At 39.9% G+C, this 72,089-nt stretch overlaps 1 protein-coding gene across 1 annotated transcript; it reads right to left on the bottom strand.

Moving 5' to 3' along the window:
- Positions 1-26,218: 26,218 nt before the first annotated feature.
- Positions 26,219-53,305, bottom strand: SDHAF3 (succinate dehydrogenase complex assembly factor 3). The gene is made up of 2 exons (XM_059843515.1): positions 53,126-53,305; positions 26,219-26,999 (listed from the first exon to the last, which is right to left on the bottom strand). Exons 1-2 carry the CDS (start codon positions 53,285-53,287, stop codon positions 26,796-26,798), a joined length of 366 nt encoding a protein of 121 aa, XP_059699498.1. The 5' UTR covers positions 53,288-53,305; the 3' UTR covers positions 26,219-26,795.
- Between the last annotated feature and the right edge of the window lie 18,784 nt (positions 53,306-72,089).

Raw genomic sequence — 72,089 nt, 5'->3', positions numbered from 1 at the left:
TTGCATGGACTGAAATTGCCTTAGCAGAGAAAAAGAGATAATGTAATATGTCATATCTACATTCTTCTTATTCTGTACAGATGCAGCTTTGCCAACCCACCAAATGGAGTCCTTCAAAATGCCTGTCTTCTAGATAGATGGAACTGTTAGAATATCACGACTCTAAAATTGCTTGGTTATTAGATTCAAATAATGTTGCCAGTGCTCGGAGATTATATTCACACAGAGGAAACCAGCATACAGATGCCAGCCTTTCTCAAGCTGTAACTTGTTACTGTAAGGAAGCCATGTCATTTGTTTACCTATGAAGGTTTAATCAATATTAGATCTGAAAAGCAAGATGAGAACTAATAATAGGCAAGGAACAGAATAACATCAATGCAGCAGCTGCTTTGGGAAGCTCGCTGCTGTGGGAAGACCTCATTTTGCCTTCCTAATCCTAATTGTCAGAAGTAATTTTGTTCACAGTCTGGCTTATAAGCCAAAGCCAAAGCGATGTGATGTGGGCTAAAGCTGGGGTGCCCCATGACATCCCAGCCTCTGCTAGTCTGCCCTGGCTTGTATTGCCAAAACCCAAGTAGCTATGTGGGCTTACACAGCCTCAGAGATCTGTGTGATGCTGAAGAGATTCCTAAGAGGCCCCTTTAAAGAAAAATCTCATGAATAAGCCAAGTCCCAGCCCCTGAGAGCCTGGCCAAGCACACTAGACAGGATGCACCACTGAGTAGCAAGACAAAAAAATTCTCCTTTGGGCTCATGAGCTGGGGAGAACCTCTCTGCATTCCAACAAGGAGGGAGAAGAGAGTCCTGCCATGGCTTCTCTGTCCATAGGTCTGCATGCTCCTGCCTCCATAGGTCTGCAGGTCCCTGCAAAGAGCCTGCTTCAGCTTGGGATACCTGGATATCTTCTCCAGCATGGATCTCCATGGGCTGCAGGGGTGCAGTTGCCTCACCATGGTCTTTACCACAGGATGCAGGGGAATCTCAGCTCCAGCACCTGGAGCACCTCCTCAGCCTCCTTCTCCACTGACCTTGGTGTCAACAGGGGTGTTCCTCTCACATGTTATCATTCCACTCTTCTCTGACCACAATTACATCTGTGCAATAACTTTTTTCTTTCTGAAATATGTTATCACCAGGCATTACAACCATTACTGGCGGGCTTGGCTATGATCAGCAGCAAATCCATCCTGGAGCTTCCAGGGATTGGCTCTGTTTGGCATGGGGGAAGCTTCTAAGAAGTTCTCACAGAAGCCAGCCCTGTAGCCCCCTCACTACAAGAATCTTGCCACATAAACCCAATACACTTAGATTCAGAGCTCCTAAAGTTCCAAAAGCATCATCTCAGTTGCAGCAGAGTAGTGGCTGTCTGTAGCTAGTGGCTGGAAGAGCTTTAGAAATGCAGCACTTTTTTTGAATTCATAATTTTCGGAAATGTGGGTTGGGGTGGGGGGCAATAAAATTAAAAGAGAAAATTCTGTGAAACAAGTGAGCAGTTTGGTGATCCACAATAAAAGGCATTGACATATTGGAGAAGGTCACAGAATCACAGAACATGCTGAGTTGAAAGAGCCCCACTCATTGAGCCCAACTCCTGGCCCTGCACAGGGCACACCAAGAATCACACTATGTGCCTGAGAGTTATGGCCACCCAAACCATCAGGGTCCTGGGACACACACATAAACACTGAGAGATTTGAGTCTGCTTCAAAAGGGAATTCTAAGTAGAGATTTTGCTGCTCTCTTCAGCTGTTTAAGGGGAAATCGTACAGAAGATTAATTCATACTGCTCTCAGACCTGCACAGTAAAAAAGGAAACAAAAGGAAACAAGCTCAAACTGAAGAAAGGAAAAGGCCAACTTCATTCAAGACAAAAGGTTTTACCACAACAGTGGTCAAGAGCAGGAACAAGTGTCCAGAAGTTGTGGAATCTTCATCCTTGAAAGCACCTGAGGACACACTGAACATCCTCACCCTTGGTCTTGCTAGGAGCAGGGGCTTGGAGAGGATGATATCCCATCTAACCTCCATGATTCTGTGATTCTAAAAAAAATAATAACTGGTTCACTTTTTGCCTAATGTATCTCCATGCCCAGCAAAATGCCTGTAAAATATAAAACCAACATTAGGTAAATTGACCTTCCCAGTTTCTCTACTGCTTATTCAACAACAATAGATCTGTTAAATGCTATTTTTCTCTGGAAGACTGTGTATCAGTGTCCTCGAAAATAACCCATCCATTTTGTCAACAAACCTTAGTCCATCTGGTTTATGCAAGATACACTCATTTTATTAAATTAAAGTTTGGACATGCTATCTATCCAGCAACAGAGAAAAACATTGCTAAAGACAATTGATCCAGTCTGATCTCTCTCTGCTGTGTAAGGGCAGGAACTTCACTGAAGTCAAATGAATTTATGCTGGCATAATAGTGGTTCCTGGGGGAGTAGAACGGATCTTGGCTGCCCAAGGCTGTTTGACAATGAAGAGAGCAGTTCAGCAAAAGCTAATGGGTTTATAGTGCTTACTCCTATAGTCCCTGGGAAGGCAGAATACTTCTGCAATTAAAAATTTCATGCCTAGCTACATTGAGTCAACAGCACAAAATCACCTCTGGCAGAAGACAGACCTGTTCACCAGGTGCTGATGGGAATTGCTGTCATATATGGGCAGAGCGTTCAGTGTGTTTGGTGTAGGGTTATGGCAGCAAACAAAGGCTCAGGAAACAATCTAGAATTCATCTGTCTTTATTTTATTTTTGTTTCTATGTCTTTACCAGTGTGCATTAGCTCTACTACTATCTGAGCCGATGGAAATGGCAAAACACCACCTGCAACTACCACGCTGATCTTTGAGGATGCCAGACAGAATGAAAACTGTGGGGGCTTGTTCCCTTTTGTGGATGAAGTTTAATAAAGAATCTGATTGCAGTCTTCTGATGAATTGCTTTGCTCTATGTGAAGAGAAGGATTGCTTGTGTTTTGTTCTGAGGGCCAGCAAGAGGAGATAAGAACACCAGCCTGTGACATTCTTCTGGACTGGTTTGTGGTTTCTCCACACATTAAATCTGATCTTAGTCTGTGCACTAGTTATAGTCATTATAAATCTAATCAGCACACTAGAATCAATGAGAAGGAAGACAATTTAAGGAGATTAAAAGAAAATTCTGGTAAACAAGAGCTGAAGCAGTTCTCTTCCAAGGTGATGCAGACAAAAAAGTTTAAGATGAGAGCATTGGTAGTATGCATACAACCTCAAGAAAGCAGCAGAAAATGTTTTTATTGTAGCAAATAAAAAATCTTTACCATTTATTAATATTTCACCTCAAGTTTAAAACTTTCTATCAATTTATGTTCCAGCAATGCACTGCTTTAAAACTTCTGTAAGTCTTCATAAGGAAGACAAGAATAATGACTTCAGAAAATACAGATGCAAATAGCCAATCTGAAGATTTGTAAAAGCTTATTTGGAAGAGGGAAGAGAGCTACAGAAGATTGCCTCCATGAAAATTAGCCTTAGAAAAAAATTTGCATTTCTTAAACTAAATCAGCTGAAGTTTTGTGCGCCTTTAAGAAAATAATCTAAGCTGAGTCTTTTTATTTGCTTTTTCAAGTATATTGAGACTAATTTAAATTACTGAAGGTCCTTCCTGGTTGAGCAATAGCTTTCAGTCTGAATATCACTTTTGGTACAACAGACTTTAACACAGTTCTAGGTGGGTCCAAAAATAGTTTGAGTCATTACTGGATGCTCCACATTGAATCATTAAGGGATATAGAAAATACACATAAATACACATAAATGTATACCTATATGTTTTTCCTACTTCTGGCGGAAGTTCTGGAACTTTCTTTCTTTGTTTTAACTGAGTTTTCTGCTCTTGCCTCACATCACACCTGACACTGCCTTTGCTGCTGGTGGTCTATTTGTTGCTATGCTCTTCAGATTAAATCACCCTCTGTCCCCTTAAATTTTGGTTTTATCTGCACGTGAACAGCAGCTAAGTTATTAAAGTTCCAGCTAACCTCGCTCAAAACAATCCAGCTAAAAGTAAAAATGAATGGCAGCATTTGCATAGAACATCTCAGATCTTTTTAACAATAAGATATGTTTTAGAAAAACAATAGCACCTTTGAAGTAATTCCTGAGTGCTTTAACAATGCACAGGAAAGTGCAGGAGCAATTAAAGTAGGGATGGATTTGAGACTGAGTAATGCAACAGCATGTGCTGCTGACAGTGCCAGAGAGCCATGGAGAACTCAGAAATTATCACATTTTCTGCCTCCATGAACAAAGACAACCCTTATTTCCAGTAATATAAGGATATTTACTGATATCAAGAGCTAATATGGGATTAGTGACCAACATGTGACCACTTATCCACCCAAGTTCCTCTCCATACCAATTGATGTAGCAGGTGGGAACCTGCCTTTGAGGTTATCCAGAACCTTCCAGAGCCCTCCATTGCAACAGTCTGGTATCAGCCACCAGAATCCTAGCTGGCCATTTCATCTAAAAGGTCACAAGGTTTTTATAGGCAGAAGGAGGGCAGAAATTGTAATGAAAACAATATGGTCATTCCTGACAGCTGGTTTGCTCTTCTGAGAATTGAGACAATTTTTCCCATGGGATTTGATTAGAGACTGTACATGGCAAGGATATCCCTTCTCTCACCCCAAAAATTATCTGCTTGGGTTCTCCAGAGCTGAGCAGCTTCAGTCAACAAAAGTTATGCCACATGCAGTGTGACATGGCAATTTAAAATTAGATATGGTGCACAGCCAAATGGAGCCAATTGCAGCTGTATGGCATTCTCTACCTGGTGTCTGGTGCTCTGCACCTCATGGGGGGCACCTGAGGACACTGAGGGGCTGCAGCAGCTTTGCCTTCTTGCATCCTAACCTGTTGTCCCTGACTCCCAGCACTGTTCTGACAGCCCAGAGGAAGTTGATCTCCATCATGTGGCACAGCAGGAAAAGACACAGCCAGCTGCAGTGGGAATGCCCTGCAGCTGCATCCATGGGGTGCAGTGCTCTGTTTTGCACCCCCAGACTCCCAGCACAGCCCAGTCACTTGAGCTCATGGTTATCAGTGCCTGGGCTGGAGTTCAGGTTTAGAGCCCAAAGTTTCCTCCATCAATTTTCTAAAAAGAAAAGATGGCCTCTGAGCTGCACCAGTCCAGAAAAAAGTTTCTGCTTCATAGTAGGTTTTATTCTTCCCAAGTTACACAGTCCTGGGATTTGAGAGGAGCTGGTGTTTTCTATTCAGCTGATGTGTTGTATTAGCCTGCTCTGTGAGTGCCATTATAATTAGAAACAAACCTATACAACTGATAAAATAAGAAACTAATTGTTGTATTTATTCCCCTGTGAAGGCACACTCTGGCACTATTAATTGTACTTAGTCACAATCTGTTCATCATCTAATTGTTTTCCACAGAGCTGAAGAGAACCAAATATTTACCCACATGCATTTATAAATATCTACTCATGAATCATAGATTTCTTTTTAAAGGCAAGAAAAAAATGCAGAAAATGAGACGTACAAGACTGAGCAGTCTTTGGGTGTCAGGGCCCTCTGGGGACCAGGAGCTATGGAGCCTCTCTGGAAGCCCAGGGCTCATCCCACCGCCCTGTCCAGCACTGGGACAGCTCCATCCCTGGGCATCACTGCGGGTGCTGCAGCCAGGGGGGAAGGGGCTCATGCCCCACCCTGTGGCCACCACAGCAGCTGTGGGGGCCTCTCAGCCTGTGGCTCCAAGAAATTCTCTGAGGACTCAATCCTGGCCTCGGCTGGCAACTCTTCCAGACCTTGCTTTGGCTTGTCTGTGCTCTCAGGGTGGTGTTTCCGCTGCATTTAAGGCAGATAAATCTTTTCACTGTGGTAGGGACAACTTCTCTGAACCCAGCGTGAATTAAACACATGAGCTGGCACTGCACTGATCAACCAGTAGGACTAATTGACTTTCCCAGCATGTCATAGAAGAAATGTACCAAAAATACTTCTCTGATAATATACCAGGTACTTTCAAACTCCAAAAGCAGAGTCCTCAAGTCCCCCAGAGAGTTACCTTTGCTGCAGAGGTGTGAGGTGGGCTGTTGGCTCCCATTAACTCTTGGTTTTTTCCAGATAAATTCTCCCCTTTACAATGTACATTTATTGTGATCATAGATGTGGTGAATTATTTGATGAGTTTGTAGGGAGAAAAATGACAAAATTTTTTTTAAGTGGCAAGGAACATTTTCCTTTTGACACACTAAAATATGTAAAAACAATATGTGCTTGGTCAAGCACTATTTTTCAAAGGATTGTAAGAGTCAATTTCATATTAAGAATTACAGGGAGTTTTATAATTTTTATGTTGAAAATAATGCAAACTCTCTCTCTACCTGAAGAGCAGTCAAATTTAAAGACAGAAAATTGGTACAAGAGGTAACTGTAGTACAAACTGAGTCTTATCAAAGCACACACAGGAACTGTGGTTCTACTGAACATTTCATAGGAGAATGTAAATGTCGTCTGTGATCTTAAATTTGGTAATTTGAGGTCTCCCTTTTCCCCTTGGAAATTATGCAGCTGTGAAAGCTCTAGAAGATATAGCATGGATAGATATGCAAATATTCTTCTGCAGAAAACATCTTTCCCTTTGTTCTGGGGTTTGATAGCCAAAATTACAGATCCAAACATGCCTAGGAATATTTTTTCTGTAAGTCAAAGTGAAATTTATGTTGTTAAATTACTTAAAATACAAAGTACTCGAAAGTTGAATGTGCATATGTGAAAAGTCCAGTAGATGAAGTGCCTTGCTTGGGAAGCTTGAAAATATGAAGGATTGTAGATTTAAGTCTGCTGAAACTCTGATATTCACTGATAGTGACTGCCTCCCCAGAATCAGATGAAATCCAGAACACAAATTTATATTTATAAAGACTGAGGATCTCATTAACGACATCCTCCCCAAGATACTACCTCAAAGTAATACTAAATATACTGAAATACTCTTTTCTTTCACCAGTGGCTGTGGCTTACTGTGCAGGATGTCTGGATAGAACTGATACCATAGTACACTTGATGACAAGGATTCATCACCAAAATAAAATCTCCTGCCAGTAAAAGCTCACTGTAAGAATAAAAATCCCAACAAGCGATATCCTAAGAAAGAAAGAAAGAAAGAAAGAAAGAAAGAAAGAAAGAAAGAAAGAAAGAAAGAAAGAAAGAAAGAAAGAACACAGATAACTTTGAGGATAATTTGGAAGATACTACAAAATCAGTGTACTGGCATAGCCAAGTGATTACATAATCAGTCCACATATTTTTGTTGTATATTCCTTGCCATGATGTAAGAATATAAATCAGAGTGTCCACAACTGGTATCCCTCCGGGGAAAGGTTGATCCACCCTGAATGAAGATTGAAAGAAATAAGTCATGACTAAAATCCAGTATCCTTTCTCTGGGCCCATTTTCCCAGCCACAGGAGATGAGTACAGAAAACAAAAACACTTCAAGGCTCCTCCTGCCCTTGTTTCTCTAGGCTGGGATTTTTACACCTCCTGCTACAGCACGCTTGCACGGAGGTGTTATATCCTGGTGACCAAATTTGCACTGAAGTAATTCTGGTCAGAAAAAGAGGGAGCAGAAATAAATTATCTGAATGTTTCTCTGTTTCTATTTCTTAAAAAAAGGAAGCATTCTAGCACAATAACAGCATTCCTTCCAAAATCCTTGTATATCTGGATTGTAAGGGGAGACCCAGACTTGCCTGGTAGCTCAGTGAGTTGTTCCCACCAGGCAAGCCTCATGTAATTCCATAAATCCAAATTACAGTAACTGGAGTAATTTCAAGCCACAAGCAATGGCAGAAAAGCCATGAGTATCTCTACTGCCATCAGCAACCTCACTGTTTTCTGCAACTTCACTTCCTTGGGAGCTTCATTAACAGGGGAATTACCATCTTTGAAGGCATTTTGTGGAAGCTTAGTTAGCTTTATGCTTTTTTTTTTGTGAAAAAGAAACCCAGACTTCTGCAATAAATGTCAGAATCTTCAGCAGAATACTTATAAACTGTTCTATAACAGAACAGAAAACATTTAAAGTTCAAAATTCAGGAACAAATAAAAAGAGATGGGGAAAACTGAGCCAAACCCTGGTTCCACCATAGTCCAAAGCAGACCTGAGTCGTTCATTCCAGCCTAGTCATGCTCATCAAGCAGCACATCAGAAATGTCAAACCTGATTGTGTAATGCACACTGTGAAGAGTTTTGTGTTACCTTTTAAAACAGTGTGTGAACCTGTTAATCACTCCTTTAGCTCTTTTTAATTTCCTTTTTCCCTCCTTGTTAAACCCTCCATAATAGTCTTTGATGCTGGGAAAGGATGAAGTTGTTTCCATAAGGCTACAAACACCCCCAGTTCATAACCTGCATGATTCTCCTCTGCAAACCAGCAGCCTTTAGCCTGGGTTCTGCTTCTGCATTGTACAAACCTGCCCCTCTACTCTGCTCTTATGAGACCCCACCTGGAGTGCTGCATCCAGATGTGGGGCTGCCCAAACAAGAAAGACGTGGACCTGCTGGAAGGAGACAGGGAAGGCCACCAAGTTGGTCACAGGGCTAGAGCACCTCTCCTGTGAAGGAGACTCAGAGTGCTGGAGCTGCTCAGCCTGGAGAAGAGAAGGCTTTGGGGAATCTTCCAGTCATTAAAGAGGGCTCATAAGAAAGCTGGAGAGGGACTTTTACAAGGGCATGTAGTGACGGGACAAGAGGGAATGGCTTCAAACTGAAAGAGAGATGGTTTACACTAGTTATAAAGAAGGAATTCCCTGCTGACAGATGAGGTCCCTTAATATCAGACTTTGCTATGAGCAAGTTCCACTGTGTACATTTACCTTTCAGCTTTATTTCATGCTACTGATTTTAGAGTAACTGTACCCCTTTTCTCCAGACCCGGGTACACCACAGTGTCTCTCACCTCACTGCCTCTGCATCAGCCTGAATGCTCAGTAGACTTCCCCCTTTCACCCACCTATATCCCCAGCTACAAAATGCAGTGTGGTCAGCCTGCTGCCTTGCTATGTCAGGTCAAGGAGAGAAGCACATCAGCAGTGTCCCAAGGACTCTGACAGCACCGTGTGTGAGTCACTCTGACCCTGCTTTCTGCCAGACCACCAGCAGAGAGACCTGTGCCTGGAACCTGAGAACCTGGAACCCTGCACAGCCCTCTCAGGACCTCTATGGTCACTAACTGTGTGAAATTCTCCCCTCGCAGGGGAAGTGCTTGAGCATTCCCACACATACCCCAGCCATTTTAGTCCATGGAACTCTGTGTTTTGTGGGACCCCACCGTGAGCTGGCTGAGCCACTGGAGCAGTGATGTGGTGAGCTTGGAGATGGGGCTTCTTCTTTCTGTCCAAGGCTCCCTCCCAGCTCTGGGTGCTTGCGCTGGCACTGCCAGCACCTTCTCTGGTACACCTTCAGTCCCAGGACAGACAGTCCCAGGCTTCTTCAGTCCCAGGACATGCTGTCTGTCAATCTTCAAGGCTGAGTTTACACAGAATAATTTAATGATGAAAGAATAGAGGAGAGGACGACAGGACAGGTATTTCAGCTATTTTTTCCCCAAATTCTTTGTGGGATTTACAGCTGGTTTAGAGAGAACATATGCTGATGGACATTGAAGAGCTATAGTAACCACAAATATGACACCTACTTAACCAACAGATTTCCAGAATTTCTGAGACATAGGTTGAAATTCTTAGTGTTATGGCAGCCAGCATCCTTGAGAGCTGCTCTTGAACCAAGCATGAGTCAACACAGTGGTTTCAGCCATGAAAAACTGGAATGTTTATAAGAAAAACTGATTAACAAAACACAACACGTACATTCATCTGTCTGAGCAATTCATGTGAAATTTGGGGAGGAAATTAATCAATAATTCCACATTTTTATACATCTCAGAGTCCTACCAACACCAGGTTCCCCATGGAGCAAGTCACTCCACCCAAGCTGACAGATACGGATACACAGTCGCCTAGAGCAGCAGTGAGAACACGTCCCAAAAGAAATGAAATTGCAATGAATCACTGTGATGAATAGCCTGGGGCAACAGCTCATCCTGTGAAGGACCATTTTAAAAACCTTTTTCTTTTCTGTCAATGAAGTATTGTCCCATCAGAAAGCACTGATCAATGAGTTGTGCTGGACCCATCTCCGTAGCAAGATGAATCTGCCTATTCCCAGGGAATGCAACGTGAGGCTTAGTGAGCCCCTCCATGAACCAGGACACTTCTGCAGCACTTTGGTGCAAACAAGGATGCAAACCAGCATCCTTGAGCCAGCATCTCCCTGTGCAGTGTGCTCCAAGAGCCATCAGGTGCAATAAAAACTTGCTCATCTATGAGGAAACACAGGGAGCTTGGGGCTGTAAAACAAAGCAAAGGGCTGTAAACCTGTTTCTAAGTAGCCAATCATTACAAAATCAGGATCATGTTTTTCAAAAGCATAACAAGGTTTCACAAAGGAAATTAGGTCAAATCTGTGTTCCTCATCTTAAACAGAGGTTACCAGGGACCTATTCAGAACATATGTGTCATCTATTTCATGAGTAAAGCAGATTTGCAAAATGAGATTGAAATAGGGAAAACACTGTGCTTCTAAAGACTGGGGAATGTTTCATAAAGATCACGTGCCATTAAACTCACAGCAAGAAAAACAGGATGAAATATAACCCACTCATGCCTGCACCTGTGGAGAACATTGTCTAGCTAATTTGGGCCAGACTGGGTTCTGTAAATCTATAATAGTTTGAGACAATCATTCTCATCTCTCTGAGGAACTCGGGTTTCAAAACAAATCAGAGAAAATTGCTAAGAAATGGGAAAGGATGGGGTCTGTGTCTGTCTCAGGACAACAATACTGGACAAGTCCTTGCAACTAACACCTGCACCCCATCTAACTCTGTGATTAACAGTCAGACACTACTGACTTTGGGTATATATTTGGGTATTTGTGACAATTTCACAGCACAAGGTCCTCTTCTGCTTCTTTTCTAAATTAACAAAATGTTAGCCCTTCATTAGTGTTAACTGCATTTCCCAGCAGACTTCCATATTCATTCACTTCTCGTGACAGCCCACATTTGGGTGTTTCTGGGTGTCTTGGCCAGGATCCCTGAGCTAAGAAGTAAATTGTGTTTTCCATGCCTGGAAAGACTGACATTTGGAGATCTCAGCATCCTTCTCACTGGAGCTTTGGCAGAGGAGGATGTAAGACACCTGTCCACTCTTGAAGCACCCACCCCAGCACCTTCTGTCCTTCACATCCTAACAGCACAGTAGCATCCACAGTGGCATCCCTAAAATTCCCTGGATGGGGCAGAAAATATACAGCCTGTTTTTTCTAGTGATGCAACAGAATTTTTAGATCCATTTGAAAATTCTTATTTTCTTTCTTTTCAGAGACCAGAAAGATTCAGGTTTCCAATGATAGTTAATTGCACCTCCATGATAACCTCATAAATAATTCTTTTTTTTTAGTTCAGTTGCTAGCAAAGGGATTTGGATGTAAATTTGAACTCTGAAAGGGTTAGGATTACTAGGGATAAATAAAATATATATGCTAGTGAGCTGCTTTTGCAGTGCTACCTACAAGAAGCTGATATAAAACATTACAAATATTTTCAAATTTTGCTGCTAAAAAGAGACTTCCTCATATGTTTTACCAAAACAACAAAGTGACAACAAAGTTTCTTCCCTAACAAGACAGGCTTGGGAGCCCAGGCATCCTGCACTGAAGGAGTTCACCTGGACAGGTGAGCAAGGCTCAGTGCTCCAGCCCAGCTTCTGGAGAAGCTGTGCCAACAACAAGGAGCTGTGGGAATGAGTGTTGGCAAGGGCAGAGGCATTTGCTACATCTGTGTGATTAATGCAAGCCATGCTTGCAAAAACACACAGCAAACCTTGACCTGCAGTCATCACATTAAAAAGGGGAATTATTTTGCCTGTCACTGTGATTAGGTTGTGTCAGAAGGAAACTTTTTCCATATTGGTAGTTACTAATATCTACTGAAATGTTTTAAGGCATTATTTAACTAAACTTCATTTTACTGTGACTAAGGCCTTCCCTCTTGCTCTTTTCACCCAATTCCTTCATCATGCTGGTAAGGGGACTTTTATCCCCATTTGTTGAGGGGCTTGGGGTTTTTTTTTTTTACTAGTTACAGAATTTTTAGTGATTTTTGATTAAACTGAATAGTGAGCCTTTCTAGTTTCTGAATTGTTTCACTTTGCTGTAGAAACAGGAGGTAACAATAGTATGCAAAGAATTTTTTACAGTGTCTGCATTTCTCCTGCCTACTTGGGAGGACCACAGAGCTCTCCAGGATATAAGAATTCTCTTTCACTCAGATTAAAACAAAAAACACATAAGATCTGGTTCCATGCAGACACGGCAAAGTTTTTTTTTTTTTCTGGAAACGGAAAAGTTTAAAAAAAAAAGAAAAAAAAAAAGAAAAAGACACATTAGATAGTCTTTAGAGAAGCCAGTCAAGATTAACATTTGCAGCATCAGCAGGAGTTTGAATCTGGGTCTGCTGCATTTCCATGTTCAGCCCACTCCCTCCCTCTCTGACTCACCACAATTACAGCCAAAGATTCAATCTCAGGGGATGTCCTTCCATAGGGATCTTTGTCTTCAGCCAAACTACATTCTCTGATGGAAAAGTGTTTCATGCATCATACCTTCAGTTAAATGCTGTATTTCCAGGATTTTTTTTTTTTTTAAATCCAAAATTACTCTGGATAGTGGAGACTTTGCATCCAAAGATTCTCTTTAATTCCTTGTTTTGAATTTCAGCACTGATCCATTAACTTATCAGGGATAATGGAGAGCATGTTGCTTCTTGTGCAACAGTGCTAATGTATTGCATTTATCAGATTTGGTAATTTTCTGTTTACAGGAAGCCAACATTTACCAGTCATTAGTCTTTATCCTTTTCATCCTTTGCAGCAAGGAGTGATCTGTATTTTCTCCAGTGGAGCCACGGAGATTTGTAAGCCATACAACCTTGATTCTGATATTATTCACAATGGGAGCACTCTCTCAAATTAACTTATTGCAGAGAAATGTAAATCAATTATGTTTACAGCTCTCAACAAACAGAATTAAAATGTTCCACCAGTCTGTTTCGAATTCCTAATCATTTTTGTGATTAACCCAGTGTCTGGGATTTGCAAGAGAGTAGGAGATTAATTGGTTTCTCTTCATTATCTGACACAGTTCAGTTATTCCTGATGTGTCCCGAAAAAACAAGCAGCCAAGAAAATTCTCCTTAAATAGTTAGCCATTAAGAAATGGTTAACACCCACTGCCATTCCTCAGGACCACTGTGCAAGTCAGGTCATGCTCTTGAGATGGCAGATGAAGCAAATTGAATCCCAGGCCAAGAATGAGCGCACAAGGCAAGGCCAGCCTGCTCATGAACTGTGACTGAAGGCAAGAGAATTGGGTGCATGATAGACAGAAATGCAGCTCTGGAAAATAATGAGCAACATCCAAAAATGTGAAGCTCAAAGCACCACTCATCTCCCCACCACAGCATTTTAACCCTGTTCCCTGCAGCAGCCATCTCCCATTGATTCCATGTCATTTGGACCAGTACAATTAGAAGGTTTTGATGGTCCCTGGGATCTGTTTGCTTTTGCAATCACATTAAAAGCTAATCCTTCAGTGTATGTTTGATTGTCTCCTGGCTCTGAAGAGCCTTTTGGGGCAGGAGAGGTCTCCTTACACCACCCTAAAGATCCTGCTTCCTTCTGGCAGCTGTCGGGGCTTGCATCCAGGCTCCCCATCCCTCTCCTGGGGAGAGCAGGGATGTCCTTGGGGACACCTTGTTGCTCTCTGCAGCTACTTGAAAGGAGGTGTAGTGAGGTGGAGGTCAATCTGTTCTCTCAAGTAACAAACAATAGGATGAGAGGAAATGGCCTTAGGATTGCCAAGGGAGGTTTAGATGAGATATTATGAAAAATTTCTTCATGGAAAGTGTTAAGCACTGGAACAGCCTGACCAGGGAAGTGGTGGAGTCACCATCCCTGTGGGTAGATGTAGCGATGAGGTACTTACAGATGTGGTCTTTAAGGTCCTAAACTATCCTATGATACTATTTCTGAAGAACATTGTGTCTTTCAGATACAAGAAAAAAAAAACCAAAACAAAAAAAACAACAACAAAACCAAACCAGGGCTGGAGCATTTTACTTTTTTGTACAGTAAGACACCACCATTTCTAACATAATCACTTTTGTCTTCCCAGCACACATCTGAAGCAGAAGCTGCCCCATCAGACAGGTGGGAGACTCTGGCAGCCTGAGCACGTGACGGCTCCCTATGTAATATTCCAAAGAAGTGCATTAATTCAGGAGAATCCAGTCTGCTCATACTGCCCAAGAGCCCAGACAACTTCTCTGAGATGCAATGGCTGGGTCAGGTCTGCATGAGACATCAGCCTGAGCTGCCAGGCAGATTGTGCTCACTCCACCTCATGGGGAATTTGGCCAGCTGGGAGGGAAAGGAGCAGCCTCCAACCCAGAGAAGAGAGGAGCCTCCACAGCTGCAGGAGCCCCGCTCCTCCTGCTCTCCAGATGTGCAGGCTCCCATGGGACAGGCACTGCACCAAAGCACAGTTGCACGCAGCAGGAGCACTGCTCTTACAAAGAGCTTGCTGTGCTCAGCAGCTTCAGCCATCCCTGAATTTCAACAGCCCAGATCCTTCACATCCTTATGTAAATCTCTGCTCAGTCTAGACTGACTTACGCAAAAGCCTGCACTGATTTCTACAAATCCAGCATTTAGTGGCTTGACACACTGATGAAATATCACATTTTTTATTCCAACCTTATAATCAGAAAGCCAGAATTACAGTAAATGGAATCTTTTCTATCCTCTGCTTTAAAAGGTCTAATTATTTTATTATTCAGTGTATGTACACGCAGATAAGTAATAATTATTCAGAGTATTATCCTGCATAATAGAGCCAGTTAATGCTCAGAGATAATAGCACAGAGACAGCTCATTATACCAATTTGTACAAAAATAACATAATTATTTTCTTCTTCTGAACAAACTTGTTCTGGTGTGATAAGAGCAAGTTTCAATCACTTCTTTATTTGCTGAAAGATTAAACACTATGCAGCCAGTAAAGTGATTATTATTTTCATGATGAATCATCATGTGCAACAAGGAATTAGCCATCCAAAGGATTTGAAGACAAATTCATATAAAATAAGGATGCTCCTGAAATTATTGCACATCTGTTTCTAAACAGCCTTCTTACCGGAAATATCACTTAGGGGTTCATCCTGCTAACAGCTGAGAAAACCCAGATGAGTATGGAGAGGCAGAAATGGTGATGTTTCCCAGATTGCAAGTTTGAGATGCAGAAAAACAGTTCAGCCATTGAGTGTTTGGCTTCACCAAGGCTGAACTTGTACCCCAAAGCAGGACAAGGGCAACACAGAAGGAGGCTTTCCTGCAAAAAGACAGCTTTGCTCCCTGATTACCCAGTGGCCTGGAGTATTGTGGTCTCTGCTGGATCTAGCAGCCTGCTCTCCTCAAAGTGGGTGTGGAAGTCCTGTGACAAGGTATGTGTTTTGTTTTTCCAGCCCTTTTTTCCTTCATCACCATTGATCCAAGCCATCTTCATTCAGTATTTCTTTATCTAATCCCTTGCTCCACTTTTACCCTGAAATAAAAAAAAAAATCTGGGAAAAAAGGAGAAAATGTAAAACAATTCTTGCCACTCTTGGCTCCTGTCTCTCTTACTCCAGTATCTCCCCCAAAGTCAGCTGTGCCCCAGAGCTCTGTCCTGGGAGCAGGGCATGGCAGGGCTGAGCAGCAGGAGGGAGACTGACCTGCCACCACTTCCTTTTCTTGTGGGATGGGGCTGCCAGGGCCTGAGACTCTGGTGAGACAACTTACTTTCAAGTAGGAAAATAAGGGAGGACAAAGGAAGAACTAGAATAAAATCTCCATGGAAAAGGAAGACTTTATTTCAAGGTTTTCTGTCTTGCATACCTTGGAGTCTGTCCTGCAGTGGAAAAAGAAAATCACCACTATACTGAACACAATTTCATACCTCACTTCTGCTTTTGTTGAAAACTCATTCATGGTGAGTTTTATTCTGCACCAGCATTTATGCATATGGTCAGGGAATGGGAAGGTTCCCCTTAACCAAATGAAATACTGTTCTTGCCTCTAGACAGACATTATGGATCATTGCAATTTCTATCACCCAGCAGAGGACCTGAGACTGTGAATTTGTCTGCAGCTTTGTGTTTTTTCTATGCCAGCTGTGTGAGGTTGAGCAATGAGCAATGCTGCTCCTCAATCACAACCTGTGCTGCTCTGACTGGAAATCAGGCTGGTTCTCAGGCCACGATGCTCACAAATCTCCTTCTCTAACACAAGCAGCAGGAGCGTGGCTCCACAGACACAGCTGAACCTTGCCGCCTTCCCCCCCGTATCTGGGGCTTACTGGAGGAATGGTGCTTGTCCTTGGTCTGGATTCCAGATAGCCAGTGACACTGCCAGTTGTAAATCTTATTCCTACAGTGCTGATAGATTTATTTTCTGTGGATTAGAAAGGGCATTTTTATCATCTCAATTGCATGAGCCAGTGATAAAATTCACTGGAATATAGTGCCTCTATAAATATTTCATAGAGATCTGCCAAGTACTATAAATTGTTTCATACCATGCTCCCAAGCATGGAAGCACAGTGCACACCAAAGGCTTAGGAAGGCCTGTGGTCCAAAGTCTAGGAGGAACTGCCTATCCCATCTGTTGGGAAGAAAATCAACTAAAAATCTTGCTCAGACAAGGTGCTCACTAGCATGTCAAGTCTCCACGACAGTCCTGAATTTTCACAGCACATAATCTGGGCAGAATGTCAGAAAAAGTAGAAAAAAGCCCTTCATATTTATGGCAGAGACTGAGTCTAGCAACCAGCCACATTCCTGGGGCTTGGGAAGCCTTCTTGTCCATGCTGAATGAGGCTGACCAGGGGTGGCACAGGGCAAGGCAGTGGTACGTGCAGCACGAGGCTCGGAGAGCAGCTGCACCAAGAGCTGCTTCACACCCTCCACAGCCTCTTACATCTCTCATCCCCACCCCTCACCACGCCCTCCAAAAGTGACCTCTGTGGCTGCCCCCTCTCTCCCTGCTCACCAGATGTGCTTTTTATGCAGCAGATGTTGCTGCATCCTTGGTACTTGGCGCAGGAAGTTAGAATCATTTCTAAAAAAAAATACAACAAGCAGTCTATTTTGGAGCTTATTGCCAACATTTATTTAAAAGTTCATTTTTTTATTTAAAGACATGGAATTTTAAGCAATGTTCTTTAAAATGTCTGTGTTCCAGGTGCTGTGCAGTGACCTGGGGCTAAAAAACCCATCTAAGCAGCCTGTCCACACCAAAGCATCTGAGTGATTTCTAGAAAGGCTCACTTGCAGTCCATAACAGATGGTACAAAGGTTCTCTCCTAATCCCCTCTGTGGTACACTGAAATTAATTCAGAAAATCCAGAGATCCCTTGCAGTGATGACAGAAGCCCCTGCAGATTTGCACAGAGGAGACCTCTATTGCAGAGGCCAGTGCAGTGGGTCCTGAGCTCCCCAAAGCTTCTGATGTTTCAGTAAAATAGCATCCATTTCAATAATCTTAGCCAGGTTTGCAAACCTCAAGCAGATTTTCTTTCCTGCAAAGGGGAAGAGACAGGAAGTCTTTTTCCCAAGCCAGGCTTTCCATTTTCTCAGCTGAAAAGGAAACAGTTCTGGTCAAGAAATGCCTCCTCAGGACTGGAAAAAACACAATAAGAACAAACACAGCTGGGACCAGATTTGGTTTGATGCAATTTTCAGTTTCTTCCATTTTGTTTTCCCCCAAGGGAAGGTAAAGTTTTGCTGTGGGCACACCACCTCAGTCCAGAGATGCTTTGCTGGTGTGTTCCACAGGGCAGAAGTGTGGACTTTGCAGTCCAAAACTCAGCCTGCTGGGGGCAATGGGCAGCATAATGTCAGGATTTCCCTCAGAGGTTTGCTGAGCTGTGTCAGAAGAGCCCATCCTCACCATGCAGAGGGTGGAGGTGGCAGCCCTGCATCCCCTGAAGCTGGCCACACTGCCTGGGGAGGAGGCAGGAGTGGGGACCGTGGGGAATGGGTCCCCCCTTTCCATAGGAGGACATTCCCTGGCTCCCACCAGCATAAATACTCCTCTGCACCCCAGAGGTTGTGTCACCCAGTGTTTACCTGATTTAGAGGGTAGCCAAATGAAAGACAGAGTGTGGTTTAACTTAACCATGGCTGTATACCATGCCTCATATTTCTGAAACATCCATGCTACAGCAACAAGCTGTTAAGGATTGCAGCTATTGGAAAGCAGCCATTTAATCCCACAGGTAGCATTGATATTTCACGTTTACTGCTTTTCCCCAGCTACCTTTGTGCAGGGAACAAACTTTAGCTCTTATAAATGACTATTCCATCACTAATTACACAGGGATCAGTTAGTTATAATAAAAGAGGTTTTGTGATAAAGATGAGACCCAGAAGTGATTATACATAAGGTTTATGTGATATGAAGAGCTTCACAGGCATCTCTTTACACATGTTTTGTTCAGGAGTAATTAATAACATTATTAATTGTCTGAGCCTTTTTTGTAGTTTTGTGGAGTATAGCCTAGGCATTTTCAAATTTCTCAAGTCTTAGTTACTTATAGGAACTTTTTATACTGGTGTTAAGAACTCTTGCCATCAGTTTTTGTATTTATCCCCAAACTTGAAAAGAAATAGCTCCAATTTTTAACTCATCAAGTAGTTCTTATGGTAATAAAGAAATGAATTAAACTGAGCAAAATAAAGAACAGAATCATAGAACCATTAAGGTTGGAAAAGACCTCCAAGATCATCAAGTCCAACCAGGAAAGAACTGTCTTCAAGCTAGAATCAGTTTCTTAACTTGCACTTAGCATTTGAAGACACTCTCAAATTAAAACAATCCCCCAGATCCCCTTTCCAGTTCTCTAGATGTTTTCTCAGAAGCTAATTTACTTTCCTTTTGAAGCTGATTTTTACATCAACTTTTAAATTCATCCAGCTTTTGAGATGAACAGAATCATGTTTTGGCCTGTAAACCTGCTAAAAATTGGTTTCAAAATAACTATACATATTGTAGGATGTCAACAACTGGAATAGCTTTTAAAGTGTTGCCTCTAGCTCCTGATGCCTTAAGTTTTAGCTTTCATATTATCCAGATTCTGAACTGCATTAGTATATAACTCTGAACTTCATATAAAGTGTTAACAAGTTCTCTTCACAGTTCAGTTAGACAAAACAATCCTTTTCCAGCCTGAGAACCAAGGACACTGTTGCAGCTTCAGGCTTAAAATGTGTAAACAACAGCAAATTGAGGTGAGCAATCTGGGAGGATGGACTTCATAACTTGAAGCTGTAACTGGCCAATTAACCCCAATTTGTAAATGGACCAAAATGTACAAAAGCGTGGAAACATGTGATCCATTGTCCATCCTGGGTGTAGGCTTGGCCAGGCTCTTGTACTGCCCAAGGTGTATCCTTTGAAGGCCTTTTCAATAAATACCTACTTTATTCCTTTAACACTGTCTAGCCTCTGGTCTAGGTAGCCTCTCAAGGCATCAACCTCTTGGCATTCAGGTCAATATTCCTTGCTTGTTTTTACTTACTATATAGATTTTGGTTTGATATCCCATAAAATTCCTACAACAGTTCAACATAAGGGATCAAACTAGTAAACTCCTACAATATGTCTCCTGTCATCTCATTTCTGGGGTGTTTTTTAGCACTGAAAGCCATTATTCAGTCTTTTGATAACTGTCAGTCAGCACAGACATCTGTACACCCTCTGCCTGGCTGCTCTTAATTAGAGGCAATACAGATGTTTAGGAACAGCCAGGAGAACAGCCAGATGAACAGCAGAGCTGAACAGTGAAAAAGAAGAGAAAATGGAGAAGCTCAGTCCACCTGATTTACTTGTCCTGCAGCATTTCCACTTGTTAGGCTGCTGTTTCAGAACTGACACATGCATCACTGTGGAAAAGCACATGGATTCAGTTATGTCCCCAGTCACGACAACCAGAAGAGGCTGCTGATGGATCTGAGAGGTCAGGGATGGGGCCATATGGCCACCCTCTTTGCTCCTTCAGCACAGGATTTCAGTGCTCATAAACCAAAAGGGGTATTTCTCCACAATGCTCTGAAGCCTGTCTGATCACAGTGTCAGGGATGCATTTTTGTCTCCACTCCAGGGCTTAAATCCTACAACATCAAAATACCTTCAGTCTGGCAGAATCCCACTTTTTTGTATGGATATGCTTGGGGTCTTTTAAGGGCAATCTATTATGCTTAGGATGTGTCATTTTTTGAAACTTGAGAGCTGCTTTCAAATACTGGAAATAAATTATTTCCTGCAACAATGTGATCAGACACACTTCATGCTTTGATCTGCAATAGAGCCTGGCACAGACTTCCTGTACTGTCAACATACCCTTACTGATCATGTGCTCAGAAGGAGCAGGGACATGTCTGCTCCTTACTACTCTGCCATACAGTTGCTATAGCAGATTTTCCTTCAGGTGATGGATAGCAAGGGAAGACCACATCCACAGCCACTGAGGAGGAGGTAATGTCCCAGATTCCATATCCCTGTTGTTGAAAGATGAATATTACAGATAAAATGTGGGTAGGTCTTACTGTTAAAAGTGTCATGTTGTTCTCTTAGCATCTGACCATGACCAGGCTCCATGAACTGCAGGGCCAGAGCAGTGGCTCTGAATAGGGAACACTGGATCCTCCAAAGAATCTGCAACCAGCGGTTGCTGTTATGTTCATTGTGGTCCTAGCTCCTTTTCTGCAGAAAGAGACTGTCTTGACACACAAAGACTTTTTTCTCCTTGTTCCTGTCATCTTTGTTTTTCTTTACAATGCTGCTGAGAGGTCATTCAAATTGTAATCTTATGTCCCAGAGGTTTTGTCCGTGATATTTTCATGCTCCTTTTCCCCCCTTTTTTTTTTTTTGGCCAAAGATAAAGGAGAGAGAAAACAGAAAGTCACTGCTACATAAACTCCAGTCTCCATAGCAACAATGAAAAATGTTTCCCTTCCTCAGTTTTACAGTTCCAATCCTATAGTCTCACCTGAGGCTTGGGAGAGCGGCAAGAGATTAAAATATTTTCTAACTTACTTGTTCATTTCAGTTTTGAAAGCAGGCTACTGGGGTGAGTAGTGTGGGCCAAATTAGACCCAAAAGCTTTCCTGAGATTTGGGGTGTGAGGCAGGGCTTGGGAAGGGCAGATAGGAAGTACTGGATTTACCTCTGTAGGACTTGTATGCAGCAAAGCACACTGCTGTAAACACAAACTGTCTATGACAACGGAAGCAATGGAGAAGGGAAAATGTTAGCACTAAGCAGTGCTGGTCTTCCTCTGACCATTCCACCACTGTGGGATCAGGAAGGCAACACTGTACTAAATCCCTAGAAAATATGGGGCTGCATTGCTATATTTGCACCAAAATCAAAGTAATTGTCCCAGGTTACTGCCATGAACCTGCCACAGCCACGCAGAGTGCATGAGGCACGCAGGCAATGCTGCACTCCTGAGCACAGGGGAGCTGGCTGCTCTCCATGACTGCTCTCACCTGCAGTGGACAGACTGAATTTTCCAGTACAAACTGGGGAATTTTGAGGCTGAGGAAGACTAGACCCCAGCATCTGAGTCAGTGTCTGCCACCAAGACCTTGACTGTGTGTCACCGACATGTTCTATGAAAAATCCTTTCCTTAGGATTTTTTCCTCCTGAGTTGCTGAGAGGCCTCAGGAACCAAGTGTAAACAGTTCTTATCTGCTGCTGTGGAATGCAACACGTGGATCTGTGACTGGTCTCATCTGGTTGTTTCTAATTAATGGCCAATCACAGTCCACGTGGCCAGACTGTCTCCGTCAGAGACAAGCCTTTGTTATTGATTCCTTTTCTACTCTTAGAAGCCTTCTGCAGAAATCCTTTCTTCTATTCTTTTAGTATAGTTTTAATATATTATATATCATAAAATAATAAACCAAGCCTTCTGGAACATGGAGTCAACTTTCTCATCTCTTCCCTCATCCTGGGACCCCTGTGAACATTGTCACAGCTGTGGCTTTGGAGTCCTGTGTGATGGATCACTCGGCAGTGGCTCTCCAGAGGAAAGTATCTTAAAGTAACAAGAGATGCTTGGAAGACTTAAGTTTTAGTAGAGCCAGTTCTTCCTAAACCCTTTCTTCCCTAGCTTCCAGTCTCCTGGGCAGGGGCTGCCAGTGAGCAGGCAGGGGCTGCAGATGTGCAGCTGTGTGTGTGCCACACTCCTGTCCACACCACAGCAACGTGTCTGTCACACATCATTAGGCATCCGAGTTGTTTGTGGAGGAGGTGTTGATTTCCCCTCGCTCAGTCTGAGTTAAGTTCCTCCATGTGAAATCAGCAAACAACAGCATGACTGGTGCTGTGCTGGCCAGTCTCTCTGGTGACCAGTGAGAGGACCTAAGGGATTGGCATGAAACTGTGCCAGGGAGATTTAGGCTGGGTATTAGAAAAAGGTTCTTCACCCAGAGGGTGGCTGGGCACTGGAAAGGGCTCCCCAGGGAAGTGGTCACAGCACCAAGCCTGACAGACTTCAAGAAGTGTTTGGCCAACACTCTTGGGCACATGGTGTGATTTTTGGGGCTGTCCTGTATGGGGTCAGGAGCTGGACTTGATGATCCTTATGAGTCACTTCCAACTGAGGTTTTTCTGTGATTCTGTGACTAGGACAAAAGCAGGCTGAAATACAGATGCATCTAAACAAAACTTATTGCACATTAAAATGCGCTTAATTTCTTTTCCAAGCTCATCTTTCAACTGACAATGTTAATTTGGAATAGCTGAACTGGACAGGAATGGTATAATTTAACTCAGAAGGAAAAAATGAAGCACAGTAGTTCAGTTTCATCATTTGTAAAGAATATACTGTATTATTGCCTTTATTTTAATTTTCCTATTAAATTGTAGTTCTGCCTTGGAATGTTCCATTGGTTTGTTTTCGAATTCATACAACCATTGCTCACTGTGAGGTGGGCACACCCAGCCTGGTCCAGCACCAGGACAGCAGTAGATGGGTCAGGCAATCCTGTTTATCAAACAAGCCCAGCAACACCTGTGCTGCTGCATTTACACCCTCCTGCATCTCCACCAACTGACAGGAAGGATTTACCTTGAAACTCTTTCCAAGAAGTCTGAAAATCAGCAGTTAACCAGGACATCACATAGAGACTTATTTTGCCCTAGAATGTGATCTGTTTTTCACAGTGATTCAGCTTTCATGCTACATCAAAGGTACACAGATCCTTTGTGGTCTCACTCGGGTAAATCAGTCTGCTGGAAGATTCAGCCTTCCCTCTGCTATTAGTTTAGCTACAGAAAGTAGAAGATAAAATAGATTATGACAGGCAGGGAAAGCCATGTTTCCTTCATTAATTGTCCAATATTTTTCCCTAGAAGCCAATGAAAATTTGGCCACTGACTCATCCGTGCATTGTCAGTGTCTCACAAATATGTATTCAAGAAGAATAAAATGTCCACTAATAATTCAAAAATTATTATTAAAGTCTAAATAATAAAGTCCAAATAGCTTAGGAATAAAACTTCTTCATAAATCCTACCTTCAAGATGTTACATTATTAATTTACTTTTAAGGAATAAATACATCCTAATAGCTCTTGCCAGGCAGTCAGTTAAAAACAGCATAAATCCACATCATAGGCATAACAAAACACTGAAAGGACATTTAATTTGTTCTTTTTAAGATGTAAAACTTTGCATATCAAAACTGGTAGTTTTTAATGAGAGAGATTGCTGAAAATTCTTGACTTCTTGATAAGACTTCAACTTGTGCCTTTTTCAGCTACTTAAAACTTCTGCTCACTCCAACTCTGTTTTCAACTTAACTGTCATTAACCACACTTGTAAATCAAAGAATTTCATTAAGGCGCGGCAGTGTCAGCATCACAAAGCTTCTGTGGGGCCCCAGCACTCACATAAGCCCTGCTCAGACCAGAGCACACCTTACTATTAGCACTGCCTGTGTTAAAGCCAGCAATCTCAAAAGATGTTTCATTCCTGTAATGGAATTTTGGCTTTTGTGAGAGTTGTTTAAAACAAGAATACAAATACTGTACCAAATACAAACTACTGTTGGGAATGAAAGAAAAAAACTGTTGGATTTACAAGACAAGAGGTTGTGGGTGTGAAGATGTTTACCCTCACCTCCAACTCCCTTTAGGTCTCATTACAAGCTTAAGTTTTTCCTACCAAATAGCAATTTTTCATTATTAATTAATTTAGCCTCTAAAACCTAGACGCATACCTAAGTAGACAGATGCAAAACAAGTATTTTACCTAGTTTCATTGGACTAACAAGTTCTGTTAAATGAGTTGATAAAAATAAGGTGCTTTAAACTTCTAGTATTTGAAATACAGTATATGAAACAAATTTGAAGCAACTTGGATATTGACGGGAGAGCAGGCACAGGTCTACTACCAATCAAAGACTGAAAACAAATTCTGTTGTCAACACCCAAAAATTACTTTTGGTATGAAAACCAAATAGATTTAGTGATGGAATTACTGATTCCATCTGACAGAAGTGCAACAGAATAAATCTTTATGCCCTAAACTCCAGAATTGGATTAGATTTTTACAGCCTTTAAACTGTAAAAAGAACAAGACTTCAGGAATGTGTGAATGGCAGTATCAGAGACAATTTCCAAGCTTCCTGTATGCACACGCCATTTGCTTCCCACTTTGATAGTGGGGCATCCTAGGTAGGGAACAGGCCAGGAGGGAGCTGCCATTCTCTCCAACCATGCTCCTGAAGCACCAGAATCAGGACCTGGGAACAGCCCTGCAGCCTGGATGTCATCTCTGCCCTTCCATCCTGTTTGCACTGGGTGCCTGAGGCTACAGCATGTTCCTACTGCACACACAGCAAAGGCAGTGGGTGCCAGAGGAAGATGCAGCTGTCACAGTCATATTTTCTGAAAAATCTCTTTGCCCAGGATTCTTCCCCTGGGAAGCTGAGAACCCTCAGAGAAAAATTAAAACAGTAACTATCTGTGTTTTGCTGCTTTGGAATGTGTTTGGACATAGTTTACCAACAGGTGATTGTTCCAATGGTTTCTGCTGTGAATTGTTTTGTCTAATGATCAATCATGGTCAGGCTGTGTCAGGACTCTGGAGAGAGTCACGAGTTTTCATTAGTATCTTTTTAGCCTTCTGTCTGTATCCTTTCTGTATTCTTTAGTATAGTGTTCCCTAATATAATATAGATCATAAAATAATAAATTAGCCTTCTAAGAACATGGAGTCAGATTGATCACTCCTTCCTTCATTGGGGGTCTCAGAAAACACAACAATGCAGCAAAGCAACCACATGTTCCTCACACGCTATCCTGCAAGTGAACTTTTAACAGAAATGAGCAACCTGCAACCTACAATCCCATCAAAGAACTGGGAAGAGAGGTACAGGAGAAAGAAAGAGGCTGCTCCCCAGATTGCTCCCCACTCCGTTAGAATCCTGGAGCGCAGCTTTGGCAAACAGCATGTTGTTACAAATTGAGACAGATGGAAATGTGCTTCCTTGTCAAAGCTGTTATTCCCCAAGAGCAAAGAAATTTTGTTGTCTTAAATGTGCTGTGAGTAACAGACAGAGAAAGGTCCAGAAATAGAACAAAACTAATAATATAAAACTAGGTTTGGAAGATGAAATTAAAGCTATCTTTTGCACAGAAAGGTGTGTGTTTTTCTTAACAGATAAAACCCCCTTTTCTTTTAGTTCCAACAGTATACGTTACAACAAGCACACATGGTCTTACTAAAGACCTAAGCTATTAGAAATAAATTACTAATGTTGGTCATACAGTATTATCAACAGGATCATTTCTGTGATCAAGTCATTTACAAATTCTGGCCTTTACAAAATATTGCCTAACACAGGATCCCAAGTTTTTAAAGAACCTTTGAATTCAAACTACAGCACAACCCATTCATGAAAGGTTTTTAAAAATTTTAGATACTAACATTATTCTGAATTTAGATTTGAAAAAAACACATAATTTTCTGCATAAGAGTGATTCAAGGTTAATTTAATAATGAGCTACATCTTTTATTTTAAAGTCCATTTCAAAATAAAGTTCAAGACGAAAACCAACTTCCAATTTCACCAGCAGTATGCTTTTCTAATACTGCTCATTTCTTTCCATGAAAACAAACCCATTCCAGTACCATTCCTTTGTCTACTGAATCCTCACCAGAAAATAAATGCTAATAGCATCTTTTCCATTAAGGAAGAGGATGATAAGCAAACAGAAAGATGTTTTGCCCTGTAGGTGCCAAGATTACAAAACAACCCCAAAACTAGTAACTCCATATTTTAAAAACGTCAATTTACTTTCCCCAAATTCTTTCAGTCTTCAACATCCATTAGGAGGAAAAAAACAAAAAGGAGAAAAAATAATGCAATTAACATAAAATTGTGATCATTCCATTTTTCCATTTGTTCTTGCACAGAAAGCCAAACACATCCACTTCAGACAAGTTATAGCATCAGCAGTGTCCATTATCTCACAGAAACCACATTCAAGTACAACTGGAAAAAGCAGTTTCCAAATGCTTCCATATGCATTACAATTATTATTTTAATCTTTTAGGTTTTGTATTCTGAGTCTTTAGAAATGGTGATTTTTTTATGAGGTTTGGTAGTCTCGTCCATCAGTTCCTTCAGCTGCCCAATCTGTTCATCACGGAAGTCATTAAGTTTTTCTTCTGTGAGCTGAATTCCATATACAGCCTTTTCTCTCAAGTTTTGTTTGTCCTCATTAATTTGTTGCTGGATCAGTGCTGCATAGTCCTAATGAGAAAGAAATATAAAGGTTACAAAACTGACAAAAGCAAGATTCAGGTCAACTTTTTTTAACAGCATTATATTGTAATAACATACTCTTACACAATCTTCTACAACAGTCTATTAATCAACAACAAATGACTAAAAAAAATTAACATTTTTATAAGAATGAAAACTTATTCAAGCATTTCTAGTATCTATAGTAATTTTATGTAGCTAGATTAAAATGCATATATTTACAGATTAATGCCTTATCATATACTACTGCTGAAAACAAAACAAAATTTAATTATAGATCTAATATATGTATTAAAATAATATTTCCTATATAGCAGGATATCAATAGGATACACTTCATAAACTGATACATCCAGAAAAGCATTATTCCCAATTTTCAGCTACAAGAAACCTTGGCACTACATACTGAATTGTTAATCCAATTAACAGCAAAGTAACTAAAGCCACTACTTCAACTGTACATCTAATAATTCCAGAGAAGTGCGCAAGAAGAAAGATATTCATGAGCATGTGATAAATTTCAAAATGACACCATTTACTAACATAAATACATTAGACTGTAATGGACCATGTCAAGCCGCACTGAAGTCAGCAGGATCTTACCAGCCCTGCTGCAAAGCTCAATTCATGGCTATTTAAAGAAAACAGACAGCTAAAACAAACTGGGGCAAACAAAAGTAAATTATTATTTGTACAGACTCTGAATCAAACTGATTCTTCAAGGTTCTTCCCAACATCACCTCTCCTGCTTTTAAATTAAAGAGGTATTCAGAAACAGTGACACCATGGTTAATTCCTGTGGTAAACCCACACATCAGTAGTACCAGCTCATGGTAGAGCTGCTACAGGGTTTGAAAGAAACTAAATAGTTTTTTCCCAATGATTGAACAATCACAATGTAATGGTAAGATAAAAAATTGTAATGGGTTAATTCTTCAATTTTGCAAATTACAGAACTTTTTATCAAGGTGGATGGACAAATGTGATCTCTGAAGCTACCCAGCAGACCAGTAACACACATCAACCATCCCACTACTTTATTCTATCTTCGCATTTCTGCACAGAACAATCCAGTCAGTACTGACTCTGGACTAGGAAAAAAAAAAAACAACCAAAATCACACCAACAAAAACTAACAAACCCACATAAAAAAATACCAAAACAACAACCAAAACACCCACAAGCAAACAATGCAAAACTCTTCACATCTTATCAAGAGGTTTGACTGAACGCACAGACCTGGAGAACCCCTCCATGCAGTGTCCCACCAGCGCAGGTTCCACAGTGGGAGGAAAGCCCTCCCCACTGCTAATAACATCCACCTGGGAGCAGCCTGCAGCTATTGCTGCAGGCATGAGCTCTGGTACCTAGAAATAACTCAAGTCAATTTAAGAAAAAGTTACTATTTTACAAACTGTTGACTGTTTTCCAAAAATATCAAATAATGACTGGCAAACAATCTGCAATTTTTTTTAATCTAACACCACAGCACCTCATCTCACAGTGCACCAGCATTACAGAACCCAGATCTTGGAAGTGGTGGTCCTCAAGAAAGCTGCACTGCCCACTCTCACAGGTGCCCTGCACACAGGGTCATGGACTGCACATCCCCTATTCCTCACACCAGGTGTTCTGCTTCACAGCACTCCAATGGGCTCCCATCTGGACATCACTGCTGGCTCTTTTCCCCCACTCATTTTCTAGCTGAACAAATGTTTTGTACATGCCAGAAAGCCTCAGTGGTTGCAGTTTCACATTGATCTGCAATGTGAACAGAAATTCAGTACTGGACAGTGGAAACACACTGGGCTCTGGTTGACTCCTGACAGAAAATGGAGCTTTCTCACCTCATTTTACCAAAAGTCAATGATGCATCAAATAAAATGTTTCAGCCATTATAAAAGTGCTGAAAATAAGATTAACTATGTGGCATATCCCATTTCTTCTGCCGGTATTACCAGATGAGGAACAAAGCCTGGAATATTTAACTGTTTAATGCATTACTGTTCCCTCAGAAATTAATACTATTATTATGTGATCAGTGATTTGTGGAGAGGTACTGCAGGATTTGATGGTACATAATAATTTAAGATTCAGCTTCTATCTAGAAAATGTGCCATTTTCCTAACAGCACATGAACTTAATGTGCTGAACTCCAAGGTTTTGTAACAGGTTTAAAAGCATAATGAAAAAATAAAAAGGGGAGAAGCTAACCTTTGCTCTTTCAATAATATAACTTTCATTATAAAATACAATGATCACAGGCCCTCTCAGGTAATAAGGAGCAATATGGTCATGTAAGGTCTAGTTTTCATTAGAACTTAATCAATACGGAATTTAACTATTTTCCAATGTCATCTTCTTCCTTACCAGCAGAACTGAAACCAATTCTTGCTTAGCTTCCTCAAACAAGGAAAATTACTTCACTTCTGCTTTTCATTTTACGTTGTATTTAACTGCATCTTCCAAATAGAACAAAACTCCTTTGTCGTCAATCATGACACAAATCCTTAGCAGATTTTTCAAGGGCATCTTATTTAAATTATGGATCACAATGTGCTCACAAAAACAGAGACAGAAGACACAAAATGGAACACAAGTAATCCTGCACCCTCACAGAGCCATGCTCAACATACATAAGGATGGCAGAGGGACACAGGAGCTCTCCTCCTTGGTGGCTTTTTAGGTTGGTTGGTTGTTTCTTTGGAGGTAGCTCTTACTGCAATGATCCTCTGCCTGCACCAGCTATAAACTTTCTGGGCATTTACATGAAAACAGCAAGCAAAACCCAAACCACGAGCTGAATGGCAAAAGCCCTTCCCCCTCGTATATGACTGCCACCAGAAACAGAGGATCAGAATCAAGTTCAAGCTACAAACCCCTCTCTTGACCATTTACCATCAGAAGATGGCTGATTTATTCCATATTAAATCCCAGCCTGCTGCCCATCCATATCACAGACAGCCTCCTCACCTTGAAGGAGGCCCAAGGTAACAGTCCAAGGTGCAGAATGGCCATGTCACTGCACTGCCATCAGTGTGTGCAACCACAGGGACACCCCAAAACCCTCTTATTGCCAGTGTGCAGGCAGATGCCTCCCCTGGAAGGTCTGATGCACTCCTCACACACAGGTCATGGTTCTGCCTCAGATCACTGGCATCTACAGCATGCATGCTGAACCCAAGCATCAGGCTCTCTTAAAATCCTCTATAAATAAATGCTTGAACCTCTAAATTATTTATACAAAAAACCAGAAGGTGTTTGCTATAATCAATAACCTTAGGGGTTTTTTGTTTAAATTCACTAACTGAAGCAAATACAGAGTTCCCCTCTGCTGACTCACAGGCATTCACAGAATGCACAAATTCATTAAAAGGGCAAGGGGACAGATGACATTTGAGGTATAAAATACCTCAAAATACCAACATTAGAAAGAGCATCAGCCTGCTTGGTTTCCAAGTCGAGAAAGGATTAAATAGAAAAATAAAAGCAAAAATCACACAACAAAAAGCCCCTCTTCCCTGACTGCCAGATATACAGACTCCTACCAGATCTAGTCCACAATAACACACATTTATCTCATATGCTAATACAAAGTGCTGATAAATATTTATTATTTAATCATAAGATTAAATTAGTTTGGAGCCCATTTGTTCATTTTCACTGGAAAGAACAACAATCATAATTTTTATTTTCTCTGGCATCCTCCTAAACATGTACAATGCTGCATTTTAGAAAACTGGTCCAAAAATCTCAGTAAGATTATGTCGGTTCACAGTAATTACCTATACAATTTACATTCAGATTTTCTCTTTTAAAAAGGTCTAAAATTTTTATCTCCTTTAAGCAGTTGAAGTATAAAGCTGAAGTATTCATCCATTCCAAAAAGGCTATCTCCACTTGAAGCCAAATTAATGATAGCACTGATAAAAAACATTACTGTGGCCAGATGAGAAAATACTACTCTGAGATGTGTTAAACAGGGCACAGTCAGGCACTAGAAAAATGCTATCAATTTATTTTAAATTTATTTTATTCAGGGTGACATTAAAAAAAAAAAAAAAAAAAAAAGAGCATGGCCTGACAAGCCACTGTCATCGCTCCCTGGAAGATAATTTCAAATTGCAGCATTTCAAGTGTTTCTGCTGCTACTCAGAGCAAAAATCAAACACATGCTGCGAAGGGTGGCAGGATGAAGAAACAGCTGTGAATGAACAACACAGCAAGGAGAACCCTGTTCTTATTGTAGTGTAGAGATATGTTGAATTAATTATTTCATATTCATTCCTATAGAATTCTGCAAATTATTTACTATATTTTTTACTGCAAAACTGTTTTGATGTTAAACAGAGAATCAGAAAAAGACACAGTATTACAGAAGGGATTTTTAAATGAGCACTACAACCCATGAAAATCCAGAATATCTTCTTCATACGTTTTACCTGAAGCTGTAAGTATAGTTAGAAATGCAGTAATAAACCCAGAAAAATTCTACTACATTTTAAGTTAAGCTTAATACACCACTACAGTGAACATTTTCATGCACTCACATACACATTAACCCATAACAATCTATATTCCATGAGATAAGGCCATTAAAAATGCCCCTGAACATTTAAAAAATTGCATAAAATACAATCATTACCAAATTAATTAACTGATGTGAATAAACAGCTATGTAAAGTCCCACATTCTCTAACAGGAGCAATGTATTATCAACTTCAAAATTTAAATTTCAAATCACTTTTGGTTTTATAAATGTCACACCATTAACATGTGAAAAAAGAAAAATCAATATACTACAAAGAGTTCTGAGTAAACCTTTCCCTTGCTTTTGAAAATACCTATCAAATGGTATTTGAATGATACCAAGTAATGACATATGGCAGCATTAGAAGAGTTTCTTATGTGAATAATTAAAACAGTAACTGCTGGGGAAAGGGCAACAGAATGAAGACCCAAGACTTTCACTCTGAGGAACCTAGCACAGCAGAAGACCTCTAGGGAATAAAGATGTCCAGCTCCTACTGCAAGTCTTGACAGAAGGTGAAAAAGCAACTTTTTCTTGTGGCACTTGAATCACCTCAGCATCCACCACAACACACCAAGCATATACAAGAAAGAAATAGCAACAAGCTACTGTAATGCATGAGAAGCTCTAAAACAAGTTGTGTAAAGTGCAGCTTGGATAAGCTATTTTGTATTTCAGTCCATTATTAGATGAAAAGATTTGCAGCCACATCATGCACTTGCAATGGGACTGCCTACACCTAAATATCACATGCCAAAGTGAAGCTAGAGATGTAGCTTGGCTTTGTGCTGGGCACTGGAGAGAGAAACTTCTGCTTTAAACACGCTGTGATGACTGGATACATTGTCCTCTGGAGATGGGGTTCTCATCACTGAGAAAGCTGCTACATGTCTCTGTGTCTCTGGCTGTAGATGACAATCTAATCAACTTCCTTGCTTATGCTAAAAGGCGAATGTTCATTAGTTATTTTGTTTTGTGGTTTTTTAATTACAAAAGGCAACAAAAATACCATTTCTCCTTGAATGACTCTGCAATCCCTCCCTTGAAGTTTGTTTTATCTTTTCCTAATTCTGCTGATATCAGACTTGGCAACATCCTGAAGTGAAACACACGAGAGAAAAAAACCTGTACTTCCTCTTTATCTTTAGAACTAACTTTGAATTATGTGTAATTTCATTTCTGGGGATGAAAGACCGTGTCTTACAATGCACAGAGGTAAAACAGATTTCTCCAGGACAACATCTCTGTATCATAAAGAACAGGAAAAAGAAAACATCAACATTTACAAAAAGTTAATCTGAAAGGAAAAGCCATGAAAACTTTAACAATATCAGGTTTTCCCAGGATATTCAAGAAGGATGCTAGTGTGTGACTATCAACCAATTTCAGGGAACTGATCACATTCACACAATGATGCACATACTGTAACTAAATAGAACTGTCACCATAAGGGGTTTGGTTGGTTTTGGTTTTTTTTCCAGTTGCTTGCTTGTCTGCAGTTTAGGAGCAAAGAATGAAAAAATGTTCAGCTAAAATGGAGCCAGGGAATACAATTATGTAATACTTAGTAATCAGCATGAAGAATTATTATTTGATCAGGAAGGTATAAAATGGACTGCTTTTTCTGAACACAGTTAACTAATATTGTTAAACTCAAAGAAATTACATTTATTTAGAGGAATATGAAAAAAGCTTAAGGACTAAATCAGCTTTGTTTGTAGCTTAAATAACATGTTATTTTAATGTCTTTTTTTAATGTAAGATTTATGAGATAATAATCTGAGGTGAAAGTGGGAAGTTTATGGCCTGGCCATCAAGATAAACATATATAAATGCTATGGCATCCAAAATGGAACACAGCACCATTTGTGGAAAAACAAGCTGTGATTATTTATTTCTTTCTGGGTGCAGAATACTTATGCCACTATTCTACATAGGGGCCAAAATACAGGTCACTAAAAGCTTTTTGCATCATCTGGTAACAACCACAGTCTTGAAGTGTTAAGATTCTCTCTACTTAGGTCAATAAGGTTCATCTCAGGCCACAGAAAGCCTGATCTTATTCTAGGGAATAAGGAAGTTTAAAAATTTGGAACACACCTGAACATTTAAGCAAAAATAAAATGGTCCATTAAGTTCTGGGAAAAAAGGTCAATCTGAAATGTGGGTGCAGCACAAGAAATGAAGCAGGAGGAAGAGATGGGAGGTAGAACAAAAGAAGGGGTCATGCAATTGGGTTCCAATGGCTAGACAAGATCTTGCCATGGCACTCTATCCTTGGACAGGTTGTATCATTCAAAGTGTGAGTTTCACTGAAAAAAAACAGTTATTTTATGAGAGGCTTAAAAACATATTCTTCTCTGACATACATATCTGAATTTAAAAGCCTTTTAAATTGGTGCTGGAGACAAAAATACTTGGGAGACAAATATATTAAAACCTCAATTAGAAAACTTATTAAACTTAACAATTTAAGAACAAACCATGGACAATTATTCTGTCTGGACCTTCATCTGTAAAAATCTGGATGAAAATACTCTGTTACTAATACCAAACTATGAGACTGCTGACAAATAAGGACAAATAAGCTATAGACCAGAAAAATTAAATTTCAAGAACTTTATTTCATATTTGAATACAAATCCTAAGAAAAACCCAACAATTTGAAAGATGGTAATTTCTGGACTCTGTTTCTATTTTACTTTGACATTTTATGTCATGCATAGCCAGGCAGCTCTCTGGCTAATAAAAAAGTGATGTTTTATCTGGCAAATATTATGCTATAATCTCACAGAATACCCAAGGATTTATTGCATGCTGTTAGTTTAAAACAAGGCAAGGGAAAAGACTGGAAGTCACAGTATCAGTTTGGTTTTAGGAATTTCATTTCTAATGCATCAGTTACACTGTAATATTTCTATTTAAACATTAAGCTAAGAAATCTTGGCAAAGTGTTTCACTGCAGATAATTCCCAGACAAATATCAACACTAAGTACAGGCCTTTTACCTAAAAAAAAACCACTAAAGACTGTTTTACCAACATAAGCACACAACTATTATTAAAGCTCACAATGCAAACATCACATACAGACTTCTGTATCAATTCTTTTAAATAGAGGACAAGCATCTTAAATCTGCAGTTATTTCTTTCAGAAGTATTATTTATAGATTTTTAAGGAAGATGATGATTTCACATCTAGATATTCACAAAAGGAAAATAAAGCCTGTTTCCAAGACAACCACATTAGTTGCCAGACTGCTAGATACTAAGAACATGCAAAAGATTATATATCCTAGATGATAACATTTCAAAGACTTCCATGCATGTTCTTCTACTCAATTTATACCTAAAAATGCACTTAAAGTGCACATATATATCTAAAAGAAATTAGTATTCTTATTTTTCCATTGCATGCATTTCTACATGCCCATTAGAAACAAAACCTTAAACTAATACAGTAACAAAGAAAACCACAAGTATAAACAAAAAATTAATCCACTAATAGGCATCTTGTATTGATTTCCACGACACCACAAATAACCCTTCTGCTGAGGGTGCACTGGACTTTTTACTTAAATGGACCTGTAGAAGAAATATGTGCTTGAATGAATTAAGTAAAAAGTGATGGGCAATATTTTAAAAACATACAAGAAGATCATTAGTGTAGAAGTCAGATTCACTCCTTGGGACAAACAGACAGAAACTTCCCCAGTTTTAAATGAACACAGTCAATGTTACCTGTTCCAATACAATACATGTGATACTAATTTAGCAAAGCACATTTGGTATCAGAAAACACTGAATCAGAGGCTGATTTCTTTGGCCAGTATTACCATGGTCCCTCCAGTAACAGGGGACAGAGACAAACCCTACCACTGCACTTGTGGAGGCATGTAAAACAGACAAACAAGGAGTCATGGAAATTTATCTACCTGCTTCTTTAACAAGACACAAACATTTTGAGGTGTGCTCTTCCCAGAGCACTACTTAGGAGACTGGCCATCAATAAAACAAAGCCTACCCACAGGCAGACTCATGATTTTAAAAATGAAAACGATACTGCCAGTGGGAAACACAGGTGAATTCTTATGAGAACATTACTTATCTAAGTATGACATTTAGTCCTACTCTGTAAAAATAAAACCAGTATATTTAGCCACAATCATCTGGTTGCAATTCAGTCCTTCTTACTTTTAAACAGCAGCAATAGGACATCTCTATGAAAAGAAATGCAAATTGATGTAATTGACATCTTTCTTATAACAACAACACACTGGTTTATATTTGTAAATTCACTCTACGGGAAGAAAGCTTGTTACTGAAATTAACATCTATTTCACAGTACAATAAAAGGCAAAAAGGGTTAACTTATTACTCTCTGTGCAAATTTTTAAAGTTCTTGTTGCTGCAGCAAAATATGCTAAATGGCATTCAAGTTTCAGACCAGACAAATGCTTTGTACACATATACACCCATGTTTTGTACACAAAACTCCCATGACTCTGCTCTAAGTGGTATCATTTAATCATTTTGGTATGGTGCACACACATCTGCTCAGCTGCCCTCTGCACACGAATACAATGATACTCCTATCATTAGTATCAATGTCAAACTACTGCACTGTTTGCTTACACTGGATTAAGAACACCAAGTTCTTTTCCTACTGTATATCATCAGGAAGGGTTTTAAATTGACTATATAATAAGTTTAGAAAAATCTCTGCCTGCCATGTACTGATGATGCAATAAATATGGTTCCTACCAGTCAGAAAATACCAAAGCTATTCAGGAGGTTTCCTTTGTGCTTCAGGACTTTTCAACAGTAATTATCTCAGGTTATATCTGCATGGCTTTAAAATTACCCTGGACTTACTTAAAACAATGCAAAGCTATTTGAGTAATAAAAACTTGAATTATTTTTCAGTTCTTTATACGTCTTAATGGATTTTACTTGCTAGCAATACAAATATGGAAAAGAAAGTCTTGTGTACATCTGCCCACAAGCAGAGCAGAACCTCATGGATCACACTGAACATGGGGTCTTTGAGAGCAGGGGTTTATTTCAGTCTCAAAGGGGTGGATATTATTAGCATGATTTGCTGTCCTGCAGAATGTTTTGTGTACCTTTGAAAAAAAAGTAATTTGTGAAGACACCAATTGAGAGGGGAGCCTAGACCAGTCCCACTATATCTGTTTAGCCCTTCCCCTCACCTGTATCATGAGACACAACAGGGGAGCACAGCACACATTTGCTGCAGGTCACAGCTCTGAGCACTGGCCATGCACAGGAAGGCATGGGGCTGCAGGGGTTCCTCTGCCATCCCAGCACGTGCATCATTGCTATCATAGAAGACACAGGTAAACCAGAATAAACGCTTCTTCCAAAAGCCACCTGTGGGCTGCTTGGGAATGTCCCTATGGGCTAGACATTGAAAGCTCCCCGTGGACCTCTGGCCCACAGGCACAAGCACTACAGCAAAGTCAGACTGGAGTGCATCTGCTGCTATTGTGAAGGACTAGCCTTGCCTAGTGACCACTGCCCTAGAAAACTGGAACAAAATGTAACATCTCTGTGTCAAAGCCTAATGCTTTAACATGAATTTTTAATGCCTCAATAGGGGAAAACACTGAAACAATACAGCATTGGAGAAAAGTGATGGGATCATTTGTATTCTACTATATTTATGAGAAAAATAAAGCAGATTTCCTCATCTTCACTAAACTCTGCTATATCCACTACAGCAGTGAATTTACAAATAACAACTCTGCAAAACATCTTCCTTTACAGACACTCTTGGTAATGCTTTATTTCATCAGGTAGGTAGAGAATTTCCCTGGGAAAGTTCTGCAACAGCTGCTGTCAAAATTATCATACCTATTTGAAATGTTTTTCAGAATTTATCTTCCCTCAACAATGCTCCTACAAGCTACCTAATCACAAATGAAAACAAAAAAGTTCCATTACTCAGGAGAAAGGAAATCTTTGGCAGGTAGCTTGGTAGGTACTCAGGGATAGATGCATCACTGTACCAAAAGTTGAATCAAAAAATTAGATATGCTAAATAGTACAAGGTACCATGAGAATTTCATCTCACATAACAGAACTGAACATCTGAAGGTGAAGAAAAAAAGGACAAAGCCAAATAAATTCAAAGTGAATTTCAAATTCACAATTAAATCCACTGCACACTACTGCATGCATTCTGCTAGACTACTAAATAAATTCAAATGAAACTGGTAGATATCAATCTAATGTCATGGAAGACAGGTATCTAAATCTTTTAGATACCATGGCATTAATATTCAAAAAAAACCCCACAAACTCATACACTTCATTTATTCTTATACTTGCTACTGTGCATTAAAAGTGTGTATTTGTGCAAATAAGCACACAAACAATCCAACAAAACCAATACAATATAATTAATATTGATGTAGACAGATTTCACAGGTTTCCAAGCTCTTGCTAATTGCCATGAAAGTTGTTCCATCCAGTTACATTCCACACTGCATAGCACATTAATCCTCATTTCAACAACATATGCAATTTATATGGCTGACTTGTGTCTCTGTATAAAAACAGATAAATTAAACTAAAGCATACTAAACATGCTGTGGAAGCAAAAACACTGTTAACATCACACCTACACAATTACATTTCTATATAAATGCAACTAATTATTAGGCAAAACCCAACCTAGTATGATTTAAAATTTTTCAGGTTTTCAATCCACACTACTCTTGGATTGAAATCAAGCAATTAAAAGTGCCACAAAGGATACCAACGTGTGTCAGTGATCATGTACCTTCAGAATGCTCAATCAGCACTTGTACTTCAGGACCATTCGCCTGCGAATGCATCTTAGGTTATAACTGAGTTTTAGAATTGTAGTTAGTTTTGCTTGAACATAAGAAATTTTGGGAACCTTCTCAGCTAACATTTGAAAATTATACTTTAAGTCAAATCTTTTCTGCACATCCTCTACCAGCAAAATCCAAAAGGGTTTGTGTAAAGGACTGGATGAGGTCACAATCAACCTGATCTAAAATGGCCCTTCCAGTAAAGGTCTTCCAGGCTACCTCTTGCTTTATTACTCCATTCATTAAAAACACAAGATTAGTTCAAGTTGTATTTTAATGACTACTCCCAAGATAAAAATATTTAAATTACAAATCTCAGGTTATTGTTAAGATCTGACATTATGTTTTGAGGACTATCAGATTTCAGATTATTTTTCAAATGTTTCAGTACTGAAGACATCATACTATATCTTTTTCCCCCAAGGCTATTGTTTCAAAATAATTGAATCAACTACACAGTTCACTAAGACAGACAAGTTCACACACTTAAAAGATCAGTAGTATAATACTGACATTATTCAATAATCAGCTGATTTATTCAAACTCTTTTCGTATACAAGCATTACTAGCACACACACAAGCTAGTTTCCATCCTATTCTTTCATATCCAACACAAACCTTTATTACCAGCTATTTTTCAGAAAAGAAACAGACAGTATTTATAATTTTCCTCACTATACCAAAGTCACTGAAGCTTTACTTGTACAATATGCAAGTGAAAAAAATAACGAAACCTATTTTCTACTGGAAACACAATACACACTTATGCAACAGCACTCGAAAAAATCTGATCAAAATTTACTGTTACATCTTAACAGTTCATCAAATGAGGCTCAGTGACAACAAAACATAATTAGAAATACTCTAATACACAAATTGGCATTACTCAAAGGTTTATTTTCTGCCGACTTGCCCTTGAGGTATTGTATAAGATGATAGTAGCTCTAGTTTTTCAAAGGAACTCAGGAGTTCCTCTATACCCATCATCACCCAAACAAGCTAACAGCTTGTTAACTTGCTCATGCAGCTTGTTCTTCATGCAGCTTTCCTTCGCCTATACAACACCCTGTTAGAGGCACCACACAAAACAATCTTCCCAAACTCAGTCTCATCTCTGTGGCCCATCAGAGTGTAAACCTGGCCCATGACATTCCAGAAGCAGGCCAGTAAAAGGGAATGATGAAAAAGTGTGTGCTTACTTGTCTTACCAACACAAAGCACAACCATAAACAACAGCTGGACTATATTCTCCAGAGGCCTCTGAAATAGCAGTGAACGCTCTCTTTTAATTGAATCAGAAATTAAATTTTCTTAAAATATTACTATTCAAATAATATTTGAATGGTACTGAATATTACAGATCTAGGATGCAGAATAATGAGCCACATGTCTGGCAATGCCTCCTGGTTAGAAAGAAGCAAAGGTGGGTTTTTTCACTTTTTTTTCCTTCCAGGAACATACTTTCCACCAGAGCTGAACATTCAGAAATGCTACTGTGCAGACACAGTACCCAGCTCTGACATGCAATTTCATCATGGCCTAGAGAGTCTCCTCTTGCTTCACCAGATCAGCAGCAGAACAGCACCAGAGAGCTCAGAGCTTGTTTCTTATACAGATCAATCTCCACACAGATTTCAGACAGGACAACTCTTGATTTGGAGAAAGGTAGATAAATCCAACAGCTGTTGAGAATCTGCTGATGCGTGACAGAGAGAATTCAGAACAAAAGCGGCACTTGGACTTGACAGCAGAGGAGTGAGGGCTCTGTCTGCAGTAACAGCTTATAGCAGTGCCAGGGAATGCTTTGAGAAGGTACCAGAACTCAAGCACTCACCCTGGGAGCCTAGTGCCTCAGTCCCTGGCACAGGTTTTGAGCAAGGTCTTTATGTGAAACAACTCCCAAGTTCAGCCAGTGAGCTGGCACAGATCAGGGACTGCTCCCAGCAGGCAGCTTGGATATGACCACCCTGCTTTGGAGCACAGGAGTTTAACAGCATGGAAATGGGCTGTTCCACTGCCAGCTGCAAAGCAGCCCAAGCACATCAGTTCAGCAGTACAGACCCAAACCCCTTTAGCTCAACAATGCTGTGGCCAAACAGTCCCCAGAAAACTCTGCAAGAGGTATTATCTTTATTCCCAAACCAAAAGCTTATTCCATACACTGCTTGCTCTTGTCTTGTCCTCTGTGCTGTGTAGTTCTCATACTGGGATAACTTCCTCCAAAACCCCATCACTGGGAAGGCTCCAAAGGCTCTGAATGGCAGAGTACAACATTTGGAATGTTGTCAAGCAGAATTAATACAAAGGTTTGCTGCATGCAAACAGGAAATGTTTCAGTTTTCTAACTGCAAAATTCCAAGTATTTTCTCTCAACCAAGCACTCTGATACATGAATGGCTTTACCTTTATACTTCAGTAAAAGAGCTGAAAGGAACTCCAACTTCACCCACAGCTACTGTCCACTGAGGAGACTGTCCAGCACACTTGCATTTCAGAAGAACCCACTGAAATCACCCTGTGATTTCAATATGCTTTGCTTCAAGTCAAAGCCATTAAACACTCAATGAAGTAGATGGTGCCAAACCCCTGAAATACACCATGCAGATATACTGCACAGCTGTAGATATATGAATGCAAAAAAAAGAAAAAAAAAATTCCGAAACGTTGGAAATAGTTAAGATCTATTAAGAACTAAGTCTGTGAAACAGTTAAGTCTGTTAACACTGAATATCTGACACTAATCAATGCTCCAGAAAACATATTTAAGAGAAACAAGTTTGTTGTAACATCAAATGAAATCAGAAACAGTTTTTCCTGAAAGTGATGGGAATAAAACAAAATGCAGAATACACAATTTCCAAGGAAGAGCTGATGAAACCCAAACTATACAACACAAACTAGAAGTTAAAGGAGCACTTTCCCAGGAAACCGGTGGGAATGCAATAAAACTGGCACTGATGGCTTTTTTCACAGTTTTTTCTCCAGGGCTTAAATGGCATCCCCAGATTGTCACAGGTTTCCCACCAGCCACAAGAAAGTAGTCTGCATTATTTTTAAACTTGAGGAGGCATAGTAAGTGTGTATAGATATAGACATAGATATAGATACAAACACATATATGTATAACATATCTTCTCTCACCAGGGATATAAATCAAAACCCTCTAGAATGAAACAACACACACAGGTGCTTCTGTGTGAAAAGTCAAAAACTTGTCTGCTAAATCAAGAGTATTTCCATTACTGGCAGACAGGTGGAAGGGGTCCAGGCTGGAAAGATGACACCCATCATCTCCATCCAGGGTCTGGTGGATTGAGATACCCTAAACCATATTTACCAATTATCAAAATAGTCTTCTACTGCAGACATCTACAGAGGCCAAGACAGCCCTTGCCCATGTCCAAAACACCAGCTGCTAAAAAAATTGTCTGTTGAAGTTTAGAGATAGCAGTATGTCATTATTCATGTCCCAGGACACATAATCACAGGACAATGCCTTTTCAAAATTTAGAAATTACAAACATATTCTTACGGGGATTTCCTTGTCTATTTTCTTAGCTCCTTCTTACACTTATAACTGGGCCATCTGTTTTTCCATATGCTTAAAGGTTTTACAAGGACTTGGCCTATTGCAAGCCACTGAGACTTCAGCTTCCAAGTCCCTCTTGTTACATCTTTTCAGCAATTCCAACACAGACACCTTTAGAACTTCTGTAAGCTCAGGAAGCTCCCTGAGTCCTAAGGGATTTCTGGGTCATCCTCTGTTCAACTAAAATACTTTGAAGAACAAAGGCATCTTACCTCACACACTACCATTTTTGCAGCCTTGGGGTTTAATGCATCAGCAGGAAACAAACCTTTAAACAGCTCCATTGTAAAATATAAATATTTAATGGTTTATAGCATATTTATAGCAATATAAATATTTAATTGGTTTATATCTAAAAGCAAGGGTCTACCACAATTATTTTCTTCTATTTGGTGAAGTCTGGGAAACACTCTGTTGCTGAGGAGTGGCATCTGCTGGCAGACAAGGACTCCACAAAAATCAGATTCACCAGTAAAACAAATAATAAATTTTTTTTAAAAGACAAATCAGAGTTGAAATTATTCACAACGCAACTCTCACTTCCCTCTTGATAGGATGATGATGTTTTTCTCAACAGTGTAAATCCCTTCAGTTACACTGATGGTACTGAACTGTCCATGAACCAGAATAACACCGCTAGTGCTACCAATGAAATTTCTTTTCAGTCCTCAATCAGCAGCTACTGAAGAACAAAAGACATGTTTGCTATTTAATTAAAACCCTTCACATCATGAATCTCTTAAATAAATTCTTAAAATGACTCACTGTAATAATGGATGTTAAATAGTTGACCAGGGTACTTCACTGTGAACGATAAACTGAATTTAAAAGGCCCAGAAAACAACAGAATATGATTTCCTGAACACCTTAAAGTTAATTCTAAGCATAAAACCAAGTTTAAACTACTGCAAATAAAGTACATAGACAGAGCAAGTAATTGAACATGAACCAAAATATCCTTAATTTTAGAGCAGCCTACTTGCACCACTGAAAAAAGCTGACCTACACCTTCTACAAGGTTTTATTATTGGAACGGTGGCAACATGCAACTTTTTGGCTTAAAATACCATGGTGGATGACTGACATATGCCATATTCATTTTGAAAGGGGCAGAAAAAAAGAGAAAGAGATTCAGTTTAAATGTTTCACTGGCATCCAGGAATAAAAGCAGGAATAAATAATATTTTACACTATATTTTCATTTTCCATCTGCTCTGGGCTTACTCTCCTGGGGACTACCACAGCTGATCTGAATTTTATAATCAAAGAATATGCCAAGTTGGGAGGGACCCACAAGGACGAGTCCAACTCCTGGCCCTGCCCAGCACCATCCACAAGAGTCACCCCCCTGTGCCCAAGAGTGTTGTTTACCAATGCAAATCCAAACCAGAAAGCACATTATGACAATATTATGACTAAACCAGGTGGAAAGCCCAGTAAAGTTTTCTAATTGAAAAGCCTTCTCAAAATCTGCAGCAGTAAGTTAACAATTCTCAACATATATTTCAATAAATAACAATAATTGAATCTGCAGGAATTCTAGTTTGTATTAGAAAATTCAGCAGCCTCTTTTTTCTAGCTTAGGAACAAAGCTTCTCTCTAGCTAAGTATTTGCTGCCATCATGTGTACACTTTAAAAACTGCAAACTTGTGAACATTTCCTTCATCAGGTCAAAAATCAGCCATCAGAGTACACATAAGGGCATTACAGACTTCAGTCTCAAGGATTGCTAATGCAATATGAATTCTTACCTCAATACAGATTGGCTATTAGAATTCAAATTCTACAACAAAGACCACATGCTTTCACTATGCAATCATAAGAAGCAAGAAACTGGTTATAAATAAATGGTATTTGATGGCCCACAAAAAAATAAACCAGTTTCTCTGGCTTACTCCATGCAAGTATCAATTCTTTCAACACCACCCAACACCTTCAGCTATGACATCTCCAAAGAAGCAATGGTGATGGGGACTTAAAACACTTCAACCACACTTCTTCTTTTTCAGGAAGAAAAAAAAAAGGAAAAAAAATAATGTTTCAGTGATCTAATGTTCATTTCCTCTAAACTACTGAATAGAACAGTTCAGCAAGAAGGAAAAAATACTATAAAGCTGCATAAAAAAATATATAAAGTTGCATAAAACTAGTTTATCAAGTTTACACCATTCAGTAATTCCCACAGAGAAAGGGAAGATGCATCTACATTGTGTCTCTTGTTAACTAGTCTTGAAATATGGGTGCAAGATCAATTTAGAAGGTATTTTACAGATTTACCTAGAAGGTAAAAAGAGGAAAAAAGTTCATCATGCTCTCTTTCATCTTAGACTGCTCTGTCTCTCACTAATATCCCTGAAACAATAAAAAACAGGACATTAACAGGACTCAACCCCCCTACAATTCAATAAGTCTAAAATGAAACACTCAGTAACCACACTTCTAGTAGGACTTCCAACTTGTTCATTAGAAATACCTCATTACTATACATTACTTCTGGAAATGACCTTTAAAAACTAGAAGTTCAAATATTTTATCAGACACTATACTTAAATATATTTTCTAAATTATATCCTTCAAAAATATAGTTTGAAATTAGCACCTTTGAGACACCGAAACAAAATATATTTCAGCAGAAATTTTCTGCTCGCTGGATTCCCAGGAGAGAGCTGCACAAACAGCAGGATATCACCAAGAAGATGTATGGTTGTAAGTACAGTCAGCTTCAGCCTCAAAACAGCCAAAGCATTACAAAAGACAGATAAAGCAACATGAATGGTGATAAAGATGCCACTAAATACAAGACTACGAGGTCAAAATCTGAGGTTCAACTTTTTGCAAAAAATAATATTCAATTAAATTAATATCAGTGAACTGTGTAAAAAAACCCCTTTTATTCTTCAATGGGTACACATTAGTATGTCCTAAGTATATCTCTACATATAAAAAATCTGGGGCTTTAAAATTCTCCAATATGCATAACTCTATTTGTGAAACCTCACATTACACTGAAAGAAGAAGAAGAAGAAAAAAACAGTTTCTAAACAATCATTCTGATGTGCTCCAGATGCAATTTTAACTTGCAGAAAATATCAATTTTCTGTCTACACAGGACAGAAAGGCACATCTATACAGTATATGCAATTACAGCACTCATAATATTATTGCAGTAATTACAAAATATGGTACTTGACAGCACTTGTAGAAAGTTGGCAGTGTTTACAGTGTTGATAGTGGAAATGCACTGACAAGGCGGTAAAAAAACCTACCATGCTTACAAAACACTACATGCTGACAATATTCACACAAGTACCAAACAAATGCTAGTAGGAAGGTGTCAATAAAATACAAACAAGCAGAAATCCTCATAACTTTGCAACCGCAATTCATACTCTGTTTGTTTGTTTGACCCATGTAGTGTTAAAGATACTACTACGCTGTCTTAAAATGCAACAAAGTTCAGACCTCGTACCTTGTGTTGCAGAGCAGAATGAGTTAAAGGACATGAACAATACTCTGGAGTTTGCTGAAGACTGTACACCAAGAGCTGTGGAAAAAAGCTGTGAGAAAGAACTGCAGAAACTGAGAAAGATACATAAAGAAGGAACTGCAGAAACTGTGTCCCCCTCCCAAAGAACAGAACAGCCTGCTGTGATAAGTAATTGTGCAAGAGAAAAAATAGACATTATGGCCTGCTATGTACTAAATCACACATAGACTGAACACTTGGAAATTTTTAGGCAGAAGCTAAAACAATATAAATATTTGTGCCTTTTGTCAATAAACATCCTTGCAGCATCATACTGCTTGGTCCATCTTTCAATCACTGTTAATCCTCATCTCAAAATGTAATCTGGTAGGTTTTCTAAATTCTACTGCAAAATACTTTAAATACTAAAAATAGGGCTAAAACACTGGGGCAAAAGAATCAGAATACTCATCTGTTCCTGTTTCCTTTTTTTTCTGTTTTGTTTACATCTAAGGGAAAGCAAGAAACTGAACAAAACTCATACCTACATAGATACAACTTGCACAAAACCTTTTAAGAAACCTGTGTCAAGTTAAACTTTTTTAATGGCTGTCATGGAATAATGAAAAAGAGGAATCAGCCTAATTCACAGCAAATAAGATAAACATTCATTCAAAGAGTATTTGGATATCTGAATGCACAAAATAACAGACTGCTGGTCATTGCAGCTCTGACTTTAAAAAATCTGGCGGTCCTGAGAATTACATGCTATTACATATATAATTTATACATAGTAAAGGCTTTTGATTCCCTAAGTTTCACACAAACATACAAGTACAATGGTATGTTAGAAACATGGCTATGCACATGCTGTCTCATATGGCTTGGACAGAATTTTATACCACCACTAGATGGAAACCTGAATTACCTTTTAAACTGACAAGTCTGTAAATGCTCCATTACTGGTTCTGCTTCTACTGTGTCTGGCTCTTTTCTTATTTGAGAGACCTATTCTCACACTGCCTGTCACTAACCTGTTCTCATTAGGAAGGTATAGGTCTCTGCTCATGGAGCAGACATTCACAAAACTTCTACAGTATCTTCAGCCCTGAGAAATATGCCCTGACAGTGCTATTCAGTGTAACTGTTAACACTCAGTAGAGATGCAACCCACTTCTACAGCAGTTTAAACTTCACAATCTAAGTTGTAACTAATAAAACTGCTATATTCTGCCAGGAAATTTCAGTTCAGGGATTCAATTCATGCCACATTTTAAATATCCAAGGCATGTTATGAAACTATCTGAAATTAATAAACCTATTTGCACATCATATATTTATACTTGCACTGTACCTGAGGTGACTGGCAGAAGCAAGTGACTGACACTACTGTTGGATGTCACCCCTATAACTTGGATATTATTTCCTGCTGTGTCAAAACAGTTGTAAATAGAAACTTCAACTAGCAGATAAGCAGTTATCAAAAGAGCCATCTACAGACTAGCTACATGCAATCATAGATATGATAGCATACTGATAATTGGCATAGTAACATGACAGAAGCATGGAGAATACTGATGCTACAATTCATAAAATTTTGAATTCAGAAAATACAGGAAAGGCCTAAAACCAGCATGTACACACGGGAAAAAAAGAACCAACCAACCCCAAAAGAAATCACTGGCCTCAGCAATGGCCAGGTGAACCTGAATGACAATGATGCTGCTTTCCAGGTGAGAAATAACAAACTCCCCTTCCTGCATCATGCACAAGACAGTGGGTATCCACCAGGCTACCCCAAGTCACAGCACTTCAGAAAGCTCCCAAACAGTCTGAGTTCTCTGTGGAAGAGAAGCAGACACCAGGTCCTGCTTCTAAACCCAAAACTAAAAGAGCACTGAAAGGATGGAAGTGATGGCATAATATGAAAGAGTTTCATTTGCATGAAACTTCACAACAGGGATTCACGACAAAAGGTCAACCTTTGCAATTGCATAAATACTAATTCAGGACACTCATCAAATCATGGGGGCACCCGGGCAAAATTTCATCAGAGGTAGACTTCAAATCCTAAAACCAAGCAGGCCACCAGGAATGCCAGGTCAGAGCAGCAGCCTGATTTCCTGCAGCCATTCACACCCAAATCCCACATGCTCTTCAGTTTATCAGCCACAACTCCCTGGCTCCCAGAAAAGTGCAAAAATTCTTCCTACCATTTGAGCAATATAAAAGAAAATAGAGGAAATTGACTCCAATTTAGTTCTTAAAGATTAATAACTAGTGAACACCCTAAGTGGGGGATAAAAACATAGGACTCAGTAGGAATTTACTCTTAATAATAAGGTTTCCATCCAGATAGCCATAAAAATCACTAAAAGCAAATTCCAAAGTATCCAGTAATGTTAAAACGAAATACTACTCTAAAATCCTAATTCACAACTTTAATAAAAGTAATAAAATGGCAAAAAAACTAAAGACATATTTTACTTACAAAAAAAATTGATTTCTTTGTCAGGCAAAGAAAACATCTCGTCTAACGTACTTCACTAAAACTGAGAGCAGAATTCAGAATGCCAGCAGCTGTTTTATACTTATACTACCTACATTATTTGCTGAAAGACAGCACAAAGGGCAACCCACACATCCCATTCCCATTTCAGTCTGACTCCAGTACTGGCCACAATTTCCTCTTCCACCCTCTTTGACTATTTGCTCTTCAAATTCTCCATTCAACATCTCAACATATTTTTGAGTGGTAGTAGTTTAAAAATAAATCAAGACGGGAGGGAAGATTATATTTGCCCAGAAAATTAAGAAGCAAAAAGTTCTGTAAGTGTATCTGCTCATGAGCAGAAAAAGACAGAACAACTATATTCTCTGAGATATGACAGCATCTCACAATCATCCCAGCAAAGTAAATACTGCAAGTGACGCAGGCAACTGAAAATAAATTTGATGAATGACAATTATTTGTATTGCATCAGATACTCTGATTCAAAAATTTAGTCTTTCCTGAGAGGCTGCATGACAGTTCCTTTAAAGCTTGTAAAAAGACTTTCAGGGTCAAGAGTGGCCAAAGAATTTCAAAGGCAATTTGTTCAATCTATTAAATTGAGAAAATGTTGTGTAATTCTGCAGAATGATTCTGCTTGTCTTAGAGACAACCCAGGCCCTCTCATGGACAGGGTCAGGCTCTTTAAAAAAGCCAAGTACAAAATGGTCATTTTCAAAATTAATGCTTAAATGCGAAACAAATTGTTACTGAAATTATTTAGCTGAATATTGTACCTATTGAAATCTGAAATGAAGTAATCAATACTATCTTAATATTACTTATCTTATGTAAGCATTCTCATCAGCTACCATGAAGAAGAAGACTGCTGAACTAATTGACTTATCATACCTGTCAACATTAATTCAATACCATTCCAAGGTAATAATCAGTATCAATCTAATTATATCAGCAGTCTCCTGTAAATGAGCACCAATTATTTTAATTAAAATATTAAATATTTAGAAAATAGATAGGAACATATATTAATAATTTATATACTTAATTTGAATCTACATGAACAAGCATAATTCCTGAACAACAAAGCTTACTTTCTTTGTATCCCCCTTTAATATTTTCCAGCAGGTTTCCAGACACAAACTAGGAATCCACTACCAGTGATAGGACAACCACAATATTTATATTCTTCTACTTTTACATGAGCACATATGGACTTGCAGTCTACTATTGGTCATACCCACTTAAAAACTCTTCCAAGAATATTTAATGGATAGTTTCCTTATTTTATAAATGCAAATAGGTAAGATTAGGTTTCCTACCAAAACTTCATTAGCCACCTACATGGCTGGCTCTAACATTAAATCCCTCAATTCCTGTGCATTCTAAACAAGATGAGGCCCCTTCTCATCTCCTTTACAAGAAAACATCATGAACCACTCACATACTACAGCAATATCATTTCAGAGCTTTTTACCTCTTTTTTCTCCTGCTTGATTTTTAAAGCTGATCTTAGAAATCTCCGTACAGGTTTTTCACCGTGTTTCACAAGAAATAAAGGAAATCTGATCCATTTGTGAGACACAATCACAGAATCATTCCAACTGCAAAAGACCTCTAAGGTCATGGAGTCCAACCTTTGATCAAACACTTGTCAACTAAAACATGGCATGAAGTGCCACATCCAGTTATCTCCTGAACACTTCCAGGGACAATGACTCCACCACCTCCCTCAGCAGCCTGTTCTTAACAACTATTTTTGCTAAGAAATTCCTTCTGATCTCCAACCTGAACCTCCCACTAGTACAACCTGAGGCTATGTTCTCTCACCATGTCACTATCTGCCTGGGACAAGAGGCTGACTCCCACCTGGCTACAATCTTGAACTAATATGCTCAGCTCCCTTGAATCAACATATTTTAATTGCAAGGGAGGCAGGGGCATCATGCAACGCAACCATGTGATTGAAATGCCAGGCCTGTTTTCTAAATGTTCAGCTAATATGAATCAAATTGGAGGACAAGAAAGCACACCACAGGCTATGAACTAATATATTCAGGCACACCCAGAAGGTCTGACTACCCAAAGAGAGCCTGAAGAGTTTTAGCAATAGTCAAGTAGTTTTGTGTTAAAATACGACATCCTTGGAAATTTTCATTCAAAAAGCATTTCAGATGACTTATTAAGATTACACTTCATATTGAAATCCTCATTCAGAGTCAAGAAACATCACTGCAATCATCATATCATAATCTTTACTGTCTGATGAATATACATCAAGATATATTACTTTAACATAAAATTAAGAATACTAATTTTATGTAACATGAGACATCATGCCACTCTGTACCAGATGCCCCGCCCTGCATTCAACAGAAGGCATGAGGAAAGAACATTTCCAGATGGAAGCTGAATATTCACAACACCACACAGCAAAGTATATGCTTAGCTTAATGAACAAGCAAACTGGGAAGAAAAAAGTTGGAAATGCAACACACCAAAATATCGTTATCAGAGCTGTAAGCACGCATTTTTCCCAAAAAAAAAAAAAAAAAGAAACTGCACAGGAAATTTAAACAACCAGTTTCTATTAATGTTGTAGTGATTTGTTTAGGTGGATTTTTTTGTTTTGTTTGACTTGTTTTTGTTTTGTTTAATAAAATTAGAGGCAAGAAGTACAGTTATGGTTCATGTACATGAACAGCAGCATTATCTCAGCTTCACTCATGGCTAACTGGGCGACTCATAGGCAAGAACCCAAGCACTTCACAGCTAGGCATAATTAATAATCATTTATTATATATTTATATTATATTTATATTTTTATATAATAATTATTAAGGAATTATTCCTGCAAGACCTGTTCTGGAGCTTCCAGCCTATTTCAAAAGAGTGTCCTGCTGCCCAGGAAGGGTGCAAAGAATAAAACACAAGCACCACCTGCTGACTGATGCCCTGCCCATGCCAGAGCAGTGATCAGCCCCTCATGGCCAACTTCCTCCAGTTTATATATGGAACACACTACAGGTTTTATGGTATGGAATATCCACTTGGCCACTTTGGGTCAGCTGTCCTGGCCATTCTCCCTCCCAGCTTCTTGTGCATCTCCTTACTGGCAAAGCATGGGCATCTGAAAAATATTTGATTTCGAGTAAGCACACTTAAGAACAGCTAAAACAGTGCACAACCAACATTATTCTCATACTAAATCCAAAATATAGCACGGAACAAGCTACTACAAAGAAAATTAACTCTATCTTTGCCAAAACCAGGACAGAGGACTGACTCCAACATTAATTAATTAGCATGTAATCAGAGCCCAGAGTTACCTAATCCCAGTTTGTCCACAGTCCACTTTCCTCATTACCTCATTCAAGTCTTCCTGGGGCTGGGAACCACAGCATAACATAAGATGCAAAGCAAATGTCACAGCCCGAAAAGGTAAAAGTTTGATTTAAATTTCACACTCGAAATAAAATATTATTTGGGTGAGAAAAAGACCCAGAACAAAACAAAAATTAAAGACGAGAAGAGACGTTAACTAGGTGCTAATATCTCCCAGCATCTTGTTAGAAGACAGACATATTTGCAAAGTTCTTTATAGTCACACACTCAAAACAGTTATTAAATTAGTTTCCTTTCCCTGAACATATCATAGCTAATAGCACCAAATGTCAGGTTTCAAAATTCAACTCACTACTTGTAGTCTGATTTTTGTCACCATTTTCCCTATAATCTACCTTTAAAAAGATTTCAGTACTGAGAAACATTTTCACTATTTGTATACTTCACTTTAAAAATGGCTAAAGATATTTCAATGTAAACATTTCCTTCCTTTTCTAAAACTATTTTAAGGAAGATTTTAGCACTGGAAATAGTAACCTGTAACTTGTCTCTTTAGCTCATGTTAAAACTGAAAGCAGTGATGCGGAAACATTTCAGCAGTATTAAGTAAACGGCAATTGAAAATTACAATAGCATCAGGCATTTGAGAGGTTGATATAAATTTCTCTGATTTGAGGATCTATCAGTTGGCAAGAGGCAATTAAAATACACTTATTCCTTTCCTCTGTAGAGAATACCAGGCAGTCTTCTCCCTGCTTATTCCTGATGCCTCAGTTACTTTAAGCCATAAGATTTCAGCTACTGCAGGTAGAAGGGATGGGGCAGTTCCCCCCCACCACCCTTCTTCTGGTAAACTGGGAGGCAATGGATGCTACCTTTGCTAGCCACCTTCCACTGCAAAGCAGAACAGAGTTTTCTTCCATAGAAAGGAAAATAGTTTAGAGATTCAAAAGTACTACCAAGCCAGTAGTTCAAGGAGCATGAAAATTAATGGGAAGCTTGTCTATACATCTGTCTCTTGCAGCTTTAACTGAAGCTTCTCCTCTGTGAAGTGTCTATACATTTGCCATGTGGACTTCTTGGAGATCTATTAATATGCTGATATCTACTGGAGTCCAGGCATGTGGGGAAAGCACTTTATGGATCTCCTTCCTCTGCTGCTCGTGAAATTTGCTACAGCCTCACCACTTGGGAGTGATCTGCTTTTCTCTCCTTGGTGAAACCAGGCAGGAAGTTCAGGGACAAGGGTGTTAAGCAGGGAAGCAATGTTCACATTATTTCCTTAGGAAACACTGAAAAAATGTTACTCCGAAATCAAATGCAAGTTCACAGGGAAGCTATTTACACCTATACTTAGCTAATTATAATTATACAATTAGTTATGTATGTAGTTATAGATATTTATATATACTTATACAATGCATTATTATAGATCCTACTGATAATTCTGCGTGTATTTTTATTTATATATTTATACATAGCTAATTCTATAACTGAGGTCACTCTGTTACATATACCTGTGTGTGCTCACACACACTCGAGGCAAGGCACTGAGAACCATAAAAGATAACCTGCCTAGAGACAAGGAGTTACACGGCCTTCTGCAGCTCTGCAGGGAGCTCGCCGTTCACGGGAACATGCCCGAGCAGAGAGAATCAGTTGGGCTGGAAAAGACCTCTGAGATCACCGAGCCCAACACCCGAGCAGCTGCGACCGCCCGGCGCCCCTGACCTTGCCGGGGCCTGCCCTGCGCCCGCCGGGCCCCGCCGCTCCCGGCCGCCTCCCTGCCGCGCGGGGCGGCGGGCACTTGCCTCCCATTCCCGCAGGAAGCGCTGAGCCTCGGCGGGCCCGGCCGCCCTGTGCCTCCGGAACTCCTCCTTCACGTAGCGGTCGCCCAGGTCGCGCAGGGCGGGCGGCAACGCGCGGTGCAGCTGCAGGATGCGGCGGTACAGGCGCCGCGCTCCGCCCGCCATGGCGGCGCCCTGGGGCGGCCCGGGGGCCGGGCCGGGCCGGGCCGCGCCTCCTCCGCCGCGGCCGAAACAGCGCTCGGCGCTCCGTGTGGGCCGGCACCGCCCGCGAACTTGGAGCCTGCGTCTCGCCGGTGTCGTTTAGAGCGATACCGGGCAATGGGGCTGCAAATAGCCCTTGTAAGAATGCCTGGAGGATGCTGTTTCACCAAGACGGGTGCGGGTGGCAGAGATCGCGATATATAGATAAATAAAGAAAACAGTTCATATTTGGCTCCAGGTTCACCACCAGAAGAATGAAATGTGCACTTTATACCAGATTAGAATGTGGCGGGAATTAATTAGGCCACTAAGCCCAAGCTTCATGCGCTTAAATTTGATTTACTTGCACTTTCACTACGAGACGAGAGGAGTCATAGCAAGAAGCCTTACTGCCCCCCGGGGCCTTTGTGCCACCACGTTGTCACTACCGAGCTCCTGCGTTCTCCTACCTCCCACTTACAGCTCAAACTCCAACTCCTTAGCTCTCCATAAAGGTTTTTCAGCAGTTTAACATCTCATCCAACTCACCCATGTGGAAAAACCCTCAAATGTCAGCAGTCATAGATATAATGGAAAAAGCAGAGTCAGGCAGTGGCAGCAGTGGCAAAAGTCCTGCCTCATTGCGGGTGAGTGTTAAGCTCCTTCCAGCCAGTGAAATTACTCATGATTCAAAACAAAAAGGAAACATTTCTATAGGGCCAGGAGCATTAAACTTTACTAAAATACTAGGAAATTACAAAAATGTACTGCTTCATAGAAAGCCCAAGTCATCGTATAAGAGCAACAGGGTAAAGAGCAAAGGACAGGCTGTTTGACTGACTACTATTTCCTTATGCTTATTTATTGTCCTAAGAACTTCACTGATGGAAGACTGAAGTTGCCAGTAACACAAAGTTACTGAAATAAAAGCAAATGCTTACAGGTTCAATTATTCTCAAAGACAGTCTCCTGTCCTTTTCCTGCCGGTGATGCTGTGAGTGTGAGCAGTCGGTCCCTGGCAGAGGTGGCCTAATCCTCAAATTGATTGGTAGAGAAACTGTACTTTCTACAGACATTTCTTTGAGGGAAGATTTCTGGACCTAAAGTGTTTTGTCCACCATATGTCTTTCAATATGTTCACAGTTTAAAAGGATTGAGGTTAGAAAGCCGATTTGCTGTATCACTGATTTGCAGTGATGCAATTCCTCTGAATCATCTCAGGGTGCATTCATTTAGAGAATTTATTTAAAAATTTTATTATATCTTGGCCACCATACTCGTATTGCACATTGAGAGCTTTTTTTGCTACATCCACCCTGTGTGGTTTTTAGGAGTCCTCTTCTTCCATGGCCTGCTTAAGCCCTCTGCTGGGCACTCACTTTGCCTCTCAGATACTCACCAGGCTCAAATACCAAGTCAGTCAGATCTGTGACCTTCAACACTTCTTACATCTCATCTTTCTGTCCACAGAGACCAAAAGCCATTTTCGCCCATCCTGTGGGGCAGGTGGTTCCTGCCCAGGAGGATTTCCTGCAGCATCTCTGCACCTCCAGGCTGCTTCAGCTGCAGCTCTTGAGCCTCATCCTTGAGCCTTCCCTAGGTGCTGCGAGAGGAGTGAGCACTTACCAGTCAATTCCCCCTGGAGCAGAAGATAAAGCTGTAAGTTCATCAAGATGCTGATAACAGTCTAAGTTTTCAGTCTTGGTCTAATTACAATTTTTATGTGCCTAAGTCCTCGGAGGTCTTTGCACTATCAGCCAATGTGGTGAGGCAGCAGAGGCAATTGAGTGCCATTTTCTTTGTGTACAGGCACAAAAGGACTCACCATCAGAACTCATTAAGACATGATACAATATTAGATGTATTCTTTCTATATAATGACTTCTCAGTCATCAGTACTCAAAATGTCTGTGCCACACTTTGAATCCAGATACAATTTTAGTTAACACACAAGTACAACTCCTTTGCTTGCCTCTTGTTGGTGCCTGCCTCTGCTTCCAGGCAGCACTGCTTCTGTGCAGGGCACTGGGGCATCTGTCCTGCTGCTCCTGGTGCTCCACAGCCCACAAGCACTTCTTAGCTAGCAGCAAAGAAAGAGGCACCTCAGGAGAATGTTCATCCTACTCCTTTTTGGGCAGGTGGAGGCAGTTGAGCACTGCTTCCTTTCAAGTGTCAATAGAAGGCTGTACTGTGGTACATGTGATTTAGACAACCCATAATAGATTATTCTGTATCTGACTGGGCTTTAGAGCACTGGGTCACTGTTTGTTTTGCTAGAATTGGTGTGGATCCTACAAAGATACCAGAGTGTCTTTGTGCCATGCTCCATCATAGTGCCTTTGGATCTGGGGAGGCAGTGTCAGCCCTGCAATAGGTCACCACAAAGGCAGGTGGAGTGGCTTAGCCAATATATTGAATCTCTATTTGCATGACTAGTAACTGTGTGAGTAGCATCTCAGCCTTTTCCCAAGGATATACAAGGAATCTGTGGTAAAGCATGGATGCAAAGTGGTTTCTTAGCCATCCTTCTGAGCTTTTGACCCTGTGAATTTGTCAGAGTGGCCATGTTGTTTGCTACAGTCCTAATTCCCAATATAGAAAGACTGGAGAAATACTTCCCTGTTTATTTTTTCCTTTTATTAGTAATATGTTGACTAAAGAAGATGAAGCTGAAGTATTTATTGAGCTGGTATAATTGCTGTAATTTTTTAAATTATCAAGAGCATCCTGAGAGAAGTTCTTTTTGTGAATCAAAATAAATGATTAAATATAGAATGCAATGAAGTGGTATTTCTTTCCAGAACTGTTGGTACTCCTGATGAAGCTAAATTGTATTGTCATATTAAAATAAACTCCCCAGAATAATATGCAATCTTTTCTGTAAATTGTGGATTAATGTTAAAGTACAGTCTAATTTCCTGCTATTAAAAAAAAGTATAGCCCTGTTCCATGTTTCCTTCTTTTGCATTGCGCAGATCACAATAAAATTGCATCTCTCACTTCAGAATTATTACATTTTTAATAAACTGTCTAAGTATTTGAATATATTCAAGACAGTTTCTTTTTGCATGCTATTCCAGACCAAGGCAGATTCAGAACCCAAGTGAAAGATCTGTTATGACAGCACAAGTTGTCTACTAAACATTCTGTGGCACCTTCCAATGTGCCTCATAAACTAAAAAGTCACTGAATTACCCCTGGTCTGTAGGAAACATAAACAGAAAATTAATACTTTCATAAATTACTTAGAAAAAGCCATTTTTTGGGTGCTTAGAGATTATGAGGATGCTTCTGCCTCTGTCAAAGTAGAGTTTTGTCCTTGATTCAACAGAAGCAAAATCAGTCTTAGCACAGGACTGTCTGCTTCAAAACCCACCCAAAAGTTGGATGTGCAACCTACTATACGTGGATGCTGCTAAAACTGGACCAGCTCTTTCCCCAGGGCTTGGGGAAGTAGAGCTGATGAAGATACCAGTCGTGTTTGCTGTGGCTGCAGAGGCAACTGCCTGTCCATGTCTGGCCTGGCGTTCTTCATGCGGCTTGTGCTTGGTATGCTCCAGCCTGGTCAGCAGAGCATGGTAGGGAGAGCAGGACAGATGATTTTCTTCCAAAAGCTCCATTTCAGTGAGGAAAAAAGACGCCATAATAAATGTAATTTGGTGCAGCTCATCAGGGTGGCTTCAGGTACTCACACATGCATCTGATAGTAGGATGAAAACAAATAGAACACGTTTCTGATGAAATAAATACAGCACATGACGATTTTGGAAGGGAGAGGCAGTCAGCTGGTTTTGGACTGCAGTCAATTATATGTTTGGCATGCTGGTAGCTTTTGGACATTAAAAGGAAGTTCTGCTTTGGTTCAGCTTATGCTTGAGCTGCTCATTCATTGCAGGATTTCTTGTACTTTCATCTGAAGCACATGATCCATATCACCCAAGACAAATTTTTGACAGTTCCTGAGGAGGCTCTGCTTGCCTCTTGCAGACATGAAAGATGCCAAGTGTGCTAAAATATTCAAAGTATTTAGCTACCAAACTCTATCAAGTTTCTGCTTGAATATGTGAGAGCAGAGCTTTGCACCAAGCCAAATGCAGGCAACATCAGCCTGGAGGCGTGCCAGGCTTGCACATGGACCCTCCTGCTCACCATCTCCCCACCTTCATCTCCTCTCCCTAGTCCAGCGCTGGATTTCAAAGCACACAGGCAGCAGCATGTCTCAGGGAAGTGTTGTGAAAGAAAAAGAGAAGATTGCGATTAACCTTGTGAGGGTTTTCTTTAATCTCATTTCAGAAACATCTAGTATTCAGTGGAAATTTTCTAAAAGAGTTCTACTCAGTGAACTGATTCAAAATTAAAATTTTGGGTAGAATGATTAAAGAGCATCAAAACTCAATGTAATGGCATGCAAGATGGTTTTAAGGGGAAAATCCTACACCATCTTTTATAGATGATGCCAAGTCAAACTGTGAACTGGAAATCTTTTTCATCCTTAGGCTATTGTTGTTTTCAACATTCAAAGAAAGCATCCAAAAGATGGCCTATATTGCAAAACATTTCTTCTACTTTTGAAAATTCAAACAGAATTTGAAAATGTCATTTATTTGGAATTGCTGTGTGTCTTGTTGTGAACAATCTTTTTGGTAAATACAGTACTTGTTCACTTGGTTAATATGCCACATGTGCTGTTCTGTTTAACTGCATTCAAATTCTGTAAGACATGCAATATTCTGCTCTTAATTCACATAGTAAATGAATTAAGGGCAGAATGTTGATGCTGAAATAAATACAATTTGAAAGCACACATTTTATTATTTCAAATATCATATGAAGTGTGCACCATTACCTGTTCATAGGTAAGGCTTTAAGTCATTGTAAAACTTAAGGCCATGCAAAGATGCTTCCACAAATCCATGGAAATTCCTTCCAGAATAACACAAAAAGAGCAGAGCAATTTTTATGTTGATGCTTTTAACAGAGGGGAGAAACAGAACAAGTGAGTAGATGATCAAATTTAAAAAAATAATATTCTGAAAAGCTGCAGAAGAGACCACATATATGTGACTGCTAAAGCATAGCCCAGCCTCAAGGCATCAGGAAGGGAGCATAAGTGAGCCCCTGCTGAACAGTGGCATCCATCGGTCCTGGGAGCTCCAGATGATATGCTGTGAGGCCCTGAAGCCTAAACTCAGGGAATAAAGCTAGCTAGGCTGCATCACTTCCAAACTTTTAGCCCAGCTTCACATTAACCCAAGAGGAATTTAAAGTGCAACATAAACATGTTTAAATGAAGTTAGAAGAAAGCTTGTTGTCTCGTCTCCTGTTTTGATTAAATATGTTTTATATGAAAAGCATAGCTTACAAATGCAAGCTGTGAGGTTTCTCTGGCAGCATTGCAGCTCTAAGTAAACAGACCATAGTATTATTTAGTTTGCTTTCTTCCCTAATTAAGTTTTTTTAAGTTTCCTCTGCTCTCTGTGTGGCTGCTTCAGTTTTGGCATTAGTACTGAGCCAAAGGGGACTGGGAAGAAGACTGTGCTTTCTCTTTCTCTCTCCCTCCCTCCACCAAGTAACCACAGATCAATTGGAAATCCCTTCTTGCTTTTTTAAGATCTATAGATAGCAGACTACATGTCACAAATAAAGCATGAGCCCTGTGGCTCTTACTGGTCTGGGAGCCCATACCTTCCCACTGGGAGAGAAACAAAGCCATTGACTGCCCTGACCATGGGAAGTGCAGCTGCAAGTGTCCAGCCAGTGCTGCACACTTCAGAGCAGAAAGCAGGGCAAACCCACAAAATTCGAAGCCAAACATAAATTTTGACAGCCTTTGAGAGTGTTTGGATTTCTCCTTTTACCATGTCAGGGGTTACATGTTTTCAGGTTCAAGGCTTTGCTATAACATTGTTATTGTTTCACAAATTCAGATCATTGTCTGCTGTTTAAAAAGAAACATGCATAATCCAACATCATTCATTATTTTGGCATAAACAATATGCTATCAGCAAAGCACATGTTCCATCTCAGGTCTCTAGTGCTTTAAAAGCCTTCTGAATGCATCCAGTCTGTCCAGGACAATTTAACGTGCAGGCCAAGTTCTGGAATACTTGACTGGCCTCACGTTAAAACACTTGGCATCACCTTTGATGTGCAGCCTTGGATAGGCATCTCTTGTCTCTATCCAGTTTCTGATGTTGTAATCAATCAGGAAAACAAATCCAACATGAAACTGTGTAGCTCTGAAACTGTTTGTGCTCTTTTGTTGTGTTCCCTGCCCTGAAACTCAGCACCACACTGCAGACTGGGGGTGTATCTGGATGGCTACTCATCCAAGGTTTATTATTCACTGGATCTGGTAACATTTGCAATTACATTTCTTGATAGTCAGGATTTTCCTATGTGGTTTCTTGATATAATATCTTGTGTTAATGGCTGGGATTCAGGATAGAACTATAGGATACCACATGAAAAAAAAATATTTAAAAGTATTTAAATAAATACTCAAGGTTCCTTAAATCCTTTTTATCCAACATCACTATCACTGTTAATCAGTTCCTCCCTCCGCCCCCTCCCCAAACCACCTGAAGGCAGGATCAGTGGTGATCAAAAGACATGTAGCATTTCTTAGTATTGAAATGATCACCTCTGTGAGATATGGTTTTTAATAGTGAGTTTATTGCTGTTGCTTTGTGAATAATGGCTTTTCACTTCTCCTAAACCAACCGAAAAGTTATTTGCAAGGTGCCGCAGGAATAATTTTTAGGCTGAAAACAAGTAAGTTAGTGATCACAAACTGCTTGTTGCTATGTGGAAGTGGCATTTGGTTTTTGACTTCTTTGAGATTTGTGTTTAAACTGAGATGTCAAAAGATAACTTGTTCTTGTATGCCATGGAGCAGTAGCAGCTCCAAGTGCTATAGAAAGCAAAGACCAAAATGTAGGGAAAAAATGTCAAGTGTTTCAGTCTAATGTGTTAGACAATAGGTTGGCCACAATCTTGAAAGGAAAAAAGTTGGAGACTTTTCACTGATGGGATATAGCGATTACAAAGTGTCCTGGCATTGTTTATTCTCCAATTTTATTTTCCCACAATATAGAAATTTTTATATTCATTAGTAGGGTATAAAGATAATGTACATTTAAAAATCCTTGACAATGAATCTTGAAAGCAAATTTTTTAATGGTGCAGCAATGTACTCCTGGAGTTTATGGTGAAAACAGCATTCTGTAGGACAGATAATTTTTCTGTGAGCTCTAAAATTCATATGATTGCTGTGTCATCTTGAAAACTTGGAGAATTCCATCCAGGTCTAGGGTACAGTGTCTATTTAAAATATCAGGCTGTGATATCAAAATATGTGCTTGAGGAGATCAGGACTTCAGAAATTCTTCAAAGGGGCAAGAATTGTACCCCTTCTGTTGTTCAGCTTCGTATATCAAAACTGTACTCTTCTCAGCTTCCAGAGGGCTTTGCTGGGACTCATTTACTGTCTTCCTGCACTCTGCTTTCAAAGTTATGCCCTGGGAGCAAAACTTCTCATTAAAGACCTGGATTTCAAAGTGCTCTGAAATCCACAGGCATCTCCAACATGTTTTGAAAATTGTTACACCTCACCAGAGCCAGAGGCATCATTATCCATGCAGGTCTGAAGTCATTTGGTCTAACAGGTCTTTAGATAATACCCCTTCTTTTCAACCTTCCCAGGAGAGCTGCATTTTATATGCTTGGAAATCCACTGGGATATGATGATGGTCTTGAAAACTTAGTTGTGACAATACCTGGAACATTTCACAGTGTAAATTTGGAGTAATTCCTCCCTCCCTATGGAACTGCTAAGCAATTTTTGGTTCTTGATTTTTTAAATCTTTTTTTTTTTTGATAAAAAATTCAGAAAAATCTGAGGGTATGAAACCTATGAAATATGTGTATATTACAGAGTGATCCTAAGCTTAATTCTTCAGCTAACAATACTGACTATTGAAATTTGGTAAACAGCAAGTTGAGAAATATTTACCACTAGCGATGGTTTAGAAAAAGTAAAACAAAATCAAAAATTACATTTCTGATACTAGAACATGAATCATTTCCCTTGCTGTCAGTAAATACTTTCAATTCCTTCTCAGGTATTGTCTGTTTGATACATGTGCTGCTGTACAAGCAAAGGAATAGATATGCCACACAAGTAGTATGAGCTATATGTGCATATACCTGGTTTTATATAAATGTATATACATATACTTGCACCCACATGCCCCTCCAAATTCACATATGTATGTCCATGAATACACACACACACACACAAGTGCACACAAAACTTTGTTGCTGTAACTTTCTGAAATAACAAAACCATTTTTCCTGGCTTACTCTGTAATCAGATTTTTAAGGCTTTTAATATGTGCCCTTATTTTTCTTTCTGGTAGTTCTTCTCAGTACTTTCCACAATATAAACTGTGTCCTGTGCATGTGTACTTGACACTCACTGATTGCTTTACACCCCTGACTATCAAAATGTGCCTCCAGGTGCACCGAGATTGTCTGAGAGTACCAGAGATGGTACAACAACTTAAGGCTTTCCTGTGTCTCAATTCAGCACTTCAGCCAATAGTTGATATTGTCTCTGAGGTTTGGACAACTTTGTATTATTCCACACTCTTATCAATGTGTCAGTTTTTATTTAAAACTTTTTGGACAATACATCATTGTCATCATCATCAGATATATTACCCATACAAATCAATCTAAAGTCTATGATGATTTTAGTAAATGCTTTCTATACATCCTGTAGAGGCTCTCAACAACAGGAACGTGCAGCTACTGAGATCTGAAGCCTTAACCCTAAAATGAACTGAAAGGTGTTCCCACAGCAAAGGTGGAAATGCCCTAGCAGCAAAAGACTTGAAAGATACTGATTGTCTCTAGCTGACATTCAGTAACAGAAATATATCTTAAGGCAAGATTAAAACATTCATTAAAGAGTGAAAATAAAACATCATTACAAAAAAATGAGGTTTCCCTCTTACTCTTTAGTAGTTACAAAACATTCTTCTGGTTGTTTAATTGCTGCTTGCAAAGACTCTGTACTGAGTCATTTAGCTCTGAAAGTAACAACACTGTCCTAGCCTTCTTATTGGCATCTACTCCAATGCCACCCACATTGAGCTCCAAATCTGGATGCAAGGATTGCTGAGCTGTGAAGACTGTATTTGTGTAATTCTGCCAGCAACCACCCATATAACCTCAGAAGAATCAAAGAGAACTAAAGATATGCTGAAACATTCAAAAGTCATATGAACACCAACTACGAGGAGATGCTTACAAGCTTAAGGATATTTTATATACATCCTGTTCCATTTTCTGGTTGGTCTTTTCAGGGTGGAGAAGGATGGGAAGTGGTCAAAGACAACTCTTTGTATTTGATCATTTAGCAAAGTGGAAGTTTTTTATTCTCTCCATCTCATCTCCACATGGTGGTAAGCCAAATCTCTGCATTGTGCCACACTGCAGGACCAGAGAAAGTCAGTTGAATGCTGCCACAGGATGAAAAAAAATGTATTTTAAAGGAGATGAAGGCTAAAAACTGCTAAGAATTATTAGCATGGTTATGTTGTTTAGCCATTCCACAGCTAGCTTATTCACTGTCTAGTAATCATCCCTTCCTCACTGGGTGTCTCCTTACTGAAGAAAATGAAGAGATTTACCCAGGACCAACAAGGGATCAAGGCAAGATGAGCATTGCTTCAACATCAGCATCCTCACCTGCCTCTCTTCGCTTCACCCCTCACCCAGGGTGTTCCTGTGTCCAGTGTTGCATGTCCTAGAGGAGTTTTATCTTTAGGCTTGACAAATGAGGCTCTAAGGCTAGAAACAGTGTTCTTCACATCTAGAGGCTGGATTAAGTGTCCCAAGGATGGTATAGTCTCTGTACTCCCAAAAAGCAGGATCTTCCAGGATGTCTCAAAGTGAACACACAAAATGAAAAATGCAGTTCACTCCTGAAGTGTATCCTGCAGATGGAGACTGCAGTTCTGTGTATGCAAAGTTCTCTGGTTCATCTCTACATATGTGTATGGAGAAGGTACATATTTATGCATCCTCATATGCAAACAGATCTCTGTATTGAAGACATGAATGAAGAAAATTATGTAAAAGTCTCCTCTTAACTTTGTTTAACTGGAAATAGCAGTGATCTGGCACACCTGAGTACAAATGTTCTTCCAACTGTGTTTTTAACCAGTGCTTAATCTCCCACCTTTACTTTCTGAGATTTCATAAATATTTTTCAAGTATTTAGCTATCCCTCTATATTTTCTTACTCTTCAAAATTAAACAAAATTTGTTGATTCGTTTCAAGTTTAAGTAATGAATTTCTCATAATTTTTACTCCCTAACTCCCATGCACGAGCATAAGGCTGCATTGTCTGGGATGATTGGCTGAGTGGGAGATGTTTATTTGTAATAAGGATTCAAGAAAATCCCCTGTATCCACTGGAAATTATAAATATAGAAATGTCTCCAGGAGTCTTTGGTTTGTTAAAAGAATTGTGTTTAAAGTTGCTATCTTTAGGTCCCAGTTTGGCATCACAGTATCTCTTTAAACAAATAATTCAGGCAGTGCAATGCTTTTTGGACAGGGAGTGAAGGTTACCAGTGAACATCTTCTTGGCTGGCCAAGATAGTCAGCAGATTTTTGGGGTTTGGAAGGAAGAAAAAAAAAAACAAAGCTCACCCTTTGTTATCTAAACAAATATTTTTTAATATTTCTATGTAAGTACATTCATAGGAAATGTAAATGAAAGTCAAATGAGGGAAGACAATAACTAGGGGGACTCCACAGAGTCCTGGTAATTATTCTGGTAATAATTATTCCCTAGTAATTATTCTGGTAATAATTATTACCCAGAATTATTGTGGAATGCACCCATGGACACATGGTGCACCCGCCTGCCAGCATGAAAGACAGAGGGTTTATATTAGCACTGAACAGGGACATGAGTATCACACTGACTGTTTGCAGGCTGCATCCCAGTCACTGCAGTGTGAAAACCACAAACATACATGACCACTTGCAAAAGTCATGGATGGTGTGGTGACAGAGGACAGCAGCCCAGAAATCTGCATCTGATTTATTTTTTACTCACTGTTAGGTGTCACTATGTTTAACATGACAATTCACGTCCCATAAGAGCTCTGTTTATAAAAGTTACACATATCAGAAAAATATGGAAGATATTTCCTTGTTCTTGGTTGTGTTTTCTTGTCTCAATAGAATGTAGCCTTTCAGAACTGAAATCCAGGATGACATATGCAAACAAGCAGCTTCACAGATACACACATTCCTGTTTTGTCCTGCATGCTGAATGCTGCCAGTCAGGAATCAAATGCCAATTCTGACGCTCTGAAATTATTTGAGGAGGGAAGGCCAGCCCACAGTTGTCCTATTGCTATACAATGTACAGAAGGAATCATCTGGTGTATATATTCTGGTAAGAACTTGCTGCAATATTTTGATTGTCAGACCATTTTTATCACAGATTTGTCTTTTATTGCTATGAGGAGGACCCTTTTAGACCTTTATAATCACAGACTGAACCATTATTTGCTTGTTTGTGTTGTGCCATCTCCCTTCTCCCCTTTTCTTTTCTTCCTTGCGACAGCACTGTGAAAGGCCCATTGTTGAGCAGTAGGGTTCTGACATTAGGGTCAAATCCTTTTGCTCACATTCCCTCATCTCCTCTGTAAGGGATGAAATCTAAGTGAGGGAGTGACATGCAAGATTGTACAGAGCTTTGGAGCACTCACATTATACAAGATGCTGCCCCAGTTCAAGCACATTCTTGACTCCTGCTAAACCCAACATGAAATGGTACTAAAGTCTCCATGGATTGCCGTGACCACATTTAATGCATTGCTCATATTTGCTGCCCTTACTTCCATGCACAATATTCATTAATTTTAGACAGCCTCAATTTTCTTGTCACCACCTAGAAGCCTGTACAACCATGGACAGGATCTAGTCTATGCTGTATTCCTTAGTTCTGGATTGATTTGCTTCCATGAAGGGAAGCCAAAGCCTTCTTTTCCACACAGTTCCTCTTCTGGATGCTGCGCTGATATACTGGTTGTATAGCATTTCCAACCCAGTGCCACTTACTGAGTAAATTGCACAACCTATCCATTTTAGAAAGCAAGCATGATGATTTTCAAAGGTGCTGGTTCTGCTGAACTGCATCATCTTGTTGAGGCAACACAACTAAAAATTATAGGAGCAGAGTTGATAGAAGACAAGGGATTTCAAAATCATACACATTTTGAACATAAGAAGTGTGAGCTGGTAGAAAATTCATTCTCAATTCATTGCTATTGTTAGTATTCACAGTTTCAGAAACAGACAAGTTTTGATTGCCTCCTTTATTTATTTTTAATAGCACAATTTGCAAGAGAAATACCATACCACTGGAGCACCATGCATTTGGAGTTGATTAGGTAGAGTCTTCTGCACAAGATTTACAGAGATTGCATCATGTTAAAAGAAAAAATGCACTAATATCAGTGCTGTGCAGAACTGTGTCATTTTAGGGTATCAGAAAGTCCTGCTTACATGTATTCCTTTTTTAAGAGGAGAGGAGGTAGTTGTGCATTCTGGATCTTGTTTGTGATTTTTACCTGGCTACACCCAGTGTAAGTTGCTTTAACTTTTTAAACTCTGACAGCCACTACTGGGGACAAGAGAGAAAATTTGCCCCATCAGAGGATTTGTGTTGTTTGTTTGTTTGTTTTTCAACTAACAATAAGCAAGTGGTACCTTAATAAAATGCCTCATATTTTCTGTTTTTCAATCTCTGTTGTATTTCTTGAGATATCTGTGGGTGTTGTTCTGATTTGTCATCCTGCCTCTCAGAAGAATGTCTTGCTCTTTTCGTGCAGAGTTGACTCTGGTTTGTTTTGCTCTAGCAGACACTCTGACAGCCATCTGCATCGGCCAGTAGATGTCATTGTGTTTCCACTGCAGAAGCACATCAAACATATTCATCTGGCTGCAAATGCCTGTCTGGTCCTGCAAACAATACTGTTGAGTATTTAGGATTTTCTCTACCCTGCAGCAAAATATTTGTTAAAAATTCTTAGCAAGAAAAGAGTGAAAATTAAGTTCCAAGCATTTGATAGCTGTGACTAACTAGCCAGAATACCCTTGGCTTCAGCTAATGTAGTGCCAATGGTGTTATACAAACACAGCTTACTCAATAGGACACAAATCATTGTTAATAAACTATTACAAAAGATGCCAACAGAAGAAGATAAAAATAATGTCTCATGGATTAGCCAGCTTCTTTAGGCAAACAGCTCTTCTGCTGTGAGGTCATCTGTCCTTCAATACCCAGACAGGACTGAGAATTTATACTTCAGAACTTTTTAGACCTTCAGAGTGTAATGAAAAGAGGCTGTAGTCTGTTATTTTTCAGTTATTTTATTCTGGACTATGTTAACAGGTTCCAAATTTGCATGATATAATATTTGTGATGTAATTAGAAAGTTCCATTTGAAGTCAAAACTTGGTAGCAATAGAGAAGGAAACACTTGGCAGTGGTACAAGAGGTAGGGTTTTCCAAAAAGTCTGACATATTTTTTATCAGTAAAAATTCAAGAGAAATCATTTAATCATCATCTTGCAACATCCATGCTGGAAATGGCATGGAGGGCCAAATTCCCTGCTGGCAGCAACCAGTGAGGCCCTGCTGGGTCTGAAAACACAGGAGACCCCTGACAGATTCAGCAGAGAACTGGTGTTTAGCAGTGTGTTTTGAGTCCCAGGGGCCAGTGTGAAACTGAGTGAAGTCAACGGAAATCTTTTGCTTTTTGGCAATGGGCTATGGATGAAGCCATGAATCAGGTTTTCTGCAGGCTGGCGCAGCACATCTGTCTTGGGGTGAGGCAGCTGAAAGGCATAGGCTTGGATTTGAAAGGACAAACTTCATTTCACAAGTCTCTATTCAGGCTTCACTAGCTCAGGAATAACCTGAGACGGCACAAGAGAAACTCTGTTCCTCCCTTAGAGTGGCTCATCCTCTTGCTTGATCATGGAAACATCTAAAACTCTTCCTGGACTGGGAGACTTCTGAACAGGTAGGTGACTGGTTTGGGTTAAGAGGGTCCTTTAAAGATCATCATATCCAAACCCCTCCCATAGGCAGGGACATCTTTCACTAAATCAGGTTGCTCAATGCCCCATCCAGCTTGACCTTGAACACTTCCAAAGGTGGACAGAGTGGCTGGACAGTGGCCAGGCAGAAAGGGACCTGGCCTTTCTGGGTACTGGTCGACAGCAGACTGAACATGAGCCAGCAATGTGCCCTGGTGGCCAAGAAGGCCAGTGGCATCCTGGCCTGTGTCAGGAACACTGTGGCCAGCAGGACCAGGGAGGTCATTCTTCCCCTGTACTTGGCACTAGTGAGGTCACACCTTGAGTGCTGTGTCCAGTTCTGGGCTCCTCAGTTTAGGAAGAACATTGAGATGCTTGAGCGCATCCAGAGGAGGACAACAAGGCTGATGAGGGGCTTGGAACAGCTGAGGGAGCTGGAAAAAAGGAAGCTCAGGGTGACCTCACTTTCTACAACTCCCTGAAAGGTGTTTACATTTAGCTGGGGGTCAGTCTCTTCTCCCAGGCAACCACTGACAGAATGAGAAGACAGCCTTACGCTGCACCAAGGGAAGGTTAGGTTAGACATCAAGAAAAAATTATTCACTGAAAGAGTGATTGGGCACTGGAATCATCTGCTGAGGGAGGTGGTGGAGTCACCATCCCTGGACGTGTGTATAAAAAGACTGGACAAGGCACTCAGTGCCATGGTTTAGTTGATGAGATGGTGTTGGTCTTAGGTTGGACTTAATGATCTCAAGGGTCTTTTCCAACCTAGTTCATTCTGTGATTCTGTGGGTCACCCACAATTATGGATGGGAACTGTGGCTGTTTCCAAGCTTGGATATAAGGTGTACAGTTTACATACAGAGGTCCTGTAAATAAAGACCCCTTGGATGATCCAGACCACCAAACTCTTGAGGTTGGATGAACAACCAGAAGTCCACATGTACTACAGCAGTGTCCTCTGGGCTGTATGGTGACAGAACATGTTTAAGGATCACAGCAGCTTCACCTGCTGTCTTATAGATAAATTCACCTGCAATTAGAGTTATCCAGGGGGCAAAACTAGTCTTTATTAATATTCCAAAGTAGTTCCTTGCAAAAAAAAAAAAAAAAAATTGTTGTGACAAAACATCAGCTTAATAATTCATGGGTCAGGCTACAGGTGGCATACCCATTTCCTAATTTCCTACACACCACTCCACATTCATGACATACATGCTATGGCTGCTCACTTTCCAAAGCACATGAAGGAAACTTTGTACTACTCAACTGAGAGCAGTGTCAGGCTGCTGAACTCCCAGTACTGTGCCTCCAGACTTTCACATTTACCTGGGATTTCTCATTCGAATAAGATCATTTAGAACTGCCCCCTGGTAATTTTTTTGATCTACATCAGCTGATCCATAAATATCAAATAAAAAATATGCAGCACTCTCTTAAATAGTTGTATTCCCAGCTCACTACTTCCTCATCTGATTCCTCTCAGTCCTGTTCCCTATCCCATGCAGCCAGGGCTTGCTGGAACATTTATCTGAGGATTTAGCTGACTAAAAACACACCATAAATTTTTCTTCTTTCAGGTGCACATTTTTTTCCCATGCAACCGACTGTATCATTGCAGTGTAAAGGTGTAAAGGAGAATAAAAATGTAAATGATAAAATGTAAAGGAGAGGAAAATATATCTCTGTTTTTCTGTCTGCCCGAGGATATCCTTACAGAGGTGGAGACAGTGATGAGATGGATGTGGGAATCCAAATTGCTGACTTTAATCTGGACTCCAGTAAGTGTCCTCTGTCTCATTTTTCCATCTAAAACAGTGGAGGTAATGCTATTCACTGTCTAATTTCACCTTAGGAAAAACATTATCAAGGTTGTTATGGCATTTACATACTACAGAAACTAGAACATTCCCACTCCTGCACAAGACCATGAAGAAATGACTGATTCTACTTGTTGTACCAAATGCACTAGTGAAGAAGATTACTAATTTAAAAATGACAGTAAAAATACTGACCTATCTCACTTCCTAAGTATGCCTTGGATATCCTCACCAACACAAATGTTCCAATTTATTATTAAAAAAATAGTAATTGATGATGTAATTAGAGCCTGTGTTAGAACACACTTGCAAAAGGAAGATGAATGAAGACTTTCTGAATATTGTACATTTTGATAAATCTAAGTTTTGCTGTATTTGATTCTGCTGCTATTTCAATATTCTCTAACTTTCAGTGTAACTGTGCATGAGTTTGCATATCTTTTCTTGCTTAGAGCAAATCCACGTCTGGGAATGCTCAGTTGCATGTGAAGGTTTTGCAGCAGGGTTCAGGTTTTAAGGAAACAACCCTTAGATCCCAGATAGCTAGATCCCAGTCTGAGCATCCATTCTGAGGCTCTTTGCTAGTCACACGCCCGAGACCAGAGACTGGGACTGCTGGGATCAGAGGTCCTTTAGAGAAGGGAGCTCCAGTGTGCCGACGGGAGCCCCACTTGACTCACTTCACACTGCACTCACACAGTCAGGCCAGGTTCCCTTACCAGTTTGGCTCTTGTTTTCCTATAGCAGAATCTCAGATGTCTAGTTCCATTTATTCACAGCACAGTGACATAGAAACTGCCAGAGCTGGTATGTCCGAGGAGGACCCTTAACAAAGGAGTCTTCACTTGTCTTCATCTCCTTTGTTATCCTAAAGGTCAGCAGTTCCTGGCTCCTGAAGTGTCTCTCAGCGTACATTCACCTTGACTCTTCGTGGCCTTTGTTATCCCAAAGGTTTTCGGTCCTTTTGTCTCAGAGCTCAATCTGCATCTCAATCTGCATCTCAATCTGCATCTTGCAAACCCAGCTACCTGGATGAGAGGTGTTTCTCAGCTCAGGGAACCAGGGACACTGGCCATGGCACCCAGGGAGATGCCGATCCTGGGGTGGCTGCACTGCTGGCCTATATGAATGTCACTTCAAGAGCACCTCTGCCACCATGGATTCCCACTAATCACAGAGGGCTCAGAGTGGCATCTGTCTTAGACTTGTCACTTGGGGTTTTTTGCACACCCTAGCTTGTGCAGCAATGAATCTCTAAGACACAGCACTAAGAGACATAAGAAGAGATATGTTGGAGGTTAGGGGTTCTTCCTTTTTTTTTGTTTTCTGTCATGGCATTTTTCTCCTGTTTCCTTTTTTTTCATCTCTTTGGATAGAACTAGACTCTCCTAAGTTTATTTTTTTTTAATTAAAGCAGTGATGCTAACTCACAGAATCATAGAAACGTAGAACAGTTTAGGTTGGAAGGGACCTTTAAGATCACCTAGTTCCAACTGCCCTGCTATGGGCAGAGACCCCTTTCATCTCTGCAGTTGGTACCACCATGGTCCCAACAAAATCCCATCACACTTTAGAAAGCTGGTCTAACACTGACAGGTTCCTTTGATTCCTCCTGCTGTCTATGGTGAGAATTGAGATACCTGAGCATCTTGCTGCCCAGCTCAGGCACCTGACTTCCAAGGAACCAAAATGATGAACTGGCTCCTGACTCCTGGTGAGTGCAGTGCCCACTTTTGCTAGCTGTAACAGCAGTCTGTGAACCCACCAGGCTCTGCATCCTTCAGTTGCAAGGTAGCTTTACCTGTAACTTAAATCTCTTGACCAGTTGTAAAAGATAGAAAATATGAAATTTTTCAGCAGCTGAAAATTTAAGCAAGAAAACCTGCTCATGCTCTTGCATAATAATTAATCTTTAGCGAGGTTATTTGTAATCATGTTAATGACCTATTTATTCTAACTGTTCTTAGTATAGCATCATCACAAAAGTCTCTTGGTGTGCTCAGTGTGGAAAGTTGAGATGCTATAATGATGTCGAAATGAAATGCTGTCAGTGCAAATCCATAAAATAACATAACAGTATCAGAAATGAAAGGGAATCATGTGAGTGTGTGTTCCAGCACCACACAAAAATTTGTGAGAGGAAAGGGTGCCACAACTGGGGGAAAATGTTTGGTATGACAGAATGCTCAAGGAGCTAAAAAGGGAAACCATGTTTGCCAGCCACATCACTTTTAAATCCAGCAGATTTATGAAGAAGTTGTGCTAATTTTCTCTATAAATATCTCAGTGAGCAGAAGAGTGCTTTGTGTTGCAGAAACTGGTTTTTAACTAGTTATAACTCCAGGTTTCTTCTGAAAGGGAATTGAAAGGTTCATCGCATTGTTTGTGTAAGTAAATAGTCATTTTTCTTTTGAAAGAAAAAGAAAAACAAAATACTTCTTACCCAGTTACCCTCCTTAAGGAAACTTGCATCCCATGACTCAAATACCATCCTAAATAAAGGACTCTCTAGTCATTGCAGGTAGGACAAATGTATCCCTATATCTATTTTTTAATGGTTACAAGTGCTTAGAAATTCACACATCCTTTCAGGAAGGATCACTGTTTTGCAGCTGTTCACCTCCTTACCCTGTAACATCACACGCAGCAATAAAACCTGAGGCAGAAGAAGAAGGGATGCAGAGCCAGTTTCCAAATTGGTCAAGTTCAGCAACTGTCTGGGCATTAGTCTGCCCATGGGAGGTGGTGGGTGGTTGCCTTTTCTTTGCTTGCTGTTTTTTCCTCTTTTCTTCACCAATGAAACTGCTTTTATATCACCTTGGGGGTT

Source organism: Haemorhous mexicanus, chromosome 1 (assembly GCF_027477595.1).
Source record: "Haemorhous mexicanus isolate bHaeMex1 chromosome 1, bHaeMex1.pri, whole genome shotgun sequence".
NCBI classification, from domain to species: Eukaryota; Metazoa; Chordata; class Aves; order Passeriformes; family Fringillidae; genus Haemorhous; species Haemorhous mexicanus.
This window is presented reverse-complemented; position numbering and strand designations above follow the sequence as displayed.

What these genes read in the sequence shown, in the direction of transcription:
- SDHAF3 (XM_059843515.1), bottom strand. Translation starts at nt 53,287, where the DNA reads ATGGCGGGCGGAGCGCGGCGCCTGTACCGCCGCATCCTGCAGCTGCAC. An exon ending in GCTTCCTGCGGGAATGGGAG is followed by an intron (nt 27,000 to 53,125) that starts GCAAGTGCCCGC and finishes CTTTCTCATTAG; the next exon opens with GACTATGCAGCACTGATCCA.